This window comes from Pseudopipra pipra, chromosome 1 (assembly GCF_036250125.1).
Source record: "Pseudopipra pipra isolate bDixPip1 chromosome 1, bDixPip1.hap1, whole genome shotgun sequence".
Taxonomy (NCBI): domain Eukaryota; kingdom Metazoa; phylum Chordata; class Aves; order Passeriformes; family Pipridae; genus Pseudopipra; species Pseudopipra pipra.
Genome location: NC_087549.1, coordinates 150,555,307 through 150,627,033, shown reverse-complemented (window position 1 = coordinate 150,627,033; position 71,727 = coordinate 150,555,307). Strand labels below are relative to the sequence as shown.

The 71,727-nt window shown below is 38.6% G+C and overlaps 2 protein-coding genes and 2 long non-coding RNA genes across 4 annotated transcripts in view; 1 reads left to right on the top strand and 3 right to left on the bottom strand.

Moving 5' to 3' along the window:
* LOC135409497 (sodium channel protein type 5 subunit alpha-like) overlaps nt 1-24,110 on the top strand; it is a 33,419-nt gene extending 9,309 nt beyond the window's left edge. Inside the window, exons 11-27 of the mRNA XM_064645149.1 lie at nt 1,976-2,167; nt 4,017-4,119; nt 5,046-5,275; nt 5,396-5,548; nt 6,496-6,849; nt 7,589-7,924; nt 8,911-9,030; nt 11,450-11,564; nt 12,208-12,362; nt 14,565-14,738; nt 15,654-15,791; nt 15,899-16,153; nt 17,081-17,134; nt 17,909-18,050; nt 20,556-20,656; nt 21,502-21,766; nt 23,101-24,110. Of these exons, the coding sequence (XP_064501219.1) occupies nt 1,976-2,167; nt 4,017-4,119; nt 5,046-5,275; nt 5,396-5,548; nt 6,496-6,849; nt 7,589-7,924; nt 8,911-9,030; nt 11,450-11,564; nt 12,208-12,362; nt 14,565-14,738; nt 15,654-15,791; nt 15,899-16,153; nt 17,081-17,134; nt 17,909-18,050; nt 20,556-20,656; nt 21,502-21,766; nt 23,101-24,110 (3,897 nt within the window). The remainder of the gene's footprint in view (nt 1-1,975; nt 2,168-4,016; nt 4,120-5,045; nt 5,276-5,395; nt 5,549-6,495; nt 6,850-7,588; nt 7,925-8,910; nt 9,031-11,449; nt 11,565-12,207; nt 12,363-14,564; nt 14,739-15,653; nt 15,792-15,898; nt 16,154-17,080; nt 17,135-17,908; nt 18,051-20,555; nt 20,657-21,501; nt 21,767-23,100) is intronic.
* Nucleotides 24,111-34,127: 10,017 nt separating this feature from the next.
* LOC135404219 (sodium channel protein type 5 subunit alpha-like) lies at nt 34,128-43,553 on the bottom strand. The gene is made up of 8 exons (XM_064638882.1): nt 43,218-43,553; nt 42,180-42,317; nt 41,818-42,072; nt 41,606-41,659; nt 40,502-40,643; nt 38,950-39,050; nt 38,200-38,464; nt 34,128-36,409 (listed from the first exon to the last, which is right to left on the bottom strand). Exons 1-8 carry the CDS (start codon nt 43,347-43,349, stop codon nt 35,331-35,333), a joined length of 2,166 nt encoding a protein of 721 aa, XP_064494952.1. The 5' UTR covers nt 43,350-43,553; the 3' UTR covers nt 34,128-35,330.
* A 2,149-nt stretch (nt 43,554-45,702) lies between these two features.
* On the bottom strand, nt 45,703-47,118 carry LOC135404232 (uncharacterized). Its single transcript, XR_010425602.1, has 3 exons — nt 46,844-47,118; nt 46,364-46,478; nt 45,703-45,758 (listed from the first exon to the last, which is right to left on the bottom strand). It is a non-coding gene; the product is annotated as an uncharacterized LOC135404232 (long non-coding RNA).
* Nucleotides 47,119-58,948: 11,830 nt separating this feature from the next.
* LOC135404226 (uncharacterized) lies at nt 58,949-61,795 on the bottom strand. Its single transcript, XR_010425601.1, has 3 exons — nt 61,710-61,795; nt 59,636-59,842; nt 58,949-59,022 (listed from the first exon to the last, which is right to left on the bottom strand). It is a non-coding gene; the product is annotated as an uncharacterized LOC135404226 (long non-coding RNA).
* Between the last annotated feature and the right edge of the window lie 9,932 nt (nt 61,796-71,727).

The following is a 71,727-nucleotide window of genomic DNA, read 5'->3' as shown; positions in this document are numbered from 1 at the left end:
ATATAAACATTTCTGTGATACAAAAAACCATCATTGAATTTTAGGATTTTGCAGACCTGACATTGTATAGGAATGGCTTACTGGCAAGTTTGTACCTTTTATGGTATTGCATAGGTGCTGCACTCCATGGTTTTCCATGGTTCTTGTACACTACCATTATTGCTGTGGACAGAAATTCCTTTCTCTGGGTATTCCTTCTTGCTATTACTGTGTAGTCTCATGAAGGAAATATAAGTGGATACATTTACATCCATGAGAAAAATTGTCATTTCTGCAGTTCCCAGAAGTTGGAAGTTCCAGTGCTGACAGAGTTCAGGCCTGATTAAAAAGCCTTCCAGGAGCCACAGTGCTCAGCACTTTAAAGGTTGTCAGGCCTCTTTCTGAGTGATGGGATGCAGGAGGTCTATCAGTTGACAAGAGCAGGAATAGTCTTTAGCCAGGATAATGCTGTTTGTTCCATATTAAATTTCTTATTGACATCCAGAGACTGCATTATTCTCTTTGCTGTTGTTTTGGAGAGTTAATAGACACACATCAGATTTCCACAGTGTTTCTTCTTGGCATAGTATTGTTCCAATCATTCATGCCTTGGTCTGTAAGGGACCAGGGATCGCCTGTTTTTATTTCTGATAATCATTGAGTCATGGAATCACAGAATGGTTTGGATCGCAAGGGACCTTCAAGATCCTCCAGTTCAGGATGAGCTGGAACACCTTTCACTAGACCAGATTGCTCCAAACCCCATCCAACTTGGCCTTGAACACTTCCAGAGATGGGGCATCCAGAGCTTTTCAGGGCAACCTGTGCCAGTGCCTCACCACCCTGCCAGGAAAGAATTTATTCATAACATCTAATCTAAATCTCTCTTCTTTCCCTTTAAAACAATTAGCCCTTGTCATGTCACTACTTGCCCTTATAAAAAGTCCCTCTCCAGCTCTCTTGGAGCCCTTTTAGGCACTAGAAGGGGCTCTAAGGTCTTCCTAGAGCCTTCTCTTCTCCAGGCTGAATGACCCCAACTCTCTCAGCCTGTCTCCAGAGCAGAGGTGCTCCAGCCCTCAGAGCATCTCTGTGCCCTTGGGCAGGTCCATGTCCTGCTGATGGGGAGGGCCCAGAGCTGGACACAGCACTGCAGGTGGGGTCTCATGAGAGGGGAGCAGAGAGGGAGAATCACGTCCCTTGACCTGCTGCCCATGCTTGTCGTGATGCAGCCCAGGACACAGTTATTTCTGGGCTGCAGGCCCAAGCTGCTGGGTCATCTAAAGCTTCTCATCCACCAGAAGTGAAGTTCTAAGCCAAGGCAGCAGGATGCGTTGAAAATTATTGGTAAGACCTATTGTATCTTGTAGCTTTTTATAAAAGAGACCTCTGATTTACTGCTTACAGTCAAAAAAGTCAGATTTGTAAGAGGCCATATGAATATTCTCTAACAAGTATCCAATTTCCTCATTAAGATGTAAGGCATCATCATTTTACCAAGTTCCTCCTCTAGAGCTGTTGGCAGCTCTGTAATGTTTCCCTGCCTGACATTCCAGCTTGCCAAACTTTACTTAGGCTTTTCTTCCTTCTAGTTTCCTTTTGACAGGATTAGTATTTAAGAAAAGGATTTAGATTGAGCCCTTAGTGTTCTGTTGTCTTTGGACTCAAGGTCCTTTTCGAAGCAAGAAAAGGGAAGTAAAAGAATAAACCATAATATTCTGTAATTCAGAGACAAAACACAATATATAAAGCGACAAGAGCAAACTTGAATTACAGCAGCTGACAAGTAAAGCTGTTTGGTCTTTCCATATTGTAAATAGCATTTTGTATTCCTGTCTTTTTATAGCAGTTTAATATTTGAAAGCTAGAAATTGTTAGTGTAAAGCATTCAGAGAGCGTAAGAATTTAATGAGTAAAAACTAAATTGAATATTATCCTAGTCCATGTGTTGGCATTTGCCTTGTGTTAATAGACAGACCTTTGGCCTTTTCTTTTACAGGAGTTGGCTGCAGCAGAAAGCAGTAAGGCCTTGCAGGTTGGGTCTGAAATGCCAGTTGGTGACTTGAAAAATTCAAAAGGAAATGAGAGTAATGAGGAAACACTTATTTTAAGACAAAATGTAATTTTAGGTGATCAGGAGAAAGAGGAGCAAATATTTCATTCACAGCCTGGTCACTGCCACAAGAAGCTTGTAAGTATTCAAAATAGAAAATATTCATTAGACTTGCATGTGATATGACAATTCACTGAGCAGAAAAGCTTTCTTTGTTTGCATTTTTTTCCTCTCTGTTTTATTTTTTTTCTCCTTCTTGCATTCATTGGAGTAACTTGTTTTTTAAAGCAATCTGAAAATTGTATTTTGGGATGTGGGGGAGACAGCACTATTTGGACTTGAAAGAGAAATTGGAAGTGGGTGTCAGTAGTACATATTATTTCATATTGAAATGATTTCACTTTAAAAAAGGAAAAAAAAATAGAAAGGAAAACCTAGAGCATAATCCAAATGGGGTGAGATGCTCTGACATAGAGTTCTTTTATTAGTCAAATAAATATAAACTGCAACAAATGTGGCATCTACTTGTGGCTCTCCTGCAACTGAGAACTCTTCAAACAATGTGCTCTCTACTTTCATCACAAAACGAAGCTTAAGATGCTAAGTCAAAGAGAAAAAAGTATATCAGGTAGGAACATTTTGGTAGGACTTAATCAGTTTATAAAAACTTGAATGGATCATTCCTCTAGAGCATATCCCTATTTTAAATCCCAGTTTCTCATCCTCAGTTATTTCCCTCAGTTAAAGACAGATGAGCAGCAGTAACCAGGCCAGTGTTGGTGAACACCCTTGTCTTTTATAAAAACACTAACTCTGAATGCTTCTGAACAGCTGTGAATTTCAACAAGAAGTCCGAGGACTTTAGTCAGGCTGGCACACAAATTTTTATGTATTTCTGTCTTACACCAAACATTAGAGAAAGGAATGAAAGGACAAGTTGCACTGGTAGCATAATTAGAATAGTCTAAATGAGCCTTTTAGACTCAGAAAAACTACAGAGAGAAAAATGAGCACTTTAGCGCTATATTACAAATTCATTTGATATGTCTGTTCTATGACAGTTCTATCAGATAAGTTTTGATTATTTTTCATTAAAATATCAGAATGACAAAGAGAAATAATTATTATGAAAATAATAAAAATCATAATATCAAAAAAGTTTGAAGTAGTGGTATGATATATCCTTACTTATATAGCCTTCCAACTTTCTCTGGAATTCTTTCTGACTTTCTCTACCTCAGAGTCTCACATATTCTTTGTAGCCCATGTTTTATGATTGTCTATTTAATCCTGAGAAAGCATGTGGGTTTTAATGTATCATGATCTGAATATTTGATAATAATTCAGTGTATCCCATAAGATACAAGTGCTGACCTGTCTGTCCTTGAGCTCACATCAGGAGCACTGAGCTGAGCATTCTGTGGCTTCTAATGAAAACAAAAGTAGTGCATTTCCTAATTTTGGGCAGTTCAATATTAGTAGAAATCTAGATAGGCCTAGTAGTGCTGGAAAAAACAATAGTTTTTATTAACTACTTGACTATTTTTCATATTATTAAATGTATATTATTTAATAATGATCAATAATTATCATCGTTAAATAGGCAATAGTTTATTCAAACTGATGGCCAGTGGGTTTTTTGTCTGTTCTTCTCATCAGCCACTGGAAAAATGGAAGGATTCTTTTCCCTTGCCCCATTAATGTTTCTATACTTCTTCTATAATGACATTGTTATTGTTATTAAATATTTTCAGAAGGAAATAACTTCATGAAGAAATTTACTGGTTTTGATGAAATGCTCTTTGCCTTCTAAAGCAAAAACATGATAGTGCTGTATTTTTTTGGTTTACGTTCTTTCACCGAAGTGAAGCTTCCCTTCAATGTGTTTTTAAAAAGGCATATTTATCTCATGCTGGACATAAATATTGTATTGCCAGTTTTTCATATTCCCTTGCTATGTTACCTTCTGTTGTCTTTCTAACCAAAGAGGCAGATCCTGCTGTCCTATGATGTGTCAGTGGACTCTATTAATGATCCTTACCGAAGACAGAGGTTAATGAGTGCAGCTACTATCCTTACAGACTTTTCAAGTAAGTCATTTTTCCTATGGGTTTGTGTAACGTGACCTGAGAGATCAAACTGTCTCAAACACTCAGCATTATTTTAAAAGCCAATGGGGAAATTATGCTGCAAATGTAAATTTCAGGAAAACAAATATTCTCATATCTCATATAATTGTGACTGTAACTCACAATTACCAAGGGTAAATCATGCCTGACCAACTTGATTGAAAGAAGAGAATTTCAAAGAAACATTGCCCATTTTCAGAGGAACAGGTTGTGCAGTCTCTGACCTGATGGCTGGCCCTGCTGGGAGAAGGGGGTTGCACTACAGATCTCCTGAGCTCTCCTCCAGCCTCACTTATAACCCTGTCCTCAGCTATGGACACCTGTGGCTGGGCAGGTTCAACTCACAGGAAACAGGTTGTCATTGTCCCAGAAACAGTGATTTCTCTCCTTAATGCAGATCCTTTATCATCCTTTAATAGTGTAATCATAGAATCATGGAACTGTTTGTGTTGCAAAGGACCTTAAAGATCATTTTGTTCTTACCCCCTGCCACGGGCAGGGACACCTTCCACTAGACCAGGTTGCTCAGAGTCCCATCCAACCTGGCCTTGAACACTCCCAGGGATGGGGCATCCACAACTTCTCTGGGCAACGTGTGCCAGGGCCTCCCCAGCCTCACAGGAAAGAATAATAAACATATGAAGAGGTGGGGAATATCCCCTGTTTCTGTCATTATGAGATTTGTTGGTGGTGACCTGCAATAGCCTGTGATTAGTGTAGCCTATTTTGTGTAGTAGGAGTGAAACAACTCTTTTCAATGATACCATTCTGCTCACATGAGATTGACTTTTCTTTCCAATCTTTTCTCTGATTGATTGTCTTTTTCTTCACACTGTGATATTCCATATAGGATTATTCATATGCCACTTTCTCTCTTTCTCTGCTAGAGTCAAAAGTGAAACGTCCTGCATTGTGGAAACGTTTTGCTTCAAAGTGTCTAGTTTGGAATTGTTGTCCATTCTGGAGAGCAGTCAAAGAGAAGGTGAAATTGGTGATTTTGGATCCGTTTGTTGAACTGTTTATCATGGTTTGCATTGTCTTGAACACCTTATTCATGGCTGTGGAGCACCCTGGCATGTTACGAGAAACCAGAAAAATTATTACTATAAGTGACCAGGTAAGGGAGGTCTATGTAAGTTGAATACAGAGTTATAACCCTGTATTTATACTGGAATAGTCCCACAAGGAGACAGACTTCTTGAGTGACCTTTTCTGAATTTCTTTTTTGTCTTTCCAGGTCTTCACCCTGATTTTTACACTAGAAATGATCTTGAAAATCATTGCTCTAGATCCTTACTACTATTTTCAGAACAAGTGGAATGTTTTTGATAGCTTGGTTGTTTTGATTGGCCTAGTGAGCTTTGGAACCAATCTGTCACCTTTCAGAGTGGTAATGATTTCTTTGCTCTTTTTTAAAAGTACATGTATTGTATAGATTTGTGAAACATTGCAGTTAAATACCTTATCATTATTTTCCTGATGAATCTGTTAAATCAGTTCTCTTTGCTGGTAAATAGTGAGCCAACAGGAATATTTCACTGAATAGATAGTAAAAGTTCCTTCACAGCTTTTCCTTTTGAGCTGAGATTTGCAAAATAACAGAGCTTTCCTCAGGGCTTAGTCTTGGCCTTGGGAGCTCTTCAGTGCTTTCCTCCATTTTAGGGAGAAGGAGGAGTCGTTCTGAAGTGTCTGTGTATGACATTGCTTTTGTATTTATGTCCTTACTGCATATTTTTAATGTTAAATTTACTAATTACTTCAAAATGCTTCTTTGCATTTCAGTCCACAAGCCTAGAAATGCAGCTGAATTCTGTTTCCCCTTGTTTATCGTGACTGAGAGATTTTCACAGCCCTGAATGCTAATTTGACTAAATACCTCCTTTTTACTTGTGAGGGTACATAGAGTAGGTCCCATCTGGCTCTTCAGATCCTATTTTAAGTCTGTTTGGTGAGAAGTATAAAAAAATATTTGTCTTATTGCATTATACCAAAACTCAGTAATTTCATAACCTTTTCCAAGTACCCATGACCTGCTTCATTATATTCCTGTTCTTTTTATTGCTATTAATATTATTAGACTGGCACACTCTAGTATCTAACTTAGCACAAACAATTTGAAACTATCCTTTGATACTTCTCTGCTCTCAATAACATTAACTGTTGAAGCTTAAGCACAGCACTTCTGCATCAAAACAATTAAAAGCCTTTCTTGGGGAAAAATGACAATGTTACTGCAGTAAAGGCAGCATGATAAATGCAGCGTCTGGTTTTTGTGTGGGGTCTGCTGTCTGGGCTGTGTTTGACCTTACTTTTTTTCTCTTGTGTTTTATTTTACAGATCAGGATCTTCAAATTGGCAAAGTCCTGGCCAGCCTTAAATACTCTTGTGAAAATAATTCTAAACTCATGTGGTGCTCTGAGTAACCTCACTCTGGTTTTGGCTATCACTGTATTTATTTTCGCTGTACTAGGAATGCAGCTTCTGGGCAGTGATTATGAAACAAACTTCTGTAATATAAGCACCACTGAGGATTTACGCTGGCATATGAAGGATTTCAGTCATTCAGCCCTGATTATATTCCGAATATTATGTGGAGAATGGATTGAAATGATGTGGGAATGTATGGAAGTGGCTGGAAAACAGAAATGTATTACCATTTTCTTGTTAGTCCTGGTGATAGGAAACCTGGTGGTGAGTTTTAAGCTGATTCCCAGTCCCTACTGAATGCATCCAGTTACACTGGCAACTGATTTTTTCAGAGGGAAACTTTATCATTTCAAGAGTATTCACACTATTCTCTTTTCTGGATGTCCCTTGACAGGTTTTTCTTCAATATTTTCTTTTTTTTTTTTTTTTTCTTTTCCACTGATTTTCTCTTTCTCACACAAGAGGTAGCAGCAATGCCAAATTATTCCCTCTACCCACAGTATAGAAGTGCAGTGCTTCTGATAATGTGGTGTCTGATGTGTTGATAGGATCCAATAACCAACTGTTCAGTGCTTTTAATGCTTATCAATTTGTATTATCAAGAGGTTACCACACCCAGTTTTTCTGGTTTGTTTGACATATAGTAGATGGAATGTAAATGTACTGGAAGACAAAATCTTTTTCATCTGCTTGGTTTGTTGGTCTATACTAGAACCTTTTGGATGGTGGTATTAAAACTCATCTTTGCTCTTTTTCAACATATCTATCTCCTCATACGTTATGGACAACAGAGCAGGTGAAAATATATTTGATATACCCAAACCCTCACTTCCTTCCTTTTTCTCCTGCCTTCCTTCCAGAAGGGGCCAGATCATACTATAACAATATTGCAGTATAAAAGTAAATAATTTTCATGGCAATGTTGATGAAAGCAAGACTGAGGGTTTCTGAAGTGACTTTTCTGTTAGCAGTGGTGTCTCCAACTTACTTTAATTATTTCAAGGTGCTTAACTTGTTCATTGCCCTGCTGCTGAGTTCGTTCAATACTGATGCCTCAGAAGGAGAAGAGGAACCTGGAGAAAGGACTAAATGTCAGATTGCCCTTGCACAGATTCTCAAGGGCCTGAAGTCTTTGAAAGACAGAATTCTGAATCCTTGTGGCAGAAAAATGAAAGGAAGCCTCAAAAAGACAGACAAAAAGAAGACTTTGGAAGAAATTCCTGGCAAAAACATAGAGGATCATAATTGTGTTTGTGTTCCCATTGCAAAAGCAGAGAGTTACAGTGACAAAAGTGATGATGAGCACTCTGTAGTCACAGAAACAGAACACAGAAAACAGGTATGAACTATTCACATTTAAAACAAAATACCGTAACTTACATCTGTAATTGCCATCTCAAACACTCAACAGTAAATATTATCCCTTCTGTCATTTCTGCCATTTTACTTGCTTTCTTCTTCTAGTGCAAGGGCTACCAAATAGTCTTCATTTGCCAAAGACATTTTGAATATCCACTGTTTCACCATTTGCCTCGTGGATAGCCATAATTCTGCTTTGGCTGTTTTGTTTCCATCTATTGCTGTCAACAAATAAATGAAGTTTGATTGACACAGACATTCCTTCTTTTTGTCTCCTTTGCCTTACACATTTTGGAAGGCAGCCTCTTCTGATGCTTGCATGTCTCTTCTCAGTTGGCATTTGCTGTGGTTTGGGTCATATTAGGAAGCATTGCCAATGGCATGTCTTTGGACAAGTTCTCAAAGAAGCAAAAATTGCTGATCACCTTAGAATCATCTGTGGCCATTTCAAAGATGTTATCCAGAAGCATTTGATGACAAAAACTGCTGCAGTGGAATCTGGTCTTTCTTGGAATTTGTGGAGACAAAGGACTGAGAACTGATTGGGATCACTTAGGTCTTCTGCCTGTAACTGGAAGCATGAGGCTGTTGGGGTCCAGCTGCAAAGGTTAATTGGATGCAGGAATCCATCCCTGGGCTAAATGTGTTTCTTGGGGAATGATACATTTCCACAGTAAAACCTCAAGAGCACACTGTTTGAAATCGAGGAAGAAACCATTCTATTACAAGCATTTTATGGATATCATTTAATTATTTGTAACAAGACAAACATGCTAGTGGAAGATTCTCTGCCCATGACAGGAGGTTTGGAACTAGTTGATCTTTAAGGTCCCTTCCAACCCAAACCCTTCTGTGATTCTAAATTTTGTGGATGTTTTAGATTCTGTTAAAGAATTCTGACTTTTAAGAATGACTGTCAGGAAGGAAAAATGTGGAAAATCAACTATTTTCTGTTATTTCCTTCAGGGAGACAGATTACGACACAGAGAACAGCGGCAGAGTTCAAGCAGCTTCAGTCAGATTTCTGAGACTCCTGAAACTATAAGTGTTTTCACAGTAACACATGAAAAGCAAGAGCAAAAAGAGGTAATTCTAACTTTTATCATCTTGTGGAATATGCTAGAGATTCAAATTGTCACAGCTGTTCTCTCATTCAGCAGTGACAGGACAGATTGGGATTTTCTGAAGAGTAGCAAATACAATGACTGTGGAGGTGGCACATCTCTGTAGAGACAGTAATAGCATGGAGGTTTGTGTCTCATCAATAGCCATGGTTAATAGTGTAGCTTAATGTATAATTTTGTACAAAATAAGGAAACAGAAATTAACTAGGAAACACAATGACTTTAAGCATGTCTGATACATGCCATTTGTTTCTATGAATAATTCTGTTTACTGTCATTCTTGGATGCAAAAATGTGCTCTCTAGAAATGGTTCCCTAAACAACCATGGTTTTTCTGGTATGGAAACCCAGCTCATTCTAATGTTCCATATCAAAAAAAGGTGGAGAATCATGGCTCTGATGACCCAGAAAATTAAATGAAGTTCAGCATCTTTCTGGATTACTACCCCCAAAAGTGAAACCCCATTAATATTTTCTGGTTTTGGGCACAGTTGCCAGAAATTTTCTTTGTTATACATTATTGAAATATATTTATATTTAAAAATAATATTGAAAGCATTGAAGTGCCCATTAATTTAAATAATTGCATTTTTATATATGATGAAGATTCCCTAGGACCTTAGATTAGTGTAGCGCATCATGGCTGTCGAAGAGGAAATTCTCCCTTCTTCTGGCTTCCCATTCTTATCCCTATCCTCATGCCTTCCCTTTCCATGCCATTCAGGGCACTTACACATTATGGCTGATAGATTTCTTTATTCTTTTTTCCTTATACTTACTTTCCTTATTGTACTTAGTTTTATAAGTGTGTAGGTTACCTACCACTGATTACAATTCTTTGAGATGTGTAGACCTGTAGTGGGTTGACCCTGGCCAGATACCAGGCACCCACTAAATCTGCTCTCTCACTCTCCCTCTTCAACTGGACAGAAGAGAGAGAAGAAAAAAAAAACAGCTAAGGATTCATGAGTTGAGATAACAACTGGGAGAGGTCACTTACTGATTACCTTCACGGGCAAAACAGACTTAAAGTGGGGATAGTACTTAAATTTATTACTAACAGGATAAGAACCAAAGAGTGAGAAATAAAACAGTCTTAAAAGCACCTTCCTCCCACCCCTCCTTCCCTCCATGTTCTCCCTCCTCCCCCTCAGCAGTACAGGGGGACAGGAATGGGGGTTGTGGTCAGTTGTTGTTTCTGCCACTGCTCAGGGAGAGGAGTTGGAGTCCTTCCCCTGCTCCCGTGGGGTCCCTCCCACAGGAGACAGTCCTTGATGGACCTCTCTGGTGTGAGTCCATCTCTTGGGCAGTAGTTTTTCTCAAGCTGCTGTCCTGTGAGTCACTCCTCCAAGGGGTGCAGTCCTTCACTGATGAGCTGTACTGACGTGGGTCTCCCACAGGGGCCACAAGTCCCACCCAGGATAAACCTGCTCCAGCCTGGGCTTCCCTCTCCACAGGCTGCAGGTCTCCGGCAGGACCCTGCTCCACCTTGGGCCTCCCAAGGGGTCACAGCCTCCTTCCTGCATCCACCTGCTCCAGCGTGGGCCCCTCCATGGGCTGCAGGGGGGTCTCTGCACCCTGATGGTCCCTCATGTGTTGCAGGGGCACAGCTGCCCCCCCCTGCTCTGCACCACGGGCTGCAGGGCCTCAGCTCTGGCTCCTGGAGCACCTCCTGCCCCTCCTTCTGCACTGCCCTTGGTGTCTACATTGTTATTCCCATGTTCTCACTCTGCTATTCCCTGGCTGGAATTTCTTCTGCACAACAATCTTCTGTTATTAAATATGTTATCCCAGAGGCGTTACTGTCACTCCTGACTGGCTCGGCCTTGGCCAGTGGCAGGAAGTCTGAACTGGAGCTGATTGGCATTGGATCCGCAGGAAAAGGGAAGCTTCTGGCAGCTTCCAACAGAAGCCACTCCTGTAGCCCCCCCACCCCCTCTACCAAAACCCAGCAGCAGAAACTCGCTACAAGACCATACATGCATTTCTATCCTGCTAGGCCTTCCCATCTTCAAGCCTTTTGAGACATGATTTGTGTCTGAAAGTGAAAAGAGAATTGGATTGACCTGAAGACGTCAAACTTTTCTCCAAAGTTGTAGCATAAGAAAGTCTTCTTCTTCCTGCATGTCCTGTTTAGATGACAAGAAGAAACCAAGAAACTTCTTAAATTAAAACCATGGAAACAAAGAGTAGGGATTGGCTTTTTCTGTCCTATTATTTGTGGTTTTAATTTGATAGTTCAGCAACAGTAAGGTAATTTTTAGACTGCAGAATTCTTTTGGAGGGGGGGCAGGGGGATGATAAATTTCATTTATTTTTGGGTTTTTAACCTTATTAATGAAAAACAAATAAATTCTCCTCTTTCTCCTTCTCCCATGCAGAAATGTGGTGCTGCTCACAGCTTTTCTGAAGCCAGCAGTGTGGATGCAGCTGTTGGTCTGGAGATGTTTTTCCAGACTGAAAAATCACACCTGCCTAAGGACTGTTTTGGAGAAAGTAGGAATCTTTCCTTTATTGTGCTAATACCAAACAAACAGTGTTAAAAAATATCCACTTGGAACATGTCCAAATTAGCAGAATCTGTTTTCCTGCTCATCCCAGTGTTGACATCTGCCTTTGATTACCTGACCATCTCCTTAGACTCCATTCACTCTCATGCTTCAATCCTGCTGCCTTTACAGATTCGTGGAGACTGTTTCTGGTGCAAAGCAGTGAACAGGAAGTTGTAATGTCTCTGCAGTGGAATGAATTGTAATAATCAGTAAAAATAATAATTGACTAACCTACTAGTAACATACTATCTCTTTTCAAAACAAAAAGAAGAAATGCATAAAATAAACATTTTTTTAGATAGAAGTAAAGTCTTTTTTCTTGTGCCCACAAGCCTTCCTGCAGAAGGGCACAAAAGCAACTCTCTTTTTCCCATGTATGAGTTGCTCTATTAAAAGAGATTAATTTTGCATACAAGTTTTTTCTTTTCTTTAGCTTTGTATCATTTCAACCACAGCATCACCTCATAGGTAAAGCAGCACATTCTTTCTCTAATCTGTAGAAGCTCTCTTTAAGATGCCCTATACTGTTTTGATTCCATGTCTCAGCATTTTCCATGGAACCAATATACTGTTCTTTCTCTTTTCAGATTGTGGTAAATGTGTCCCATGTTGTGTAGTGGATATCACTAAGTTTCCAGGCAGAAGGTGGTGGAACTTCAGGAAAACCTGCTACAGAATTGTTAACCATAGCGGGTTTGAATATTTTATGATTTTTGTGATAGTATTGAGCAGTGCAGCACTGGTAAATTGCATTTAATTTCTCTAATTTTGCATTGATTGTTGTTAATAAGGAAAATAATAATATTTGATTGATTTCTTCTACTCTGACCTTCCTTCCCACAGGGAGAGATAACAGTGTAATAAATGCATCCCTTAAAAGTGATAAGGCTTTTCCCCACTTGGAAGAGATATTTAAATATATGGATTTAACTATATGAAATTGTAACTTTTCATGGAACATAGTTCTTCATACATTTGTGTGTTAATTACAAGACTAAACCAGAGTCTGAAATTACTCAGCACTTCTAAATAAAATAATAACACTTCTAAATGTTCAAAGTAAGGTAACTGCTCCCTAAAAATGTAGATTCAAAATCATCCAAACATTATGATTAGAATCTAAAAGCGAAGTTGGCTGTAAACTGATAGGTGAGGTAATGTTTTGTTGCTACCCTGATCAGATCCATTTCTACTCAAGAATAAGGGAACTTCTATGATTTGAAAGCATATTCACTCTCGACTGAAAATAATTTGTTAAATAAAATGTTTTTAGTGCAAAAGGAACATAACCAAATAGTCTGAAAGGGATCTATGTGGTAGATGTCAGAATTTTCCAAATAAAATCTGCTCTGTGTACATTAAGTTCAGGTTGTTCACTGAACTATAGATTTGAACTGTCTGCTTTAGAATTCCCATGGCAAAATCACCAAGGGAAATCCCTGGGACTCCTGTGAGGGCTCCTCTCTATTCTTGTGGAACCAAACTGAAGTAAGAAAGGAAACTGAGTTAGTCAGATCCTACAGCACATTAAGGAATAAACTGAACACAAAGCTAATTGGTACCCAGGTGCAAAATAACAAATCAACAACATCAAAGATGTTTTGCAGTGAGAACTTTCACGTATGTTGTCTTTTCGCAAAAAGGGACTTGTCCATTTTGTTTGTTTGTTTGTTTTCTTTGTTTATAAAGTTGTATGCTGGTAGGGAATTGTCTGAACCAGTTAGAACAAAGGGACATCATGGTGTCCATGGCTTGAAGGGAAATTAAATGAGATGGTGATGACAGAAAGAATGCACAGAAAAGTCTATGGAGAGCGCTCAGTGCTCAGAGCAAAGGAAGAGCAGTTAGAAACTTAAGTAGATTCTAACTTTTTAAGGTAGCAGCAATTAAGAGTAACTAGAAACTTAAAAAAGTTAGGAAAAAAGGAGTTGGAAGTTTGAAAAAACATCACTGCTAATGAGCAGGTGGTTTGGTAGATGGAGATCAAGGTAGCCAAGGTTTAGCAGGCAATAAGAGGACACTTTATCAGACTTGCTCAAGAAAAAAGGTCAGAAATGGCAAATAGGTTTATGTACATGAATGCCAGAAGTTCTCATTTACCCACACTCAAATGAACAGTCCCATAGACACAGGGACAGCTCTGCTCTGGAGGCATTTCTCCTAATTGTTGTGCAATTGAAAGACCCCTTTAGGTCCAGAATCGGAATCACTGTTTTCTAACACTGCAGAACAGGAGTGCATAAGTTTTATTGGATTATACATAGGAGCATCTCTGCTCCTTGTTTTTTCAGTGCTCTATGCTCCTGCTCCACCTTTTCAATGGCTTTTTAGACTGGATTTTTAGGCATGTCTTAAGTGCAGGGGAGCAAATCAGGTCTGCTGTAATACCTAAATGAAGTGGAGATGGGGCTATAAGGTAGGGGAGAAGTGCTTGAAAAGAGGAATAAATACATTTCCAGAGGCTTGGTGAGGAAATAATGCAAGATGTAAAAGGAATTGGGAATAGATTGGCAATATCAAAAACTTAAAATTACTTAGCAAGGCAGAAAATGCATTAAACATAAGCAAACACTGATGTGAACAGCAGCAATCAATAAAGCATTTTCCTAAAACCTCAAGGTCAATGTTTTGGTGAAAAAACCTGTAACTCCAGGAATGAACAGTTCCAGATAAGGAGTTTGTCATTCTTTTCAATGTGTGTGTATTACAACTCTTCAGGCTGACTAAAGATCACTCATTTGGAAGGTCAGAGTCTGAAAGATAGTGAATCATGTGTTCAAGTCAGGCTTTAGTTTTTTACTTCTAAGTATAAAACTAAGTGGTGATTGCCCATAATTTAGTATGAAATGGTTGTAATCAGACAAACTGTGTATTCTTGTGCAATTTAACAGTAATTTTCCATGCAACTACTGACCTGTTTTAAAACTGAATTCTGAAATTCCAGGCATTTGAAGATATTCACCTGCAAAATAAACCAACAGTGAAAATGATCCTAAATTATGCTGATAAAATATTTAGCTACATCTTTTTGATGGAGATGCTTCTGAAATGGGTAGCTTATGGATTGCACAGTTACTTCACAAATTCCTGGTGTTTGCTTGACTTTGTCATTGTATGTGTAAGTATTATATTCAGCTTGTCATACATTTTGATTTTTGACATTTTCTATCTGGATGGATCTGGACATGCAAATTCTGATTATGAATAGCTACAAGAGTGAAAGACAGTTCCCAAAAGCTGAAAAACCTGCAATCCAAAGAGACCTTAGGACAAATTTAAATGGAAATTTTCAGCAGTAATCAGAAGTTACTGAAGAAACCTTTATTAGATATCTTCTCTTATGACTATTTAGAAAGAACATGTAGCATAACTTCAGGAATTAGGGGTTTCTAATCTTAATAGCAGTGCTGTCCAAATCAGAGGAAAGGCATGAAAAGATCCAATGGCTGGACAGCGACACAAGAATTTCAACTAGGAGAGAAAAGACAAATCATGAACAGTCAAAAAAACCCTAATTATTGAAATTTTTTTCTAATACTTTCATTTAATTTTTGCTCTTAGAAAAATTTAAAATATCAGGTATGTTTTTAAAAAATAATTTTTGTTTCCACATCACCTTCTTAAGTGATAATAAAGAATTATTGTATACCCCTCTGAGAATAATGATGGAGCAAATGGGAATGTTTTATTTGAAAAATCCTCTCTGGTGTGGCAGTGTATATAAGTACCATGATTATCAACTTGGTTATTATATTAGCAGTAAAAAAAATTATATGGACTGGTTTTGAAAAAGAACCAAAACCCAAAGAGGAAAAAAATGCATTTTAAATCAGAATGAAGGAAACCTAATTTTTTTCATATATTAGAAGAGAATGAAGTAAAATTATATTACAATAACTTTGAATGTGTATTTTCTTAATTTGACTTACTGGTCAAAGATCTTGTAATGTTCAGATACTAACTGTTTGCTAACACAAACAAGGGAAATTTTGTTTACCGTTTAATAATCCCAGTTCCAATTCTGTGAACACAGCTGTCATTTGTTTCCTGGGCACTAAATCCTGACCCCAGAGATGTATCACCTTGTTCCTCTGGAAGTGGCCTGAAATCTCTCAGGACTCTTAGAGCATTGAGGCCTCTACGAGCTTTGTCAAGATTTGAAGGGATAAAGGTAAAGATGTTGGGGATCAGTGTGAATATTTTGTAATGGCTGCATTTGAAGATTTTTTTGAAAATGACAACATAAAATTAATTATTATTTGCATTCATTTTGTTCAGGTTGTTGTCAATGCACTCCTCGGAGCTATCCCCTCAATCTTCAATGTTTTGCTCGTCTGTGTTGTCGTTTGGCTCCTGTTTAACATTCTAGGAGTAAAATTGTTTGGGAAAAGATTTTCAAAGTGCATACTCCAGGAAGGAGATATCCGTGCCATTAATAACAGAAATAATTGTATATCCTGTGGTGGAAATTGGACAAATTCTCCTGTAAACTTTGATAATGTTGGGATGGGATACTTGGCTCTGCTCCAAGTGGTGAGTTCTATAAAAACATTCTCAGTTTTGGTTTCTTCAAGGAAATGGGTTGAGCAGCCCAACCATGGGACACCCCTATGCTTCTGTTTATCCCAGTGAAATTGGGGATATTTTTTAGCTTTCATATATATTTTCCTTATTGGTGACCTGCTCAGTTCCTCCTAAGTAACACTTGAGCATATGCTCAAGAACTCGTAAAATCAAGAACTCTGTTTCATGGCTTTTCAATTTTGTTTTAATTTTGATTAATAGTCTAAACCTGAAATAGTCTGCAGGTTACTGAATTAAAAATATTCTCATTTTCTCTCGTTCAGAGTGGATGAGCAAGAAAATCAGGGCACAGTTTATTTATATTTTCTTTTCCTGTAGAAGTCATGAAGGATTGGGATACTAATTTATTGAGCTCCCTAACATGACAACAAAGGAGAGAAAGGCATTTTTCAAATCACTTGTTTTGCCTGTATCTTTTTTAGCTGAAGTTCTATGCCCTGGGTCCTCCAAAGTATTCTATGATTCTGCAGAGTTGCTAAAAATTGCAGGAATTGTCAGCTGTTTTCTTAGAAATTGTTTTTATGCTTTTACATTATATTTGCAAGTTAAACTGAAAATTTTACCATTTTATTTTTTTTCCCAAAAAATTAGTTTTACAAGAATTAACATTAAGACACTTCACATGCATCATGATTTTTTTTTTTGTTTTCAGGAAATATTTTTGTTTGTTTGCTTGTTTGTTTTTGTTTAGTTTTCAAGAAGTATTTTTTTTCTCTTTACTAAACTCCAGTGAATCATACTTCCCAGCAGATCTTTAGAAGTGATACATATTTTTTATAGCATACTGCTCATTTTCTACAACTATCAACACATTTATATTAGGTATACCTAATTTTTTTCTTAGCTATAACAAACTTAATAATGCATTTTTTTCAGGCAACTTTTAAAGGCTGGATGGATATTATGTATGCAGCAGTGGATTCACGTGAGGTATGTCACTAAAATGGCAATTTAGTTCTTTTCCCTTTTCTTCTTCCCTTTTCCATCCATGTAATTACTGTTCATCTTTGTTTGCAATATCAAGTCAAAAATACAAGTGGTTGAAGGCATCAAACTACACAGTGAAACAATAATCCTTGGACTACCAAAAATCTGGAACTTAACAAAAGAAACTGGTCAAAGTAGAGTGACACCACAAAAAGCTTGCTATGTCAGGAATGCAGAGGGGAAGATGTTGCAAGCTTTGTGCAAGTCTCTTTTGGAAACAGAATACAGAAGCTCTTGGAAGGGACTGTGCAAATTTTCTTCCTTTTTAAACATGTACAGGAGCATTGAAACAGCATGCAGCTAGAGCAGTTATTTCAGGAGTTTTTCTTCCCTAGATTCGATATCCTCACTATTTCTTCCCCCTTTGCATGTGCTGTTCCTCACTCTCTTACCAGGACATTAAGTTTAGTCTGAGCTGTTGTTTTTAATCAGGGCATTCACAGGATCCCTTCTGATTGGAACTGGTTCTTTATGACTTAAAAATTTGCTGAAGCTGGATTTGTCTCTATAGCTCTGTTTGTCACTATCTTTACGATCAGTAGCAAGATAGAACAAGAGAGTGGTTCTACCTGTACATCCAGGTAAAAATGTAAATGTGTGGAAATAATTTATCCATCATGACAATGAAAAGATCTGTTATTATAAATTGGAAATTGTAAAGCTGTGATTATCTCCTTTTTACCACTATTATTTTTCTGGTTTGATTTTTTTTAACAGATGAATGAACAGCCAAAGTTTGAAGCAAGATTATATATGTACATATACTTTGTGGTTTTCATTATTTTTGGATCTTTCTTCATGTTGAACCTTTTTATTGGAGTGGTTATCAACAATTTTAACCAACAAAGGAAAAAGATAAGTACTACTTGAGCTAACTCAGGATCTCCTCTAATCCCAATTTAAATGAATGCTGGCTTGACATGTAGATGTCTAACATTTTGAAATAACTGTTTACCTGGATAAATTTAAACTAATAACATTTTAAACCACGTTTTGGAAACTGGAGTCCTCTTTTCCTCAATTGCTTTTAGCAATTTACCTGTATCATAGAGTAGAATCATAGAATCATAGAATCAGATGGGTTGGAAAAGACTTCTGAGACCATCAAGTCCAACCTTGATCCTACACCTCTGTGGTTACCAGATCATGGCACTGATGCCACATCCAGTCTCATCTTAAAAACCACCACGACTGGGAATCCACCACTTCCCTGGGCAGCCCATTCCAATGCCTGATTACCCTCTCTGTAAAGAATTTCTTCCTAGTATCCAACCTAAACCTCTCCTGGCACAGCTTAAGACCGAGCCCTCTTGTCTTGCTGATAGTTGCCTGGGAGAAGAGACCAACCCCCTCCTGGCTCCCCCCTCCTGTCAGGGAGTTGTAGAGAGTGAGGAGGTCTCCCCTGAGCCTCCTCTTCTCCAGGCTGAACAGCCCCAGCTCCCTCAGCCTCTCCTCACAGCACTTGTGCTCCAGTCCCTTCCCCAGCCTTGTTGCCCTTCTCTGGACCTGCTCTAGCCCCTCAATGTCCTTCCTGAACTGAGGGGCCCAGATCTGGCCACAGCACTCGAGGTGTGGCCTCACCAGTGCTGAGTCCAGGGGAAGAGTCACTTCCCTGGCCCTGTTGGCCACACTGTTTCTGATACAGGTCAGGATACCATTGGCCTTCTTGGCCACCTGGGCACACTCTGGCTCCTGTTCAGCTTCTTATCAATCCAAACTCCCAGGTCCCTCTCTGCCTGACTGCTCTCCAGCCACTCTGTCCCCAGCCTGTAGCACTGGAGGGGTTTGTTCTGACCAAAGTGCAGGACCCGGCACTTGGCCTTGTTGAACCTCATCCCGTTGGAATCAGCCCATGGATCCAGCTTATCCAGGTCCCTCTGCAGAGCCCTCCTGCCTTCCAGCTGATCAACACTTGCTCTCAGCTTAGTGTCATCTGCAAATTTGCTGATGGTGGACTCAATCCCCTCATCTAAATCAGCAATAAATATATTAAACAGAACTGGGCCCAGCACTGATCCCTGGGGATACCACTAGTGACTGGCTGCCAACTGGATGCAGCACCGCTCACCACCATTCTCTGGGCCTGGCCCTCCAGCCAGTTCCTGACCCAGCACAGACTGCCCCCGTCCAAGCCGTGGGCTGCAGCTTTTTCAGGAGAATGTTATGGGAGATGGTGGAAAGACTTTGCTGAAGTCCAGACAGACACATCCAAAGCCTTCCCCTCATCCACCAGGCGGGTCACTTGATCATAAAAGGAGATCAGGTTGGTCAGACAGGACCTGCCCCTCCTAAACCCGTGCTGGCTGGGTCTGGTCCCTTGTCCATCCTGTAGGTGCTGTGTGATTGCACTTACGATGATCTGCTCCATAACCTTGCCAGGCACTGAGGTCAGGCTGATGGGCCTGGAGTTTCCTGGGTCCTCCTTCCAGCCCTTTCTGTGGATGGGCGTGACATTCACCAACTTCCAATCATCTGGGATCTCCCCAGTGAGACAGGACTGTTGGTAAATGATGGAGAGCAGCTTGGCGAGCTCTTCTACCAACTCCCTTATCCCCCTAGAATGGATCCCATCTGACTCCACAGACTTGTGAGGATCCAGGTGGCTCAGCAGGTCACAAACTGTTTCCTCCTGGATTACAGGGGGCTATTCAGCTTCTTATCTCTGTCTACAAGCTCAAAAAGCCAGCTGTCCTCGGGACAACCTGTCTTATTGTTGAAAACTGAGGTAAAGAAGATGTTAAATACCTCAGCCTTTTCCTCATCTTTGAAAATTATGTTCCCCCCACCATGTCCAAGAAAGAAAGGAGGTTTTCCTTGCCACATTTATGATTGATGAGTGACTTCTGAATCCTGGGTTCAAAGGGATTGCTAAGTACTACAGAGGGTGTAGATGGGGATAAGTAATACAGGGGGTGTAGATGGGAATAAGAAATTTGTTGTCAGGAACCCCCTGTAGAACTGGGTCCCATCATCCTCCATTTACCTGCCAGTCCAGCAATACTCTTCTGTTTCTACCTTCCCCAAAAATAGAAAGTATTTCCCTTCCTGATGAATCATATGTAATTTTTAAAGTAGGAAATAGATTTCTAAAATTTCAGAAAGGCTCTCACACTTGAGGGAACTGACTTGGGAACACTGCCTAGACTAGACTGTCATGATCAGACCCAGATCAGCTCTTTCCAGTACATCTATTCAAAGATCAAGGGGAAAAGGAGAAATGGTGAAGACACATTTTGTCTCTGTGCTGTCTTAGGTCCCACTCAGGACAGCTGTAACTTACTCTTTTTTACAGAAAGTTGCTGGAATTTATTTAGGGAACTGCATAAACTTCAGCTAAACAACAATATTCTTTCCCTTTACTTAGGTGGAAAAGATCTATTTTTGACTGAGGAACAGAAAAAGTACTATAATGCCCTAAAAAAACTTGGATCCAAGAAACCTCAAAAACCCATCCCAAGACCATCGGTGAGACCATCTTAAGTAGAACATGGCAGAAGATACAACGATGGTGACCATATTTGAACTCAGTAGCCCAGGCACAGGCAAATAAACTTTGCCTTAGAGCCCATCATCTTCTTTGTTCAATGTAGTATTTACATTTTACTCTCTTTTGCTTAATTCTGTCTAAAAGAGCCTTTGTTTGTGGTCATTAATTAGGGAAATTTATATCCTATTTATGACCTATCCAAATGTATAACCTGTTTATAAAGGTTCATATTAAGTGTTTGAAATTCCTACCATGACCTTGATTACTTAAGTTGCATGATGTTGCTTCTGCCACTAGACTGGATTATTGTAGGTGAGAATGAATAGAGAATAGTACATGCCCCCATGGCAGTTATTTGCTTTTAGATAATCTTATGCTTTATTTCTTTTAGTTCCTTAAATTTATTTCCAGGCCTGGCTTTTCATAGTAACTATTCAGAGTTTTTCTCGCTTACAACATTTTAATTAGAGTTACTTATAGTAAAATATCTGCTTCAGTAAGGATTTCTATTAAAAGAGTGATACAATGTACAATGTACTCTGGATGTTTTCCTGATGTATATAAATACAAATATATATATATATGTATATATATAAAAATATGTATATATATGCCAATGTTCTTACTTGCTACCTGAATATACTTAGCCAAGTACTGCGAGTTTTCATTGAAGATCTAAAGAAATCCCCTAAAAATGATTTAGTAGCTAATTCTTAAATTTATATGACTTTAAATTCTTTTTCTAAGCACAAATTACTGATTAATATTTGAATGCAGGCTGAGTCCTAGAAGTAGCATCAAGCAGTTCTTGTTCTCTCCACAGAATGTGTTCCTGGGATTGCTGTTTGATATCGTAATGCACAAAGCATTTGACATCATCATTGTCATTTTCATCTGCCTAAATATGTTTGTTATGATGGCAGAAAATGACCAGAAAGGCACCAAGGAACTTCTTAATAAAATCAACTATTTTTTTGTGGCTGTATTTACAGCGGAATGTGTCATAAAAATACTGGCCTTAAGACAGCACTACTTCAAAAGCGGCTGGAACTTATTTGATTTTATTGTTGTGGTCCTTTCAATAGTCAGTAAGTACCAATCACTAAATCAGGTAATGTGTCTTACCAATATTGAGCCAAATTTCAGTATGAAGTAACCACTTAGATACATTTGATAAACGAATCCAGATCCACTGTACTTTTTCAAACTATATGCTGTCATTCCTTCTAAAATGATGTATTTTGTTTTCCCTTATATGTGCTAAAAGGTAAATGATGTTTTCAATTTTTACTTTTCTTAAAGTATGTTTTATTGAAAGCAGAGCAGAAATTTAATTAATTAACATCTTCTCTAAATTACTGTAATTAACCTGTTATCTAACTGTCTTTATGCTTTCAATTTACATGTTATCATGGTAACTGTTGTTTTCACAGTAAAAGTAAATTCATGTTAAAACTACATTTGCTTGACAAATGGGAAAGATGTATTTAATTTTTCCAGGACCTACTTTAAAGAAGGCAGATCCTGATTGCTGATTTAGAAAGCTCAGGAAAGCATAACTGCTCAGCACCATTCTAAATCTGGGCCACTGTTCGTGACTATGAAAAGTCTCATTAAAACTGACTTGGCTTTTTTGGCTTTTCAAATAAGACTGGATGCTGATCATTTCCTCTACAAAGGGTCATAGATAGCTCTAGTTTCTTGTACAGTTTATTTGGTCTGTGCTTCCCACTCAGGCTCAGGTTATATCACAGAATAAAGGACAGGAAAGAAAAACTGCTCTGAGTTCTCTGTTTCGTGCCTAAGCACAGTAACCCTTTGCTGTGCTGTGCAACCCAGGAAAATGATGACTCCTTAACTCCTCTGTTTGCAATCATTTGCATTGCTGCTGTACCCTTACTCTGTTAGTAGGGTCAAAGAATGGGGTGTAATGGGGGATAAATGCTGAAAGACAGTTTTTCTTTAGAATCCCCTTGGTCTTCTCTGATCTCCTTCAAATACCAAGCATTAGTCAAAGCCTCACATTTAGCATGTGATCAGGCTTGTAAAGAAGCAACAGACAGCAGCTAGGAGGCAATCCCCACAGCTTCCAGCACAGGAGCTGAATGGAGCTAAAAGCATTTTTAAGTACTTGAGTAATGAATGTGTAACTTCACCAGCCCTGAATTAGAGGAACCTGGGAGGATGCAGTTTCCAAACTATGCCTAATCTTGATATCTTTTTAATATTGAAAGGTATTACGATTTGTCTTTCTTTTCCTAAGGTGTTCTGTAAGCAAGTGTAGTATTGATGATGTTTGTGTGGAAAGAGGTGTAATATGGTCAGTGTTACTTCTGACACCTAAAGCACAGAATATAACAAAGCAGATAAAAATTTAACTAATATGGCTTGACAACATTTTGTTTTCTTTCTCCCTTCAAAGGTATTGGAGTTTCTGCAGCCTTTCAAAATTTCGTCTCTCCTACACTTTTGAGAATTATTCGTTTGGTGCGAATTGGCCGAATCCTGAGATTGATTCGAAAAGCGAGAGGACTTCAAACCCTTCTCTTTGCATTACTGATGTCTCTTCCTGCACTGGTCAACATTGGCCTTTTGCTTTTCCTAATTATGTTCATTTATGCCGTTGTGGGCATGGCAAACTTTGCCTGTCTTCCCTGGGAAGGTGGGATTGATAACATTTTCAACTTTCAAACCTTTTCTGGTAGCATTCTCTGTCTCTTCCAAATTACAACATCAGCTGGCTGGGATGGTCTTCTGGCCCCTTTGTTAAGTGAATCTGGTACATGTGCTCCCAACTTAAATTTAAATGTGACAGGTAAAACTACTTGCACAAATAGACCATTTGGTATTTTTTATTTTGTAAGCTATGTCATTATATCATTTCTCATTGTTGTAAATATGTACATAGCTGTCATTTTAGAGAACTTCAATGTTGCCACTGAAGAAAGCACAGATCCTCTTTGTGAGGAGGACTTTGATATGTTTTATGAGACCTGGGGAAAATTTGATCCTCTGGCAACACAGTTTATTGACTATTCTGCTCTTTCAGACTTTGCAGATGCTCTGGCAGAACCCTTGCGCATTCCAAAGCCCAATAACATCCAGCTCATATCCATGGACCTCCCTCTAGTGAGTGGAGATAAGATCCACTGCTTGGATATCTTGCTTGCTTTCAGTAAACGAGTCTTGGGAGAATGTGGAGATTTTGATACACTTAAATTACTCATTGAAGAAAAATTTGTGGCTGCCAATCCATCTAAAAGATCTCACAGGCCAATTTCTTCTACATTTAAGAGAAAACAAGAGGAGGTATCAGCAGTTATTATCCAAAGGGCCTTCAGGAGGTATTTGATACAGCGTTCTTTCAAAAATACATCTTTCTTAAGCCATCACAGACAGACCAGTGCTGTCTTTGGAGAAGAAATGCTCTAGAATAATGTAAATCTCTTTAGAGATAACCAATATTTCCAACTAGGCTTTATTGTAGCAAAATGAAATAATTACTGCATTTCTGTAACAGAGCTCATTCAGGACACTCGAGTATAATCAGCCTCTAACTTTGATGGTTTTGGGACCATACTCCTCCTAGCATGTTTGGGTGGATTTGTTTATGCTTAAGAATTTTAGAGATGTCTTTATATGTGCACCTAAATGGATTTAGCAGATCATCCTCAGTTGCCTGTGCATAAAAGTTGTATATAATTTGTTCTTTGTATCATTTGGCGTATGAAATTGTCATAATCATAGTTACCAAAATCAAAGGATGTTATACAAGGGGTATTGCTTCCAGAAAATCTTGAAAATCATTGTACATAAAATTTAATCATCACTCAAATGTCATAGAAAGCATTACTTAGTATTCTGAAAAGGAGTTCATGGTATATCTTATGAGACAACATTTAATAAAAGGTAGAGGAAGTGTTTATTTGATTGATTCTGAAAAAATATACATGAACAACGTGTAATAATATTTTAGTGATTCTTTTGCAGTTTATGTTATTCAGATGAAGTGTCATGGTGGATTCAGGACCACCAATAAAATGCAACTGGTTTAGATTCTTCAATAAAGAGTTCAGATGCTTAACATGTTTTTGTCTGTTTTGTAAGGACTATCTTCAATTTCATTTGTTACAGGACATAATCTGTTCTTGGAGGGGTAATACAATTTTCCAAAAGTAGCTACCTATTAGCACAAGAAACAAAAATATTTCACTTTTTACAGGGAGTCAGAAAAGATTTATCATTTTGAGGCCAAGAAGAGCAGGAACAATAAGGTAATTACTTTTTTACTGTCATTTCCTGTGTTAAATACTATTAAATATTGTTAAATCTAAAATAATTTCAGGACAAATAAAGGCACAAGAAAGCTAAGAGTTTAAGAGTTCCAATACAGTATGGTTTGAAGGGGCTTTGCTGTGATTGAACTTCAGCTGCCCAGGGAACTGGTGGAATCACCATCCCTGGAAATGTTCCAAAAACAAGTGGATGTGGCACTTAGTACTGTGGCTTAGTGGGCATGTGGTGTTTGATTAAAGGTTGAACTTGATGATCTTGGAGGTCTTTTGTAACAGTCCATTAGGATACATGACCGGAATAAAGACAAGTACTACAGACGTTCAAACACCGCAAAATATCTTTTATTGCAGCGAGAATAATAACAAAAAAAAAAACTAGCAAAGAGAAACAAAAGCTAAAAAAGAATACAAAATTACTATTTTATCGGTTGGCATTAAAACAATACTATGAATAGCTTTTAATACAGTAGTAACTAATAAAAAGGGAACTAAAGGAATACCAAAAAAGGATATTAAAACAATACTACAGACAACTTTTAATACAATATTAATTGGTTAAAAAAGCGGTATTAAAGGGAAAACATTATGAACATCTTTTATTACAATATTAACCAAATAGAGGGGAATTAAAAGGAACATAAAAGGGATATTAAAACATTTGCTTTCCCGGTTGCTTCCTATCAATAAACCGTTCTTACCTACACAGACAGGCCAGGGCTACCAGGATCTGCAGCAGCTGGTCGGTGCCCATGCTTAGCAGGCGTCCCCACAGAGCAACACTGTCTCCATGGAAGGATGAGTATCGCTCACCCCAGCAGTCCTGACACCCCATTTTTATCAGCTCTACATTACACCACGTAGGGCCAGTACACAGCATAAGATGATGCCTGAGTGGCAGCCAAACCCCGCCTATTCATTACGTAATAGCAACAGTCTGCCCATGCCCTGCTGTAGGGTAAGGGGTGAATAACCCCTGCCCACATAAGCTTCCTCTCACCATTATCTTTCTCACCCCTGTGTATGACCTCTACCATTGTGTTTCAAGGGTATTTGTATCCATCTTGCAGTATGTAGCAAAACCAAGGAGGAACTCAGCTCTGAAAATAGGGGATATCAAGTTGACTTGCTAAAAAGCGCAACGGGCCTTACAGTTAACTTGTGCCATAAAGTTACATGGTACAATACTCTAGCTGGTTTCACATCCTAATATGATTTCTTTCCCACACCTCTATGCTCCATAGATCATCTAATTCAAAAGTACCCCCCTTACATCTTTTCCAGCCTTAATGATTCTATGATTACTTCCAGAACCAGCTGCAGTCCAGAAAATAAGGTTGATGAAGAAGGTTTGCAGACCTCTTAGGATAACTCAGGAATTTGCACTCAGGAGCTGCCACACTGGGCAGAGAGATGCAGAGATATTTGGTGGCTCTGCTTGAGACCTGCTCCTGTCCAGCTTGTGTTGTTTCACACAGAGTGATGCTTGTGAGGTGAAACTCTTTATTTTGTTCTTTGAGAGCTGGACTGAACCGACAGCTTTTGTTCAGTGATCAGGTGCCATTAGATGGCAGCATTTAGTGTAGTTTAAAATGTGGCCAGTCTTTGGTGAAAGAGGTGTCAAACTTGCACACTTCAGCAAAAAGGTATTACATTGATTGTAAAAAAGTTAGGAAAAAAGTCTCAAAACTCTCTTTTTTTCTGTCCTGGGCTTTCAAGTTAGCCACAGTTCTCAGTAGGTGCTTGTTCACTGACTGTTCTGGCTTTTGATAGACCTTAAGGACTGGGGCAGAAAAAAAATTCACCTGGGTCCTTTCTATCTTTATATCACTGTAAAAGGAAATGTTTCTTAGGCAAGAGGTAAGAATGCTTTGTTCTTGCCCATTGGAAAAAAAGAAAAGATGGGAAAAGCCATATAAGAGACTTTAAAAACACTAATGAATCTATCTTTACAATTTAAAATTATTTGTTTGAATGCAACACCAGGTTTTCTGCCCTGGATCATAATTAGAATTACTTCAAAGATGAACACTTTATTTCCATTGTAGGGGCAGCAATTTTGGACAAAATCGTACCTGACATGAACACATCCTTAGTGATTATTTTACTTCAGCAACACACAAAAGTACCTGAATTCACCACACAGCAAATTTAGAAGTCTGACCAATTCTTTACTATTGCTTAAGCATTAAGATAGCCTTAGCATGCAATTGCAGGGTTGAAAGGAGAATGGTGATATCCAGCTGTTGACACTTCTTTGTGCTACAATTGTCCAAAAGGCACTGCTGAGGCAATGTAGAGTTTCTTTAAGAAGTCCTTAAGGTGGTGATGAGGTAAGAGCAGTGAAGAGGTGGGAGCTTTTGGCAATGCTGGTATGTGGAACTGTGAATTCCTCCAGGTTAAACTGCCTGGATATATGTGAACTTCATGAGAAGTGGTCAGGCACGCTCGGAACACAGCAGAAGAATATTCCCTTCTGTTTGTGAAGTTTGACACTTAAATCAGAGAACAGCAGAAACAAAGGAATACTGGATGACTCCAGGTAGGAAACACTGTGAATGTAAAGCTCCTAGGGAATTCCTGAGGGCCAGCAGCATAATACAAGCTAACCTTTCCTCCTTAGTGGTGATGCAGACCTTCATTTTACATTTCCATCTATCGCTTTTCCTGTGTAGAAATAGTATGAACCTGACCCTTGGTAAGTAAAAGTTTTTTCCTCCTTTTATGTAGCCCTGTATCCCTGAAAAACAGGCTCCACGAAGGGATTGTGAAAACTGTCCTTTTACTCTCTGGAGTTCCTCAGTTACTGCTCACCTTGCAATGTTTGCACTCTTCAGTGTTTCTTCAGGACTCAAAGAGAGCCCATCTGCAGTTAAGTTATTTGAAAAGAAATAACCTTTAGTGGAAGGTTCTGTGAGAAATGAAATAAGGTTTTGGTTCAGCCATGAAACCTCATGGACATGAGAGAGAAGGGGAGGGAAGTTAGCTCCTGTTTATAGCTTGAGTGCAAAGAGTAGCTAGGGCCAATAGGAAAGGTGATATTGAAAACCTGCCCTAAAAAAAGGAAGCAAAGACAAAAGGGAGAAAGTTAAGGGACAGTTCAAGTCAGGTAGGCAGCTGGGAAGGGATATAAGTTCCTGAATAGATAGGCAATGGGAAAAGTGACAGGGATCTCACCACCTGGGGAAGAGTATAAAAGGTAGTTCATTCTGAGGAGAGGTGTGCTTCCCTAGAGATGCACCTGACTCAGCTGACTTGTTCTTATCAATAAATAGTTTTGCTTCAATGACTTTGTCGTCTCTCAATTTCATCAATAAGTGAGTATTTCTCACATCTGGGGACTCGTCCCAAATGCTTGACCTCTGACCCTGCAGAGCGGGACAATGGGAGCACGGGAAGGTGTACCCTGCTGATTTCAGCAGCCCTCGGCTTGTTGTGCCCTGTGGGGACTTCAGGTGAGACCCAGATGGAGGACTCTCAAAGCAAAAGGGGAAGGAGAAGTAGGAAAAAGGAGAAAAGATTAGGGTATTTTAAGACTCCAAGCCCCGGGAGCTGCCAGCTCCCTGGTTTGGCTATGGTTCTTTAATACCTGGAGACAGCATCAAGAGAATAAGCCACGTATGGGAAATAAAGAAATGAGGCTGCACAAACCACAATTCGGTTTTTGGGATTCTCTGCAGAGCTCTCTCTGCATTCCGTTTTTATTAACCTCTTCAGGTAAACAGCACTTGGTGTTGCCATTCAGTCATAACTAGAATTCCCAAAACTTTGGTGACCTGATGTCTTCATTTCATATGCTATCATTCTGCGACTGTTTTCAATCACGGCATAAACCATGCATGTTCTCATGCAGACTCTTGAGCCGTTTTCCGCTTTGGGAAGACAGCACTCTCTTTACCAAAACACAGTTAAGGCCGAAATACTCCTTTTTGATTCTAATTAACTGAATGCAGGTGCATCTGACTCAGCTTGTTCACACAGCCAGGGACTTGTTCCCAAGAAATTTCTTTGATAATTTAAGGGAGCAAATAAAGAAACTTGGCCAAAGATCAAAAGGACACCATACAAGGTAGACAAAATGTTCCACCGCAGTACTGACCCAGCATATCGTACTAATCCACAACCCTTAAGTCAAAATCCAGCCAATCCACAACACTTAAATCAAGATCCAATAAACCAACAATACTTAAGGCAAGATTCAATAAATCCACAACCCTTCCAATAAATCCACAAATCCACAACACTTAAGGCAAAATCCAACCAATTCTACCACACTTAAATCAAGATTCAGTCCCTTCAGCTCCAAACCACCCTAAGAATCAAGAAAGGAGCAAAGAAAGAGAAGCAGAGGGAGCAAGAGGAGACAAGAAAAAGAAGAGAGAGCTACAACCGAAGCCTTGTAGAAGACCAGCTCTCACAAGTCCAATGTCAGGGTCGTGACAAGATGTAAACACGTGCCTTTGGTTTTGTCTGCTCTGGTCCCCTGTGATAGTTTCAGTCTAGGCCTTCCTGGAGACCAGCTTGTAATTAGGGAAGTACCCTATGTTCCCTGTATTCCATGCTATTCCTTTACATAAACAGAGTTATAAATATGAGGGGAGGAGGGCCTGACGCTCTCTTCTCTTCCAGGGAGGTCTGGAGGCAACAGGTTCCCTGCGGCCAACTCCGCTCGTGTGGGAGTGAGGCCTAGTTCAGGCCTGTTGTTTCTCTTTCTGATCCGGGAACCGGTTTGGTGGTGTGGCATGATTCTGTTTTCTAAGGGAAGTGTTGAGATTTCATTTTGCTAGTTCTTTATTTTGCTAGTTCCTGAGTTTTTGATTGTGCATATCTGTTTTGGTTTTGTCTCTTTTTGTCCCTTTTTCTTTCCCCTTTCCCTTTTTGGGAGCCGTTTGGGGTTCCTGTGTTTATGTGTTCATAGTATTTTAACAGTATATATCTATGATATATGTAAAAATATATATATTTTTGCTATAGCTTTCGCTGTTCACTCTTTTTTTCTCTTGGGAGGTTTTCACTGTAGTCTGTGGGGTTTGGCAGGAAGCCAGCTATAACCGGCTACATCCCTATGGCCAACCCCTCCAGGCGGGGTGTCTGACCCACCAACCACTCTGGGGGGTCCAGACCAGGGTGAGAGGCAGTGTTCCCACTGTCCCTGCCAATCTGAGGCTGGGTTATGAGCTCCAAGAGGTGTTGGGCGTTATAGTTTTCTCGGGCCATTTGTGACTGACAGCTACTCCAGGGCTTCCCCATGTGGGCTCCATGTGGGCCTGTCATGAGGGATATGACACCATCCCACCTCCGTGAGGTCCAACCTATCCCTTCCCTCCCCCCTACTCAAACAAACAACATGGGTTTTTTGACCCATTAATCAAACAATCTGGTGAGATACGAATCCGGTCTCTGACAGGTATATGTGCGGCAGCTGATAATATCTGTGCACAGGGCCCAGGGAAGAACATTGACCCTTGAGTCCTACTGGGGCAGCTGGGAGCAGCAGGACTGACTGTGTGTATCTGAGACACAGAACCGCCTGTGAAGTGAGCGTGGGGCCCTTTTAACTGAGGTTACATTTCTCCACGAGGAAAATGGCCAGTGATGGGACAAAGTGAGACGGTTCCAGGAGAAGGGAGTCCTGTGGGAGTTTAAGATATGGGAAATAGGGCTAGTAAAAAGAATTAGAAGAAGGGACAGGAGTCTAAAGATACCACTCTGAGCATACTTCCCTCCAGTCCTTTGGGGGTGATGCTCAGAGACTGGGGACAAGAGGGAATACCTTGTAGCCAGGGGAAAGACAAAAGGAAAATGATATGGTATTGTATGTTTGAGTGGACTTGAATGGTTCAATCCATTAAATTGAATGAAATATGGGTCATCAGAGGATTGGATTTCAGGCTCTAAGTCTGTGTGTGAATGCTAAGAGACCTTTTGACCAAGAAGAAAGTGATGATGCCTCCTGTTGGAATGGGTACTTGTCTGGGTTAAAAATGTAAAGGAAAGTAGGGAAGAGAGAAAAAGGGAAAAATGGATCCCTTTAGACCATTTACCCCCTCCCTATGTACCCAATGGAGAACTGAACGCCCCAGCTTTGGAAGAAGGAGCTGACGAGCAGGGGGGGAATTATAATGTAAGGAAAGGAAATGAAGTGGGGGGTCCTGATGGAATGGCGGGTCCTCATGAAATATGGGTCCTCATGGAATGGCGGGTCCCCATGAGGTGGCAGGTCAGATGATGCAAGAGAAGTTGAACTGCTGAGTTAGAACAAGGAAGAAAGGACATTCAAAACTTCTCACTCCCCTCTTCAGAAACAATCCCTAGTTTTAGCACAACCACATCAATCTTTCCCTTGCGAGAGTTGTCCATGCACGGAGCACCAGGGCAGGTAGGATTTGTCAGTGTATCCCTAACAAGTGTAGAGGTTGGAGAATTTGAAAAGGAAATTAGTAATATGTTAAAGGACCCCTTAGGTTTGTCAGAACAATTAGACCACTTTTTAGGTCCAAATATCTACATCTGGGAGGAAATGCAGTGCATTCTGGAGACCATATTTACTCCAGAGGAAAGGCAAATGATACGGACTGCAGGAATAAGGATTTGGGAAAGGGAAAATCCACCACATATTCAGGGACAAGTCCCTGGTGATGAGAAATTTCCCACAGTACGACCTAGTAGGGACCAGAATATGACTGAAGGGAGAAATAGTATGTCTGATAACAGGACACTGGTAATCAGGGGAAATGCTATTCTTATGGAAATATTCTTTGTAAATATGAGTGAAAAAAATGTATTTTGAGATGTCTTCCTGCAAGATGAAACTTATGGGGATTTCTTATGTTGAGACAGAATGTTTACCTCCCTGAGGGCTTTGGAAAGTGACAGCGCCGATGACACACTTTTCAAGCACAATATTCTGTTTTGTCCAGGGAAAAGATGCCCTGATGGGACTCTCCTTCTGGTACCTTTCATAGAATCACAGAATGGTTTGGGTTGAAAAGGACCTTAAAGATCCCCCAGTTCCCATCTCCCTGCCCTGGGCAGGGAACCTTCCACTAAAGGTTATTTCTTTTCAAATAACTACATACGGGCTCTCTTTGAGTCCTGAAGAAACACTGAAGAGTGCAAACATTGCAAGGTGAGCAGTAACTGAGGAACTCCAGAGAGTAAAAGGACAGTTTTCACAATCCCTTCGTGGAGCCTGTTTTTCAGGGATACAGGGCTACATAAAAGGAGGAAAAAACTTTTACTTACCAGGGGTCAGGTTCATACTATTTCTACACAGGAAAAGCGATAGATGGAAATGTAAAATGAAGGTCTGCATCACCACTAAGGAGGAAAGGTTAGCTTGTATTATGCTGCTGGCCCTCAGGAATTCCCTAGGAGCTTTACATTCACAGTGTTTCCTACCTGGAGTCATCCAGTATTCCTTTGTTTCTGCTTTTCTCTGATTTAAGTGTCAAACTTCACAAACAGAAGGGAATATTCTTCTGCTGTGTTCCAAGCGTGCCTGACCACTTCTCATGAAGTTCACATATATCCAGGCAGTTTAACCTGGAGGAATTCACAGTTCCACATACCAGCATTGCCAAAAGCTCCCACCTCTTCACTGCTCTTACCTCATCACCACCTTAAGGATTTCTTAAAGAAACTCTACATTGCCTCAGCAGTGCCTTTTGGACAATTGTAGCACAAAGAAGCTGCAACAGCTGGATATCACCATTCTCCTTTCAACCCTGCAATTGCATGCTAAGGCCATTTTAATGCTTAAGCAATAGTAAAGAATTGGTCAGACTTCTAAACTTGCTGTGTGGTGAATTCAGGCACTTCTGTGAGGTAAAATAATCACTAAGGATGTGTTCATGTCAGGTACGATTTTGTCCAAAATTGCTGCCCCTACAATGGAAATTAAGTGTTCATCTTTGAAGTAATTCTAATTATGATCCAGGGCAGAGAACCTGGTGTTGCATTCAAACAAAGAATTTTGAATTGCAAAGATAGATTCATTAGTGTTTAATAGTCTCTTATATGGCTTTTCCCATCTTTTCTTTTTTTCCAATGGGCAAGAACAAAGCATTCTTACCTCTTGCCTAAGAAACATTTCCTTTACAGTGATGTAAAGATATGTTTGAAACTACCCTTCCAGAAAGCCCAAGGACACGGGAGAATTCCCACCCCCCCAGTCCTTAAGGTCTATCAAAAGCCAGAACAGTCAGTGAACAAGCACCTACTGAGAACTGTGGCTAACTTGAAAGCCCAGGACAGAAAAAAAGAGAGTTTTGAGACTTTTTTCCTAACTTTTTTACAATCAATGTAATACGTTTTTGCTGAAGTGTGCAAGTTTGACACCTCTTTCACCAAAGACTGGCCACATTTTAAACTACACTAAATGCTGCCATCTAATGGTACCTGATCACTGAACAAAAGCTGTCGGCTCAGTCCAGCTCTCAAAGAACAAAATAAAGAGTTTCACCTCACAAGCATCACTCTGCGTGAAACAACACAAGCTGGACAGGAGCAGGTCTCAAGCAGAGCCACCAAATATCTCTGCAACCCTCTGCCCAGTGTGGCAGCTCCTGAGTGCAAATTCCTGAGTTATCCTAAGAGGTCTGCAAACCTTCTTCATCAACCTTTTTTTTCTGAACTGCAGCCGGTTCTGGAAGTAATCATAGAATCATTAAGGTTGGAAAAAACCTCTAGGATCATCAAGTCCAACCTTCAATCAAACACCACCATGCCCACTAAGCCATAGTACTAAGTGCCATATCCACCTGTTTTTGGAACATTTCCAGGGATGATGATTCCTCCAGTTCCCTGGGCAGCTGAGGCTCAGTCAACAAAATCCCTTCATACTGTATTGGAACTCTTAAACTCTTACCTTTCCTTTGCCTTTATTTGTCTATAAAAGAACTTAGATTTGACTTTCATATTTAATAGTATTTAAGCCAGGAAATGACAGAAAAAATGAGTAATTACCTTATTGTTCCTGCTATTCTTGATCTAAAAATGTTAAATCTTTTCTGGTTCCCTGTAAAAAGTGAAACATTTTCATTTCTTGTGCTAATAGGTAGCTACTTCTGGAAAATTATATTACCCCTCCAAGAACAGATTATGTCTTGTCATAAATGAAACTGAAGATAATCCTTACAAAAGAGACAAAAACATGTTAAGCATCTGAAGTCTTTATTGAAGAATCTAAACCAGTCACATTTTATTAGTCGTTCTGAATCCACCATGACACTTCATCTGAACAACCTAAACTGCAAAAGAATCACTAAAATATTATTACACAATATTCTTTTTTTTTTTTCAGAATCAATCAAATAAACGCTTCCTCTAACTTTTACTAAATGCTGTCTCATAAGATATACCATGAACTCCTTTTCAGATTACTAAGTAATGCTTTCTATGACATTTGAATTAAGTATAGTGATGAAATTTATGTACAGTAATTCTTAATATTTTCTCAAGTAATATCTCTTGGTAGCTATGATTATGACAATTTTCATATGCTGAATGATACAAAGAACAAATTATATAGAACTTTCAAGCACGGGCAACTGAGGATGATCTGGTAAATCTATTTTAGTACACATATAAAATTATTATGCATAAGTGAATCCACCCAAAGATGCTAGGAGGTGGATATTGCCCAAAACATCAGAATTAGAGGCTAGTTATACTTGAGTGTCTTGAGTGAGCTCTCTTACAGAAGTGGAGTACTTATTTAATTTTGCTACAATAAAGCCTGGTTGGGAAACTTAGCTGCACATATAAACACACCTCCAAAATTCTTAATCATAAACAAATCCACCCAAACATGCTAGGAGGAGGATGGTCCCAAAACCATCAAAGTCAGAGGCTGATTATACTCGAGTGTCCTGAATGAGCTCTATTACAGAAGTGCAGTAATTGTTTTATTTTGCTACAATAAAGCCTAGTTGGAAATATTGGTTATCTCTAAAGAGATTTACATTATTCTAGAGCCTTGTGTGTTTATAAATCTGTGCTTACAACTGATCTTTTAAGAATTTCTTCTGTAAACACATGAACTAGGTCAAAATTGGCAGGTGAAAAAATTAACCCACCTACTCCACTAGCTGAGAAAAATTTTCTATGGTTTGATTTTTCTCCAATATTTATGACATAGCTGTTCAGATCTTAATCATTTTAAGGAGAATTTGCAAATTTGAACAATCACAATGCTTGAAGGCTACCATCATTATTCTAAATTCAGAATATTATGCTCTGGGATTCACATATTGTCTCCATCTGAAAATCAGTGACTTTGCTTTAAATGTCAAAAATGCTGCGGCCTGGGGTAACCTTATGTGTCCAGCTTATTTGTGTCAGCAAAAGCATCATAGAGTCAAGGGAGAAATGTGGAAGAAACAGGCCGTGATTTATGCATCTTCCTGCCACTGCTTTCATTAAGCATTGATACAATAATCCTTTGCTTCTCCTGCATTTCTTCTCCAAAGACAGCACTGTTCTGTCTGTGATGGCTTAAGAAAGATGTATTTTTGAAAGAACGCTGTATCAAATACCTCCTGAAGGCCCTTTGGATAATAACTGCTGATACCTCCTCTTGTTTTCTTTTAAGAGTGGAAGAAATTGGATTGGCAACCACAGTATTGCCTTCAATGAATAATTCAAGACTATCTAAATCTCCACATTCTCCCAAGACTCGTTTACTGAAAGCACGCAAGATATCCAAGTGGTGGATCTTATCTCCACTAAATATAGGGAAGTCCATGGATATGAGCTGGATGTTATTGGGCTTTGGAATGCGCAAGGGTTCTGCCAGAGCATCTGCAAAGTCTGAAAGAGCAGAATAGTCAATAAACTGTGTTGCCAGAGGATCAAATTTTCCCCAGGTCTCATAAAACATATCAAAGTCCTCCTCACAAAGAGGATCTGTGCTTTCTTCAGTGGCAACATTTAAGTTCTCTAAAATGACAGCTATGTATATATTTACAACAATAAGAAAATTTATGATGACATAGCTTACAAAATAAAAAATACCAAATATTCTATTACTGCAGTTAGTTTTATCTTCCTCTTCTAAATCTAAGTTTGGAGCACATGTAGCAGATTCACTTAACAAAGGGGCCAGAAGACTATCCCAGCCAGCTGATGTTGTAATTTGGAAGAGACAGAGAATGCTACCAGAAAAGGTTTGAAAGTTGAAAATGTTATCAATCCCACCTTCCCAGGGAAGACAGGCAAAGTTTGCCATGCCCACAATGGCATAAATGAACATAATTAGGAAAAGCAAAAGGCCAACGTTGACCAGTGCAGGAAGAGACATCAGTAATGCAAAGAGAAGGGTTCGAATTCCTCTCGCTTTTCGAACCAATCTCAGGATTCGTCCAATTCGCACCAAACGAATAATTCTCAAAAGTGTAGGAGAGATGAGTTTTTTAAAGGCTTCAGAAACTCCAATACCTTTGAAGGGAGAGAAAAACCAAAGTGTTGTCAAGGCACATTAGTCAAAGTTATTTCTGCTTTGTTATATTCTGTGCTTTAGGTGTCAGAAGTAACAATGACCATATTACACCTCTTTCCACACAAACATCATCAATACTGAAACTGCTTATGAAACAGCTTAAGAAAGGAAAGACAAATCATAATACCTTACAATATTAAAAAGTTATCAATATTATGCATAGTTTGGAAACTGCATCCTCCCAGGTTCCTCTAATTCAGGGCTGGTGAAGTTACACATTCATTACTGAAGTACTTAAAAATGCTTTTAGCTCCATTCAGCTCCTGTGCTGGAAGCTGTGGAAATTGCCTCCTAGCTGCTGTCTGCTGCTTCTTTACAGGCCTGATCACATGCTAAATGTGAGGCTTTGACTAATGCTTGGTACTTGAAGGAGATCAGAGAAGACCAAGGGGATTCTAAAGAAAAACTGTCTTTTAGCATTTATCCCCCATTACACCCCGTTCTTTGACCCTACTAACAGAGTAAGGGTGCAGCAGGAATGCAAATGATTGCAAACAGAGGAGTTAAGGAGTCATCATTTTCCTGGGTTGCATGGCACAGCAAAGGGTTACTGTGCTTAGGCACGAAACAGAGAACTCAGAGCAGTTTTTCTTTCCTGTCCTTTATTCTGTGATATAACCTGAGCCTGAGTGGGAAGCACAGACCAAATAAACTGTACAAGAAACTAGAGCTATCTATGACCCTTTGTAGAGGAAATGATCAGCATCCAGTCTTATTTGAAAAGCCAAAAAAACCGAAGTCAGTTTTAGTGAGACTTTTCACAGTCACAAATAGTGGTCCAGATTTAGAATGGTGCTGAGCAGTTATGTTTTCCTGAGCTTTCTAAATCAGCAATCAGGATCTGCCTTCTTTAAAGCAGGACCTTTCTCATTTTTCAAGCAAATATATTTTTAACATGAATTTGCTTTGTGAAAGTAAAATAACTTACTAGGATAATATGGAAATGGAAAGCATAAGACCAGTCTTACAACAATTTATATACACTAACTTAGAGAAGATGTTAATGAATTAAATTCCTATTCTGTAAATTACTCAATAAAATGCACTACTTAAAGAAAAATAAGAATTGAAAACTCCGTTTACCTCTTAGTCCTGTGAAAAAATATAAAAGAAAACAAGGAAGGAATTTATAAGGAATCAGTGAGCATATAGTCTTTTTTGAAAAGCCAAAAAACCCAAGTCAGTTATAATGAGATTTTTCACAGTCACAAATAATCGTCCAAATTTAGAATTGTGCTGAGAAATTATGTTTTCCTGAGCTTTCTAAATCAGCAATCAGGATCTGCCTTCTTTAAAGTAGGTCCTGGAAAAATTAAATACATCTTTCTCATTTTTCAAGCAATTATATTTTTAGCATGATTTTACTTTTACTGTGAAAACAACAGTTATGATGTTAACATGTAAATCAAAAGCATAAAGCCAGTTAGACAACAGATAAAGTACAGTAATTTGGAGATGTTAATTAATTAAATTCTGCTCTGTTAATTACTCAAAAAACAGAAATTTTAAGAAAATAAAAACTGAAAACTCCATTTACCTCTTAGTACTGTGTAAAAATATAAGGGAAAACAAAAATACATCCTTTTAGAAGGAATGACTTGGCATATAGTTTGAAAAAGTACACTGGATCTGGACTTTGTTTATCAAATATATCTAAGTGGTTACTTCATACTGAAATTTGGCTCAATATTGGTAAGACACATTACCTGATTTAGTGATTGGTACTTACTGACTATTGAAAGGACCACAACAATAAAATCAAATAAGTTCCAGCCGCTTTTGAAGTAATGCTGTCTTAAGGCCAGTATTTTTATGACACATTCTGCTGTAAATACAGCCAGAAAAAAATAGTTGATTTTATTAAGAAGTTCCTTGGTGCCTTCCTGGTTATTTTCTGCCATCATAACAAACATATTTAGGCAGATGAAAATGACAATGATGATGTCAAATGCTCTGTGCATTACGATATCAAACAGCAATCCCAGGAACACATTCTGTGGAGAGAACAAGAAATGCTTGATGCTACTTCTAGGACTCAGCCTGCATTCAAATATTAATCAGTTATTTGTGCTTAGAAAGAGAACTTGCAATAATATAAATTTAACAATAAGCTACTAGAAGAATTTTGAGGTGATTTCTTTTATTCATTCTCACCTGCAATAATCCAATCTAGTGGCAGAAGCAATGTCATGCAACTTAAGTAACCAAGGTCATGGTAGGAATATCACTTAATATGAACCTTTATAAACAGGTTGCACATTTGAATAGATCACAAATAGGATATAAATTTCCCTAATTAATGCCCACAAAGTTGTGTTAGATGGAATTAAGGGAGAGAGATAAAAATGTAAATACTACATTGAATGAGGAAGATGATGGGCTCTAATGCAAAGTTTATTTCCCTGTGCCTGGGCTACTGAGTTCAAATATGGTCACCATCGTTGTATCTTCTGCCATGTTCTACTTAAGATGGTCTCACCGATGGTCTTGGGATGGGTTTTTGAGGTTTCTTGGATCCAAGTTTTTTTAGGGCATTATAGTACTTTTCCTGTTCCTTAGACAAAAATAGATCTTTTCCACCTAAGTAAAGGAAAAGAATATTGTTGTTTAGCTGAAGTTTATGCAGTTCCCTAAATAAATTCCAGCAACTTTCTGTAAAAAAGAGTAAGTTACAGCTGTCCTGAGTGGGACCTAAGACAGCACAGAGACAAAATGTGTCTTCACTATTTTTCCTTTTCCCCTTGATCTTTGTACTGGAAAGAGCTGATCTGGATTTAATCATGGAAGTCTAGTCTAGGCAGTGTTCTCAAGTCAGTTCCCTCAAGTGTGAGAGCCTTTCTGAAGTTTTACAAATCTATTTCATATTTTAAAAATTACATATGATTCATCAAGAAGGGAAACACTTTCTATTTTGGGGAAGGTAGAAACAGAAGGGTATTGCTGGACAAGCAAGTGAATAGAGGATGATGGACCCACTTCTACCGGGGGTTCCTGACAACGAATTTCTTATCCCCATCTACACCCCCTGTATTACTTAGCAATCCCTTTGAACCCAGGATTCAGAAGCCACTCATCAATCCTAAAAGCAATGAGTGATCAGTATTTTGTACAACAAACATGCAACAATGCTCAGTAGGGCATCTGCAATTTCAATCACTCTGGAAAGACCTCTGAAAATTCCATTTGACTTCACTATATGGAATCACACGGAAAATTCCTGAGAATAAGCAAAGAAATGAAAGAGGAAAAAATGACAGAAAAAAATCACACAAAAAAAAATATCAATCACAGCATGTACTAAGAAACAAGGATTACATCCCCATAAACTTCCAGTAAATGTTCTGGCTCATAAACTACTTGACCACTGTTGTTTCTATCTGTTTGGATTACTGTAACTGGGACTTTGTTAGAAAAGGAAATTCTTAGAGTGAAGTTGGACTGTTGTTCCTCAACCCCCAAATATCCTTTCTCTGTTCAAATGCAGAGAGCAGAAGAATTTCTTGTGGGCTTTATTGCTCTCTCTCTCTACCCAGAGCAGCAATGCTCTGACACTTGGTATATGAGTCAGGCTATGGAAATAAAAAAGGGTTCCTGTAGAGATTCTGTCTTCCAAATGTGAATCTTGAAATTGTAAACCTCCTGTTGGGGTCTGCTTTTTTTGAATGAGCAAGATGATCATTTGTTTTAAGTCATCCAAGTAGAATAATTTAGTCAGTTTTTCTTTATATTCTGGATACTTTAAGATCTAAATGAATCAGAACAGAACTCGTTTTTGGCTTCTCATTTCTGAAGCTACGCCCCGCTTCCTCCTCCTCCTCTACTTGGAACAAATTAAGGACTTGGAAGGAAAGAGAGTTTACAGGTAAATTGCTAAAAGCCTTGAGGAAAAGAGGACTCCCGTTTAAAATGTTATTACTTCAAATTTATCCAGTTAAACAGTTATTTCAAAATATTAGACATCTACACATCAAAGTTGCATTCACTTAATCAAATTGGGATTAAAGGAGACCCTGAGTTAGTTCAACTAGTACTTATCTTTTTCCTTTGTTGGTTAATATTGTTGATAACCACTCCAATAAAAAAGTTCAACAGGAAGAAAGATCCAAAAATAATGAAAACCACAAAGTATATGTACATATATAATCTTGCTTCAAACTTTGGCTGTTCATTGATCTGTTAAAAAAAATCAAACCAGAAAAATAATATTAGTAAAAATGAGATAATCACAGCTTTACCATTTCCAATTTATAACAAGAGATCCTTTTATTGTCATGAGAGATAAATTATTTCCACGCATTTACATCTTTACCTGGATGTACAGGTAGAACCACTCTCTTGTTCTATCTTGCTACTGATTGTAAAGATAGTGACAAACAGAGCTATAGAGACAAATCCAGCTTCAGCAAATTTTTAAGTAATTAAGAATCAGTTCCAATCAGAAGGGATCCTGTGAATGCCTTGATTAAAAACAACAGCTCAGACTAAACACAATGGTGACCAGCCATCCTCTGGAATGCTGTTCCAGACAAGAGGCAATTCTAAAGCCCCAGCTCACTAAGATCAGCCCTACAAGGAACAATCATGTTAATCAGCAGCTATTTCACTGCAGTCAAGAGCACAGAGACTGAAAGAGTGAGAAAAATGTAAATTCAATTAACCATAGAGAAGTTAAAACACACTGTCCTGGTAAGAGAGTGAGGAACAGCACATGCAAAGCGGGAAGAAATAGTGAGAATGTCAAATCTAGGGAAGAAAAACTCCTGAAATAACTGCTCTAGCTGCATGCTGTTTCAGTGCTCCTGTACATGTTTAAAAAGGAAGAAAATTTGCACAGTCCCTCCAAGAGCTTCTGTATTCTGTTTCCAGAAGAGACTTGCACAAAGCTTGCAACTTCTTCCCCTCTGCATTCCTGACATAGCAAACTTTTTGTGGTGTCACTCTACTTTGACCAGTTTCTTTTGTCTAAGTTCCAGATTTTTGGTACTCCAGGGATTATTGTTTCACTGTGTAGTTTGATGCCTTCAACCACTTGTATTTTTGATTTGATATTGCAAACAAAGATGAAAAGTAATTACATGGATGGAAAAGGGAAGAAGAAAAGGGAAAAAAACTAAATTGTCATTTTAGTGACATACCTGACGTGAATCCACTGCTGCATACATAATATCCATCCAGCCTTTAAAAGTTGCCTGAAAAAAAATGCATTATTTTAGGGAAATATATATGGAAGCTAAAAAATATCCCCAATTTCACTGGGATAAACAGAAGCATAGAGTGTCCCATAGTTGGGCTGCTCAACCCATTTTCTTGAAGAAAACAAAACTGAGAATGTTTTTATAGAACTCACCACTTGGAGCAGAGCCAAGTATCCCATCCCAACATTATCAAAGTTTACAGGAGAATTTGTCCAATTTCCACCATAGGACTCACAATCACTTTTGTCATTAATGAGACTGATATTTCCTTCCTGGAGTATGCACTTTGAAAATCTTTTCCCAAGCCATTTTACTCCTAGAATGTTAAATAGGAGCCAAACGACAACACAGACGAGCAAAACACTGAAGACTGAGGGGATAGCTCCAAGGAGTGCATTGACAACAACCTGAACAAAGTGAATGAAAATAATAGTGAATTTTATGTTGTCATTTTCAAAAAAATCTTCAAATGCAGCCATTACAAAATATTCACACCGACCCCCAACATCTTTACCTTTATCCCTTCAAATCTTGACAAAGCTCGTAGAGGCCTCAGTGCTCTAAGAGTCCTGAGAGATTTCAGGCCACTTCCAGAGGAACAAGGTGATACATCTCTGGGGTCAGGATTTAGTGCCCAGGAAACAAATGACAGCTGTGTTCACAGAATTGCAACTGGGATTATTAAATGGTAAACAAAATTTCCCTTGTTTGTGTTAGCAAACAGTACCTGAATGTTACACGATCTTTGACCAGTAAGTCAAATTAAGAAAATACACATTCAAAGTTATTGTAATATAATTTTACTTCATTCTCTTCTAATATATGAAAAAAAAATGGGTTTCCTCATTCTAATTAAAAATGAGGTTTTTTCCTGTTTGGTTTTGGTTTTTTTACAAAACCAATTCATATAATTTTTTTGACTGCTAATATAATAACCAAGTTGATAATTATGGTACTTACATACACTGCCAGACCAGAAAGGATTTTTCAAATAAAATATTCCCATTTGCTCCATCATTATTCTCAGGAGGATATACAGTAATTCTTTATTGTCACTTAAGATGGGGATGTGGAAATAAAAATTAATTTTTAAGAATATATTCAATATTTAAAATTTTTCTAAGAGCGAAAATTAAATGAAAATATTATAAAAATATTTTAATAATTAGGGGTTTTTTTTGACTGTTCATGATTTGTCTTTTCTCTCCTAGTTGAAATTCTTGTGTTGCTGTCCAGCCATTGGATCTTTTCATGCCTTTCCTCTGATTTGGACAGCACTGCTATTAAGATTAGAAAACCCTAATTGCTGAAGTTATGCTACATGTTCTTTCTAAATAGCCATAAGAGAAGATATCTAATAAAGGTTTCTTCAGTAACTTCTGATTACTGCTGAAAATTTCCATTTAAATTTGTCCTAAGGTCTCTTTGGATTGCAGGTTTTTCAGCTTTTGGGAACTGTCTTTCACTCATAATCAGAATTTGCATGTCCAGATCCATCCAGATAGAAAATGTCAAAAATCAAAATGTATGACAAGCTGAATATAATACTTACACATACAATGACAAAGTCAAGCAAACACCAGGAATTTGTGAAGTAACTGTGCAATCCATAAGCTACCCATTTCAGAAGCATCTCCATCAAAAAGATGTAGCTAAATATTTTATCAGCATAATCTAGGATCATTTTCACTGTTGGTCTATTTTGCAGGTGAATATCTTCAAATACCTGGAATTTCAGAATTCAGTTTTAAAACAGGTCAGTAGTTGCATGGAAAATTATTCTTAAATTGCACAAGAATACACAGTTTGTCTTATTACAACCATTTCATACTAAATTATGGGCAACCACCACTTAGTTTTGTACTTAGAAGTAAAAAACTAAAGCCTGACTTGAACACATTAACCACTGTCTTTCAGACTCTGACCTTCCAAATGAGTGATCTTTAGTCAGCCTGCAGAGTTGTAATACACACATTGAAAAGAATGACAAACTCCTTATCTGGAACTCTTCATTCCTGGACTTACAAGTTTTTTCACCTAAACCTTGTGTCATGGTTTGAGGAAAATGCTTTATTGATTGCTGCTGTTCACATCAGTGTTTGCTTGTGTTTAATGCATTCTCTGCCTTGCTAAGTAATTCTAAGTTTTTGATATTGCCAATCTACTCCCAATTCCTTTTACATCTTGCATTATTTCCTCACCAAGCCTCTGGAAATGTATTTATTCCTCCTTTCAAGCACTTCTCCCCTACCTTATAGCCCCATCTCCACTTCATTTAGGTATTACAGCAGACCTGATTTGCTCCCCTTCACGTAAGACATGCCTAAAAATCCAGTTTAAAAAGCCATGGAAAAGGTGGAGGAGGAGCATAGACCACTGAAAAAACAAGGAGCAGAGATGCTCCTATGTATAATCCAATAAAACCTATGCACTCCTGTTCTGCAGTGTTAGAAAACAGTGATTCTGCTTCTGGACCTCAGGGGTCTTCCAGTTGTGCCACAATTAGGAGAAATGCCTCCAGAGCAGAGCTGTCCCTGTGTCCATGGGACTGTTCATTTGAGTGTGGATAAATGAGAACAACTGGCATTCATGTACATAAACCTATTTGCCATTTCTGACCTTTTTTCTTGAGCAAGTTTAATCATGTGTCCTCTTATTCCCTGCTAAACCTTGGCTACCTTGATCTCCATCTACCAGTCAAACCACTAGCTCCTTAGCAGTGATGTTTTTTCATACTTTTAACTCCTTTTTTCCTAACTTTTTAAAGTGTCTACCTACTCTTAATTGCTGCTACTTAAAGAAGTCAGGAATACTTGAGTTCCTCACTGCTCTTCCTTTGCTCTGAGCACTGAGCACTCACATTTCTGTGAATTTATTCTGTCATCACCATCTCATTTAATTTCCTTTCAAGGCAAGGACACCATGATGTCCCTTTGTTCTAACTGGTTCAGACAATTCCCTACCAGCATACAACTTTATAAACAAAGAAAACAAACAAACAATCAAACAAAATGGAAAAGTCCCTTTTTGCAAAAGGACAACATACGTGAAAGTTCTCACTGCAAAACATCTTTGATGTTGTTGATTTGTTATTTTGCACCTGGGTACCAATTAGCTTTGTGTTCAGTTTATTCCTTAATGTGCTGTAGGATCTGACTAACTCAGTTTCCTTTCTTACTTCAGTTTGGTTCCACAAGAATAGAGAGGAGCCCTCACAGGAATCCCAGGGATTTCCCTTGGCGATTTTGCCATGGGAATTCTAAAGCAGACAGTTCAAATCTATAGTTCAGTGAACAACCTGAACTTAATATAAACAGAACAGATTTTATTTGGAAGATTCTGACATTTACCCCATAGATCCCTTTCAGACTATTTGGTTATGTTCCTTTTGCACTAAAAACATTTTATTTAACAAATTATTTTCAGCTGAGAGTGAATATGCTTTCAAATCATAGAAGTTCCCTTATTCTTGAGTAGAAATGGATCTGATCAGGGCAGCAATGAAACGTTACCTCACCTATCAGTTTACAGCCAACTTCGCTTTTAGATTCTAATCATAATGTTTGGATGATTTTGAATCTACATTTTTACTGAGCAGTTACCTTACTTTGAACATTTAGAAGTGTTATTTTATTTAGAAGTGCTGAGTAATTTCAGACTCTGGTTTAGTCTTGTAATTTACACACAAAGGTATGAAGAATTATATTCTTTGAAAAGCCACAATTCCATATATTTAAATCCATATATTTAAATATGGATTTTATATTAATATATAAATAAAGTGGGGAAAAGCCTTATCACTTTTAAGGGATGCATTTATTACACTGTTATCTCTCCCTGTGGGAAGGAATGTCAGAGTAGAAGAAATCAATCAAATACTATTATTTTCCTTATTGACAACAATCAATTCAAAATTAGAGAAATTAAATGCAATTTACCAGTGCTGCACTGCTCAATACTATCACAAAAATCATAAAATATTCAAACCCGCTGTGGTTAACAATTCTGTAGCAGGTTTTCCTGAAGTTCCACCACCTTCTGCCTGGAAATTTAGTGATATCCACTACACAACATGGGACACATTTACCACAATCTGAAAAGAGAAAGAACAGTATATTGGTTCCATGGAAAATGCTGAGACATGGAATCAAAAAAGTATAAGACATCTTAAAGAGAGCTTCTACAGACTAGAGAAAGAATGTGCTGTTTTACCTATGAGGTGATGCTGTGGTTGAAATGATCTAAAGCTAAAGAAAAGACAAAACTCTTTTAATAGAGCAACTCATACATGGGAAAAAGAGAGTTGCTTTTGTGCCCTTCTGCAGAAAGGCTTGTGGGCACAAAAAAAAGCACCGTTATTTTCTGCATTTCTCCTTTTTGTTTTGAAAAGAGATAGTATGTTACTAGTAGGTTAGTCAATTAATATTTTTACTGATTATTACACTTTTTTGCATTGCAGAGACATTACAACTTCCTGTTCACTGCTTTGCACCACAAACACTCTCCATGAATCTGTAAAGGCAGCAGGATTGAAGCATGAGAGGCAATGGAGTCTAAGGAGATGGTCAGGTAATCAAAGACGGATGTCAACACTGGGATGAGCAGGAAAACAGATTCTGCTAATTTGGACATGTTCCAAGAGGGTACATTTTAACACTGGTTCATTTGGTGTTAGCACAATAGAGAAAAGATTCCTACTTTCTCCAAAACAGTCCTTAGGCAGGTGTGAGTTTTTAGTCTGGGAAAACATCTCCAGACCAACAGTTGCATCCTCACTGCTGGCTTCAGAAAAGCTGTGAGCAGCACCACATTTCTGCATGGGAGAAGGAGAAAGAGGAGAATTTATTTGCTTTTCATTAACAAGGTTAAAAAACCAAAAATAAATGAAATTTATCATCCCCCTGCCCTCCTCCCCAAAAGAATTCTGCAGTCTATAAATTACCTTACTGTTGTTGAACTACCAATGTTATACATTAAATTACACCATTAACCATGGCTATTGATGAGACACAACCCTTCATGCTATTACTGTCTCTAGACAGATGTGCCACCTCCACAGGCACTATATTTGCTACTCTTCAGAAAATCCCAGCCTGTCCTGTCATTGCTGAATGAGAGAACAGCTGTGACAGTTTGAATCTCTAGCATATTCCACAAGATGATAAAAGTTAGAATTACCTCTTTTTGCTCTTGCTTTTCATGTGTTACTGTGAAAACATTTATGGTTTCAGGAGTCCTAGAAATCTGACTGAAGCTGCCTGAACTCTGTTGCTGTTCTCTATGCTGTTCTCTAATCTGTCTCCCTGCAGGAAATAATGGAAACCTTTCCGACAGTCATTCTTAAAAGTCAGAATTCTTTTACAGAACATCCACAAAATTTAGAATCACAGAAGGGTTTGGGTTGGAAGGGACCTTAAAGATCAACTAGTTCCAACCCTCCTGTCATGGGCAGAGAATCTTCCACTAGCATGTTTGTCTTTTTACAGATAATTAAATGATATCCATAAAATGCTTGTAATAGAATGGTTTCTTCCTCGATTTCAAACAGTGTGCTCTTGAGGTTTTACTGTGGAAATGTATCATTCCCCAAGAAATACATTTAGCCCAGGGATGGATTCCTGCATCCAATTAACCTTTGCAGCTGGACCCCAACAGCCTCATGCTTCCAGTTACAGGCAGAAGACCTAAGTGATCCCAATCAGTTCTCAGTCCTTTTGTCTCCACAAATTCCAAGAAAGACCAGATTCCACTGCAGCAGTTTTTGTCATCAAATGCTTCTGGATAACATCTTTGAAATGGCCACAGATGATTCTAAGGTGATCAGCAATTTTTGCTTCTTTGAGAACTTGTACAAAGATATTCCATTGGCAATGCTTCCTAATATGACCCAAACCACAGCAAATGGCAGCTGAGAAGAGACATGCAAGCATCAGAAGAGGCTGCCTTCCAAAATGTGTAAGGCAAAGGAGACAAAAAGAAGGAATGTCTGTGTCAGTCAAACTTCATTTATTTGTTGACAGCAATAGATGGAAACAAAACAGACCAAAGCAGAATTGTGGCTATCCACGAAGAGAACGGTGAAAAAGTTGATAGTCAAAATGTCTTTGGAAAATGAAGACTAGAAGAACAAAGTAAAATGGCAGAAATGACAGAAGGGATAATATTTACTGTTGAGTCTTTGAGATGGCAATTACAGATGTAAGTTACAGTATTTTTTAAAATATTAACAGTTCTTACCTGTTTTCTGTGTTCTGTTTCTGTGACTACAGAGTGCTCATCATCACTTTTGTCACTGTAACTCTCTGATTTTGCAATGGGAACACAGGTACTGTGACTGCTGGAAAGATCTTCATATTTCCTTGATATTGAGGAATTCTCTTCATTATAGTAACACTCCATGTCAAAGCAATTGTTGTCTATGTATTTTCTGACATCTGTCATGGCATAATTATTATCCTCTATGTTTTTGCCAGAAATTTCTTCCAAAGTCTTCTTTTCGTCTGTTTTTCTGAGGCTTCCTTTCAGTTTTCTGCCACAAGGATCCAGAATTCTGTCTTTCAAAGACTTCAGGCCCTGGTGAATCTGTGCAAGGGCAATCTGACATTTAGTCCTTTCTCCAGGTTCCTCTTGTCCTCCTGAGGCATCAGTATTCAATGAACTCATCACCAAGGCAATGAACAAGTTGACCACCTTAAAATAGTTAAAGTAAGTTGGAGACACCACTGCTAACAGAAAAGTCACTTCAGAAACCCTCAGTCTTGCTTTCATCAACATTGCCATGAAATTATTTACTATTATATTGCAACATTGTTATAGTATGATCTGGCCCCTTCTGGAAGGAATGGCAGGAGAAAAAGGAAGGAAGTGAGGGTTTGGGTATATCAAATATATTTTCACCTGCCCTGATGTCCATAACGTATGAGGAAACAGATATGTTGAAAAACAGCAAAGATGAATTTTAATAACACCACCATCCAAAAGGTTCTGGTATAGACCAACAAACCAAGCAGATGAAAAGATTTTGTCTTCCTGTACATTTACATTTCATCTACTATATGTCATACAAACCAGAAAATCTGGGTATGGTAAACTCTTGATAATACAAGTTGATAAGCATTAAAAGCACTGAACAGTTGGTTATTGGATCCTATCAACACAAAAGATGAAGACATCAGACAACACATTATCAGAAGCACTGCACTTCTATACTGTGGGGAGAGGGAATAATTTGGTATTGCTTCTACCTCTTGTGTGAGAAAGACAGGGGAAAAGTAAAAAAAAAAAAAATATCGAAGAAAAACATGTCAAGTGACATCCAGAAAAGAGAATAGTGTGAATACTCTTGAAATGATAACGTTTCCCTCTGCAAAAATCAGTTGCCAGTGTAACTGGATGCATTCAGTAGGGACTGGGAATCAGCTTAAAACTCACCACCAGGTTTCCTATTACCAGGACTAGCAAGAAAAAGATAATACAGATCCCTTGTCCAGCCACTTCCATACATTCCCACATCATTTCAATCCATTCTCCACATAAGATTCGAAATATAATCAGGACTGAATGACTGAAATCCTTCATATGCCAGCGTAAATCCTCAGTGGTGCTTATTTTACAGAAGTTTGTTTCATAAGATCTGCCGAAAAGATCCATTCCTAGTACAGCGAAAATAAATACAGTGATAGCCAAAACCAGAGTGAGGTTACTCAGAGTACCAAATAAGTTTAGAATTATTTTCATAAGACTATTTAAGGCTGGCCAATACTTTGCCAATTTGAAGATTCTGATCTGTAAAATAAAACACAAGTGAAAAATAAAGATCAAACACAGCCCAGACAGCACAGCCCACACAAAAACCAGACGCTGCATTTATCTTGCTGCCTTTACTGCAGTAACATTGTCATTTTTCCCCAAGAAAGGCTTTTAATTGTTTTGATGCAAAAGTGCTGTGCTTAAGCTCTAAGAGTTAATGTTATTGAGAGCAGAGAAGTATCAAAGGAAGGTTTCAAATTGTTTGTGCTAAGTTAGATACGAGAGTGTGCCAGTGTAATAATATTAATAGCAATACAATTAACAGGTATATAGTGAAGTAGGTCGTGAGTACTTGGAAAAGGTTATGAAATTACTGAGTTTTGGTCAAATGCAATAAGACAAATATTTTTTTATACTTCTCACCAAACAGACTTAAAATAGGATCTGAAAAGCCAGGTGGGACCTATTCTATGTACCCCCACAAGTAAAAAGAAGGTATTTAGTCAAATTAGCATTCAGGGCTGTGAAAATCTCTCAGTCATGATAAACAAGGGGAAACAGAATTCAGCTGCATTTCTAGGCTTGTGGACTGAAATGCTCAGAAGAATTTTGAAATAATTAGTAAATTTAACATTAAAAATATGCAGTAAGGACATAAATATAAAAGCAATGTTATACACGGACATCTCAGCATGATTCCTCTTTCTCCCCAAAATGGAGGAAAGCACCGAAGAGCCCTCAAGGCCAAGACTAAGCCTTGAGGAAAGCTCCGTTATATAGCTGAGCAGTGCCACTGTACAGACCTAACAGAGAACCAGTGAACTCTCTGCTGGGCCAGATCTCCCTGGCAGCACACTGTGCCAGAGGATTTGTAGTATCCAATATACACAGTATAATAAACATACTTTAAAGTATTCTTTAATATTAATTAATATTTGCTTTAATGAAATGTTCATGTTGGCTTAATATTTACCAACAAAGAGAACTGATTTGACAGATTAATCAGGAAAATAATGAGAGGGTATTTCACTGTAATCTTTCACAAATCTATACAATACACGTACTTTTAAAAAAGAGCAAAGAAATCATTACCACTCTGAAAGGTGACAGATTGGTCCCAAAGCTCAGTAGGCCAATCAAAACAACCAAGCTATCAAAAACATTCCACTTGTTCTGAAAATAGTAGTAAGGATCTAGAGCAATGATTTTCAAGATCATTTCTAGTGTAAAAATCAGGGTGAAGACCTGGAAAGAAAAAAAAGAAATTCAGAAAAAAGTCACTGAAGAAGTCTGTCTCCTTATGGGACTATTCCAGTATAAATACAGGGTTATAACTCCATATTCACCCTAACATAGACCTCACTTACCTGGTCACTTCTAGTAATCCATTTTCTGGTTTCTGGCAACATGTCAGGGTGCTCCATAGCCATGAATAAGGTGTTCAAGATAATGCAAACTGTGATAAAGAGTTCAACAAATGGATCCAAAATCACCAATTTCACCTTCTCCTTGACTGCTCTGCAGAGTGGACAACAATTCCAAACTAGACACTTTAGAGCAAAACGTTTCCACAATGCAGGACATTTCACTTTTGACTCTAGCAGAGAAAGAGAGAAAGTGGCATATGAATAATCCTATGTGGAATATCATAGTGTGAAGAAAAAGACAGTCAGAGAAAAGATTGGAAAGAAAAATCAATCTCATGTGAGCAGAATGGCATCATTGAAAAGAGTTGTTTCACTCCTAATATGCAAAATAGGCTACACTAATCACAGGCTATTGCAGGTCACCACCAACAAATGTCATAATGACAGAAACAGGGGATATTCCCCACCTCTTCATATGTTTATTATTCTTTCCTGTGAGGCTGGGGAGGCCCTGGCACAGGTTGCCCAGAGAAGTTGTGGATGCCCCATCCCTGGGAGTGCTCAAGGCCAGGTTGGATGGGACTCTGAGCAACCTGGTCTAGTGGAAGGTGTCCCTGCCCGTGGCAGGGGGTAAGAACAAAATGATCCTTAATGTGCAATCCAACACAAACTGTTCCATGATTCTATGATTACACGATTAAAGGATGATAAAGGATCTGCATTAAGGAGAGAAATCACTGTTTCTGGGACAATGACAACCTGTTTCCTGTGAGTTGAACCTGCCCAGCCACAGGTGTCCATAGCTGAGGACAGGGTTATAAGTGAGGTTGGAGGAGAGCTCAGGAGATCTGTAGTGCAACCCCCTTCTCCAAGCAGGGTCAGCCATCAGGTCACAGACTGCACAACCTGTTCCTCTGAAAATGGGCAACGTTTCTGCTTACACACACATTGAAATTCTCTTCTTTCAATCAAGTTGGTCAGGCATGATTTACCCTTGGTAACTGTGAGTTGCAGTCACAATTATATGAGAATCTTTGTTTTCCCGAAGTTTACATTTGCAACCTAATTTCCCCAGTGGCTTTTAAAATAATGCTGAGTGTTTGAGACAGTTTGATCTCTCAGGTCACATTACACAAACCCATAGGAAAAATGACTTACCTGAAAAGTCTGTAAGAATAATGGCTGCACTCATTAACCTCTGTCTTCGGAAGGGATCATTAATAGAGTCCACTGACACATTATAGGACAGCAGGATCTGCCTCTTTGGTTAGAAAGACAACAGAAGATAACATACCAAGGGAATATGAAAAACTGGCAATACAATATTTATGTCCAGCATGAGATAAATATGCCTTTTTAAATACACATTGAAGGGAAGCTTTACTTTGGTGACAATATATAAAACAAAAAATACAACACTGACCTCGTTACTGCTGCTCATCTGTCTTTAACTGGGGATGAGAAACTGGGATTTAAAATAGGAATATGCACTAGAGGAATGATCCATTCAAGTCTTTATAAACTCATTAAGTCCTACCAAAATGTTTCTACTTGATATACTTTTTTCTCTTTGACTTAGCATCCTTAGCCTCTTTTGCAATGAAAGTAGAGAGTACATCGTTTGAAGAGTCCTCAGTTGCAGGAGAGCCACAAGTAGTTGCCACATTTGTTGCAGTTTATATTTATTTGACTAATAAAAGAACTTTATGTCAGAGCATCTCACACTGCATCATGCTCTAGGCTTTCCTTTCTTTTTTTTCTTTTTTTAATGTGAAATCATTTCAATATGAAATAATATGTACAACTGACAGCCACTTCCAACTTCATTTTCAAGTCCAAATAGTGCTGTCTCCCTAACATCCCAAAATACAATTTTCAGATTGTTTTAAAAAACAAGCTATTCCAAGGAATGCAAGAAGAAAAAACAACAGAGGGAAAAAACTTCAAAGAAAGAAAGCTTTTCTGCTCATAGTTTTGTCATATCACATGCATGTCTGATGAATATATTTTCTATTTCAAATACTTACAAGCTTCTTGTGGCAGTGACCAGGCTGTGAATGAAATATTTGCTCCTCTTTCTCCTGATCACCTAAAATTGCGTTTTGTCTTAAAATAGGTGTTTCTCTATTACTCTCATTTCCTTTCGAGTTTTTCAAGTCACCAACTGGCATTTCAGACCCAACCTGCAAGGCCTTACTGCTTTCTGCTGCAGCCAACTCCTGTAAAAGAAAAGGCCAAAGGTCTGTCTATTAACACAAGGCAAATGCCAACACATGGACTAGGATAATATTCAATTTAATTTTTACTCATTAAATTCTTACGCTCTCTGAATGCTTTACACTAACAATTTCTAGCTTTCAAATATTAAACTGCTATAAAAAGACAGGAATACAAAATGCTATTCACAATATGGAAAGACCAAACAGGTTTACTTGTCAGCTGCTGTAATTCAAGTTTCCTCTTGTCACATTAAATATTGTGTTTTGTCTCTGAATTACAGAATATTATGGTTTATTCTTTTACTTCCCTTTTCTTGCTTTGAAAAGGACCTTGAGTCCAAATACAACAGAACACTAAGGGCTCAATCTAAATCCTAAGATGTTCAACTTTTCTAAAATACTAATCCTGTCAAAAGGAAACTAGAAGGAAGAAAAGCCTAAGTAAAGCTTGTCAAGCTGGAATGTCAGGCAGGGAAACATTACAGAGCTGCCAACAGCTCTAGAGGAGGAACTTGGTAAAATGGTGATGCCTTACACCTTAATGAGGAAATTGGATACTTGTTAGAGAATATTCATATGGCCTCTCACAAATCTGACATTTTTGACTGTAAGCGGTAAATCAGAGGTATCTTTTATAAAAAGCTACAAGATACAATAGGTCTTACCAATAATTTTCAACGCATCCTGCTGCCTTGGCTTAGAGCTTCACTTCTGGTGGATGAGAAGCTTGAGAGGACCCAGCAGGGTGGGCCTGCAGCCCAGAAATAACTGTGTCCTGGGCTGCATCACGACAAGCATGGGCAGCAGGTCAAGGGACGTGATTCTCCCTCTCTGCTCCCCTCTCATGAGACCCCACCTGCAGTGCTGTGTCCAGCTCCAGGCTCCCCCAATATCAGCAGGACATGGACCTGCCCAAGGGCACAAAGATGCTCTGAGGGCTGGAGCACCTCTGCTCTGGAGACAGGCTGAGAGAGTTGGAGTCGTTCAGCCTGAAGAAGAGAAGGCTCCAGGGAGACCTTAGAGCCCCTTCCAGTGCCTAAAGGGGCTAAGAGAGCTAGAGAGGAACTTTTTACAAGAGCAAGTAGTGACATGACAAGGGCTAATGTTTTTAAAGGGAAAGAAGAGAGATTTAGATTAGACGTCATGAATAACTTCTTTCCTGGCAGGGTGGTGAGGCACTGGCATAAGGTGCCCTGAAAACCTCTGGATGTCCCATCCCTGGAAGTGTTCAAGGCCAAGTTAGATGGGCTTTGGAGCAATCTGGTCTAGTGGAAGGTGTTCCAGCTCATTCTGAACTGGAGGATCTTGAAGGTCCCTTGTGATCCAAACCATTCTATGATTCCATGACTGTGCTGGTTTAGAGTTAACCAGCAGGGGAAATGAACTCAACTCAAAGGAGAGATTATAAGTCAGAATAACAATTTACTAAAATAATACAGTAAGTACAATCATACAAACAAACAATTGGTCTTAACCCACAAAACCCAAATGTATAACCCAGTTCCCTGGGGCATGAACAAAGTGGTGTTCCTTGGGCCCCGCTTGAGTCCAAAGTAAAGGGAGAGGGGAAGAACCTGCTGGTGGGAGAGCTGTTGCCGTCTGGTCAAAAGTGGTGATTGCAGTGAGATGCTGGTGGGAGAGCTGTTGCAGTCTGGTCAAAAGTGGTGATTGCAGTCCAGTGGTGGTCTAAGTCTGGTTGAGAGCGATGAGCTGCAGTCTTTCTCTGGATCCCACAGAGTGGTTAAAAAATGTTCCAAGACTCCAAGATTATATATCCTCCAGTTCAGGCAGGAATGTTCAGTGCTCCCCTCAGGGCGGGGAGTTCCACAAAGGGTGTGAGGACAAGAGCATCCTCCTATCTCACAGGCCTCTTAACACCTAGTTTATAGCCTGAGGAGTCAGGCTCTATGGGCAGAGGGTGCGAATAGTCTATTGACAACAATAGTCTAGCTTCTGGGAAATGGCATGGAAGGCTATAGAATACACAGTTTTGGGTTACACCCACCATGATGAACTGGTCTTCAGCTGTCCTAACTAGGACAATGACTCAATGATTATCAGAAATAAAAACAGGTGATCCTTGGTCCCTTAGAGACCAAGGTATGAATGACTGGAACAATACTATGCCAAGAGGAAACACTGTGGAAATCTGATGTGTGTCTATTAACTCTTCAAAACAACAGCAAAGAAACTAATGCAGTCTCTGGATGTCAACATGGAACTTAATATGGAACAAACAGCATTATCCTGGCTAAAGACTATTCCTGCTCTCGTCAACTAATAGACCTCCTGCATCCTGTCACTCAGAAAGAGGCCTGACAACCTTTAAAGTGCTGAGCACTGTGGCTCTTGGAAGGCTTTTGAATCAGGCCTGAACTCTGTCAGCACTGAAACTTCCAGCTTCTGGGAACTGCAGAAATGACAATTTTTCTCATGGATGTAAATGTATCCACTCATATTTCCTTCATGAGACTACACAGTAATAGCAAGAAGGAATACCCAGAGAAAGGAATTTCTGTCCATAGCAATAATGGTAGTGTACAAGAACAGGGAAAACCATGGAGAGCAGCACCTATGCAATACCATAAAATGTACAAACTTGCCAGTAAGCCATTCCTATACAATGTCAGGTCTGCAAATCCTAAAATTCAATGATGTTTTTTTGTATCACAGAAATGTTTATATCATGGCTAGGCTTCGCGAACGAAGATTTGGGAAGGCTCTATCCACATTTGCTACAGGCACGCTGGTGGCTTATGAGGCCAATACGTGACAGACAAATCCGATTGCAAAAGGCACAGCAGAAAGACTCCTTAGATGGTGTATTCTGCAATACACGGTTCTTTCTGCGTTGCCTTTTTTCCTCGAGGGTGATCCTGTGTGTGTTCTCGAAGGAGACAGCTGCGTTATAGATGGTGTGTCTCCAGGCCTCCCGATTTGAGGCCAGAGTAGACCAGTTATGGTGATCAATATGGCCAAGGTTGAGATGTTGTTTCAGGGAGTCCTTGTATCTTCTCTTCGGGGCTCCTCTCTTGCAGCAGCCAGTGGCAAGTTCACCATAAAGCAAGATCTTAGGGAGGCGGTGGTTGGTCCTTCATCCTGGAGACGTGCCCTGCCCATCGCAGCTGTGTTCTCATCAGCATGGCCTCAATACTTGTGACAGCTGTCTGCTCCAGAACAGACGTGTTGGTTACATAGTCTGACCAGTGCATGTTTAGGATTGTACAGAGGCAGCGTTGATGGAAGCGTTCTAGGAGACGCAGGTGGTGGCGGTAGATGACCCATGATTCGGAGCCATATAAGAGAGTCGACAACACTATGGCTTTGTAAACACTGATCTTGGTGCTTTTCTTCAAGTGTTTATTACGCCATACTCTTTTGTGGAGTTTTCCAAAAGCACTATATGCCTTTGCTAACCTGTTGTCTATCTCTCCGTCGATCTTACCATCTGAGGAGATGAGGCTACCGAGGTAATTAAACTGTTGGACTGATTTGAGCTCTGATTGGCCAATGGTGATGTGGGGATGATGGGGGATTTCCTGAGGTGCAGGTTGATGGAGGACCTCTGTTTATATATTCAAATACATATATACATATATACATATATACATACACACATGCATTTATAGAGACACAAAGAGAAATGAACTGTGAGAAAGTATTGCAAGAAGCACATGTTTAATTCAAAACATCATTTCCCTAATTCACATACAGAAGAAAACAGAAGGAACCACTTATTATATGTAATAATTTACAAACCTGTTCTTTCTCTAGAATTTCTTGGGCTTCCTGAAGTAGTTTTTTCTTGGCCTCTCTTTCAGCTCTGTTTTGCTCTTCATATGCCGTAGCTACCACAGCCATGATCAGATTGAAGAGATAAAATGAGCAGAGAAGGATGAATACCACAAAAAAAAAAAAGCAGGTCACTCCAGATGTACGGATAGTCTGTGAGGAAAAGGTAAAAGTTGTGATATATTCTTAACAAACTAACGTTTACAACACAATTTCAAACTAACTTTAAAAAATTTCTTTTCCTATGCAATACAAAGGGTTAACATACTGCACTATTTTTATTAAACAAGAGTAGGATCAGCCTCTAGTCCAAGTTATACAGAAGGTCTAGAAATACACCCAGTCAAGAGTTCCCTCAGCCTTGAAGTAAATGGATTTCAGCTGTTAAAATCCACTTTATGTTCACACCATGTTTTCTTTCTAGCATAACACCTCAAATATTCATAACAATACCTTAAACTGCACAGAAGAATTAATAAGACCCATTCTTAAAATTAAATTCAATTAAATATCTCCCAGCAAATCGGTTAAATGAACATCAAAGGTTAAGTTATGAGAAGACAACTTCAGCAGTGAAGAGCTATAGAGGTGACTACCTAAGAAATTAATGAAACTCAGAAATAAAGATGGGATTATCTAAACAACCATGAAAGATGTTATAATTACAGAATCAAGAGTCAATATTGAGAGTGATTATCTTACTCTTACATTTGCTTAAATGGCAGCAGAGGAGATGGCTCAAAATTAAGCTCTGAGACATTCAAATGACAAAAAGAAGTTATATCTATTCTAAAAAAGAAGTCTTAAAAAAGGTTGATGGAAAAAAAAGTTAAAATGGACAAGGCAGAGGATAATTCTTGGCTAGCAAAGGCATTGCATAGACATAAGGGATCCAGAAAGTTGTCTGCATGCATTTTTATTGCATTTCTGATAAAAAAACCACCAGAATTCAAAAGTTACATTCAACTCTCTGAATCAAAACTTTAAGCCTCCAAATTTTTAGTATCAGTTGTCAAAAATGATCTGAAACTAAAGTGTTGAACCAAAAGGTTTGGTGAGGAGTCAGGACTTAAAAGGAAGAGGAACAGAGAAGGCAACAAGTCCTCACGCTCCCTGCAGCAGCACTGAGCTCACTGGCTGGATCTCCTGTATATCCCAATCCTTGGGTGGTTCCATACTCATATTTCACTCTTAGCCACTGACCCCAGTGTGTTCTCCTACAGAACTATGGGCATTCCCAACAGGATTGCTCCCATTCCATGTCCCTTGCAGAAGGTGTTACAACTTAGTCACTTGAACCTACTTCCTTAATATTTACGTGGATTTTGAAGGAAATGTGGTGTCAGTAAGGTTAAAACCAGTAGAGATTTTTCTAGTGGCTCTGAATTGCATGTGTCAAGTCATTCTATCAGGTAATAAAAGTACCCACCTGTCTGTAGAGACGCTCCCAGGAATCCAGTGTCATCAGACGGAATACAGAGAGGAAGGCCCAGCCAAAATGATCAAAACTTGTATAACCAAAGTCAGGATTCTGCCCAACCTTCTGGCAGGTATAGTTTTCTGGACACTCTTTCCTAACCCCAAAATAAAGATTAAACAATATTTACTTGGAGATTTAACAGTACCTGAAAGCACCCAAAAGACAACACCAGTTTTGTTCAGTTTATCTGAAAGTCCATTTCATTATTCCCCAATTTAATTCTGCCAGAAGGGCTGATTTATATCAAACCATCCTAGAAAGCCATTTGTCTAATCATAGTAAACTGGACAGAAATCTTAGTGTAGGACTCTACCCTGATGTAGGATATGTTCAAACAAATACACAGAGAGGGGGAAAATGGAAATATTTTTAGTTTTAAATAATTCACCAAGATGAAGAGAGAAGAGTTTATTAATATCTAACAGGTCTTTACTGATCTCTTCTTCTCCTCATTTATATCATTCTACCTTACCATTACATTCCCAGTGGTTAGCAACAAAGTACATACATAACTGGTTGCATCCTTGTACTTCATTCTTTTTCTGAGGTGAAATATATGCCTTTAACGACACACATGCACCCTATCTTCCTGAAAAATCCTCACCATTCCTTTAGACCAGAAATAAAACCACAGGACATCTGGAGGAACAAATTAAGAAAGTACTAAAACTGCTTTGTTCACTTACTCGGGATCTGAACTGAACCCACAGAGCAATATGTCAGAAGAGCCATTCATTCTGTGGCAGATATCTAATAAAAAATAAATCAAGGAATCATAAAATCAGAAGTTGTCAATTTGCACAGCCTTCTGACAGGAAACCATACATTTACTGCACTTGATAAACACCCTGATGGATCAAAGCTCTGGGAAGGATCCTTTCACAACAAAGGATGTATAGGGCTGATTCTCAGCAGATCTGTCTCTGTGACAGATTAAAAAAAATAAGAACTCTTTACTGCACAACTCACAATGTAAGATTTCATTTGGTCTCTGCTAAAAGTAAGAATCGCTGTGAGAAGTAGGCAAAATCCCTGAAATACAGAAAAAGTGATGGAAAAATAACCATTCCCTGTGCAGTACCCCTAAAATTAGGATCCCTGTACCATGCAGAGGTTAAAAGGCAAATGCTTATAGAAAACTCAGCCCATCCTATCCCACAGCCTGCTAATCTTTCTCCAAATCCAAGATTCACTAATTTCACATTCACTGGTCCCAGAGACTTCCTATTAAGACTCGTGCAAATGGAAGGGTTTTCCTTCTTGGGAGAAATACATGCAACTATAGTTTAACATACCTCTGAAATTCAAGACATTCATAGGAAGATACACAAATTATGTAAAGAGAGAAAAGAATAACATTTACCTTCATCACTTGGTACATAGATCTTGGGATCCTTACATAATGAGTCATTGTACACAGTATTATTGAGGACACATTTAAATCTTAAATTGCCCATAAAAAGCTGGAGGCTTATCAGAGCAAATATACTCAAGCAAAATATAGTAAAGATCATCATGTCAGCAAGTTTCTTAACAGATTCAAAAAGTGAATTTACGATGATTTTCAGACCTAGAAAAATAAGATCCAATAATGAGCAAAATGAGAAGAGGAATGCAGTGACATTCCCATATGACAAGACACAGTAGTTGCAAGGATGTTAAAAACAATCAGAGTAACTTGGTATGTAACTTCTGAGTATTAAATGAGGTGAAACAAAGCATAGCAGTGACTAAAGCATTTTCCCTACATTTCCTAATCATAATTTCTTTGGCTTCTGTTTAGTACTAACACTAATTTTGCTATCTTGCAAATTCTAAATTAAGATGGTATCTTAGCAAAGTCTTACAAACTTTAATGAACATGGACAGATTTCTGTGCTTGATTTACACTAAACAAGTACTTCACCCTGTGCCAAAGACACATTACAATGACAAAGAGGGTGACTGTTTCCTGGGCTGTGTTAGGCAAAGCTTGGCCAGCAGGTCAAGGGAAGTGATCCTTCCTCTCTACCCAGCCCTGGTGGGGCCACAGCTGGACTACTGGCTCCAGTTCTGGCCCATGGACACACTGCAGAGTCCAGAAAATGGGCACAAACATGGGGAAGGGACTGGAGCAACTCTGCCACGAGGAAAGGCTGAGCTGGGCCTGGTCAGCCTGGAGAAGAGAGGGCCCAAGGGGGATCTCCTCCATGTATGCACAAATCTGAAGGGAGATTGCAAAGAGGATGGATCCAGGTGCTTTTCAGTGGTGCCCAGTGCCAGGACCAGAGGCCATGGGCACAAAATGAGACATGGGATGTCCCATCTGAGCATCAGGAAACAATTTTCTACTGAGAGGGTGACTGAGCACTGGCACAGGTTACCCAGGGAGGCTGTGGAGTCTCAATCCTTGGAGATTCACAAAAGCTGTCTGGACTTGGTCCTGGGTAACCAGCTCTCAGTGGCCCTGTTTGGGCAGTGAGGCTGGACCAGACGACTTCCAGATGTCCCTTTCAAACTCAACCATTTTGGGATTCTGAGAAAATGCCTTATATATAAACTTAAGCCCAATACTGAGGCAGAATAATTGAATCTGATATATGATATAAGCAGACAGTGATATCCAGGATTTTTCATAAGAAAAAAAGTCAAATTATACTTGATCTCTGTTCTCCAAGCTGAATATGAAAGGAAAAGTATTATGTGTGGTTTGACAATAAAATTAAACACTTTCAATGTTTAATTCCTGCTACAATTCCAGAGTTAAATCAAAACTATATTTTCAATTACATAGAAGAGGTAAAGTTACTATATATTATGACAATATATACAGTCATTGATAGATTTTCAAATGAATTTTTGCAGGTAGACCCTGAAATCATCCTTTGGTATCCTAGTTAGGGGTATGACTTGGAAACATATCAAGTATCTGGATGGTATATGCAACATACCACTGAAAGTATTGCACTGAATCCATATAGTGGCTGTGGTCAGCAAGGAAACAAATGAAAGTCTTAACTATTGTGAAGTCAGCATTCTCAGGAAGAAACCAGAGAAGTTTAAGCCAATGAATCTTAGCAAGCTAATTAAGCTAAGGAAACAGAAATATGGGGGTATAACCATATTATGTTAAGAGAACACATCAAATAGAGGAGGCTGCTCCAGGAAGACTAAGGTAAAAAGGCAAGGGAACTGGGCTAATTAAAATTGAACATTAGTGTTGGGATAAAAAATGCAGAAAATGAATTTGCCTTTGTCAAAATCATTTGGAGGAAAGATGAATAAAATAATTCTGTTAGGGTGCTGCTGAGAGTTACTACAGACTGTAAAACAGTCACACCTTGAGATCCCATCAGCAGTCACACAAGGTGACCAGAAAGCTGAGGACAAGAACAGGAGAAGAATCAGAATCAGCAGACTGGTGAAATGGAGAGGATATCAGTAAGATTGTTCTTTACCTGGTGTTACTGAAATGGCTTTCAAAGTCCTCAGTACTCTGACAGATGCAAAAAGTGGAAGACCGCCTAATGCTATAAATGTAGCAATGTACCTATAAAATGAAACCACATGTAACTGAATGGCAAGGATGTAACTTTTCAAACCATAACCTTGTTGAGCCAGTCTATGACTATTTTTCTCTTTGCACATATGCAAATGGTGGTTCAAGCACAGTAACTCTTTAGCAGGTAGGAGGCCAAACACTCTCAGGAATTTCAGCAACATCAGATAGTATTTTATCAGTGGTTTTGTCCCTCGAGTGTAAAACAAAACTGAGTTTTACTTACATTATGATAATAATAGAAAGATCCAAGTAGTTCCACGGATCTCGAAGAAAAGTAAATTCATTCCAAACAAATCCTCTTGCTACTATTTTTATCAATATTTCAATAGAATATATGGCAGTAAAAACATTTCTGAGGAGGAAAGGGTATATTAGGATTATAGAAATAAAAACGTTAATGAGATTGAGTCACATTCAGGCACATTCAGGCATTTCCTAAGATTTAGCCCCTACATGGACTAAAAGTAGACAATGTGAAGTAAAATAGGCTGATTACACTACTTTCAGAAGCATCATGGCTGTAAGAAGATGTGTTCCTTAATTCTAGTAAGATTCAGATAGTAAATCTGTAACCACAAAAGTTCACAGAAGCCTACGATATTATTTCTGGGTGAAGGAGAGCTCACACTTCCTTAGCAAACTTTTTTAGCACTGTGTTTGTGTTCTAAAGCAGGCTGGAAAATTTCAAAGCCTCAACATTCTGACAGAACAATAGAACGAAAGAGCAATTGAACAAAAAATTGAAAAAAACTTTCAGCCTGTGAAGTTTGCGCATTTTACACATTTAGTCTGAGAAAAACTCTGTCGTGGAAAGTAAACCTACAGAAAATTAAGCTATTCTTATCACCATGTTTATCCCAAGATAAAAGGGGCTCTGGAGACATTTTCAAGATTTAATTCTAGAACAAGTCAAGTTGCACTGGATACAGTACACAAGTACAAAGGGTAGCAAGACATTACAAAGAGATGCCTTTATAATGGGAACAACTGACCCAGGAGTGTCACCAGGAAACAGGAAGAAAGAACAGAATGGACATTTATCCCTTTCTAGTTTTTGCATGAGCCAACCATAACAGACATTCAGGTTACTGCTGTAGAATGAGAGATATTAAGTTAGAATTCTACCCCACAGTCTCTCTAAAAGTCTCATTCCTTAAAAGAAAAAATGGGCCAACCTTCTATGTCACAGCAGATGGCAAAATTAGCCAACATAGAGGAAAGGGCACATGGTGTGAGCCTCTGAGAAAAGGCACTGAAGGTCCACCAAAGACTGTGAGATATAATAACAATCCTCAATCTTCCTCAGAGGTCTGACTGAGAATTTTCAAGGCCCTGAATTAGATCACCACATTGTTTAAATTTTTCAGTTTTTCATGTAAGTATCCATGGAAAAAGAGGGAACATAGAGCCACTGAGATACTTACTCAATCCAGATGAGTGGTAGTGGAATATCAGGTACAGCCATAAGCACACAATTGAATAACACGGTACATAAAATAAAGACAGCAAAACATGTGAATAGTAAGTTAAGGAAAAAATGCTACATTATAAAACAATGAAGTTCACAGAAGGTCCTGTTTTCCACAGAAAAAGCATACAGACATTCAAATAACAACTTTGTTTTTGAATATGCTCAGGACATTTCATGTGTTTTTCAGAGAAATTAAGTTAGAACTTAAGTGGGACATAACATGTTTAACAGAAGAGATGAGAAACATAAATTAATGAAAACCAGTTGAAAATGCTTCATTACTAATAACCAATATTCTTGGAAACTGGGATTCCATATCTACATGTTAGCAAAACACACCCCTGCTCTGCAGGAGTTCAGAAAGCTTTCTCACTTTGCGTGGTAGGCAGTGAAAACATGCATAAGAAAAAAACATTCTTTCATAAAAATTCACCAGTCATCTAATAAAACTGTTTGGGGTGTTTTTTAAATAAACATGGTTCTTAAATGTAAGGTTTAATTGAAAGTGAATAGTAAATTTAGTAATTTCTAATAGTAGGAATGCACATTCAAAGTCTGACATAAGTTCCACTAAAAGGGCCTATTTTTAAGAACTAATAATTCCAAATAAGTAGAGATGTTCGGCAGAAAAAGCAGAAACTACTCACTTGGTGGTTTTGCATCTGCAAATCCTTCACATTCTGATATTTTCCAAACTACAGTTCTATTGTTTCAAAAATATGAAAGATGGGCACTCTTCTGAACATTCTAAACTTGAGTGTGGAACGTATTTCTTAGGAAAACATGAGACTCTTCAAGCAAAGCTTCACCATAAATCCCATCTTTCATATCCTAATAACAAGGGTTATTAAGTTAGTCCCTGGTTTGCTTTGTTTGTTAGTTTGTGTGTTTTTAATTTAACCTTGTGACCACAGCAGAGATTTCGAACAAGTTCTGGAAAAGGGCTGCAATATCATACCATAGCCTCTAAAGGTTGTTTCATACCAATATCTGCAAAATTGATTTTAAATATCAGTTTCTACCAACATCATGGAAATATCTCAGCTGTTGTAACATTAGATTCAACAAAACTTTTAAAAAATCTCTATCACAGCCATATGTATAACACAGTTTATGTTCACATTCATATAAAAAGAGGAACAGAATGACAGAAAATGATACAGAATATTTTAAAATTCAAATAAGGGAAACCAATGAAAGGATATGAATTGGTCAGAATTTTAATTGCTGCTTTTCTGACGGGATTAAAAGGACCAAATATACACAAGGCAGGTGTGGCAGTAAACCGGAAAATAGTCCTCTTTTTATTTAGCACCATAAAAGTCTACAAAGAAAAGATTCATAGGATATGAAATATTTAAAGGAATTAAAATTTCCCCAAAAAGGAAATGTTCAGGTTTTCAAGTCTGCATCTAGAACTATATTGAACTGCAATTATGGGAAAAGCTTTCCTGTTTTCTTACTTGCAGTTGTGACCTGGCCATACACATTTGGAAGGAAAGAGAGCAGCTCTATAAAAGTGCATTATTGCCTGAGAGGAAGAAGCAGTCATGAGAATGAACGTGAAGAGCAAGCAATCATATTCCCTTGGTCAAAGTAATTAAACTACTTAAAGCAATTAACTAGTAATTACTATTCTAGGACTGCAAAAATGGTCACAGTCACACTCCAAAGTACCTTACTCTTGGATAGTTTTATAGGCTACAAAATCTTATTTACAAAATAGACATTGGATAAGACTGCCAGAATCCCTGACATCCACAGGAAAAATTAAAAATTTGAAGTATCCCAAATTATCAAGCAACACTATAAATTCCTTCTAAGCTACCTCAAGTTCCATGCAATTCTGTACTTGTGCTACATGTAAAAATGAAATATCGTGAATGAAAAACACAGCTTCCTAATGTACATTCTTCAACTGAATCAGCCTCAGTTTCTCTTCATCAACACTATTACTTTGATTACTTGGAGAAAACAAATCTCTGGAAGAACAAAGTCTTCTGCATGTTCTCCCATTCAGTTATTATATTCCAATGCCTTGCTGCTCATTTCATAAAGACAGCAGCACAGCACTGCATGGAACCTCCTGCCCTTCAGGTCAAGTCCCCCTCAACAGTAAGCAATCATACAACAGACATTTAATTGTGGAGGGATTCCTACAGCATCTACTTTAGACACTCCCCCAGGCAACAACACCAACCCCTTTGCAATCGCATGGAGGATTTGCACTATAAATATGGTATAATAAACAAAGCCAACGACACATAAAATAACAGAAAATTAATTTACAACAATGTAAATACATGGGTTTGTTACACAGAGTGCTGGAAATATCTCAAACATGTTTCCCCTAATTGGCATAATCTTTGTAATTCAGTGAAAGCATCTGCAATTCAAAAATGATCTACTCTTGGACAGGCACTGCTTATACCACAGGCATCATAGAAATTGCTCTGCAAAACAAAGCATCCCTTATCCCAGAATATATTTCCTGTAGAACTGTATCAATCATGTGTATTATGTCTTCATCATTAAATCTGACTGCTGACTGAAACTGAAGATACCTCTTCATGCCATAAAGCAGAGAACACCTTAGCACTCCTGCCCCAAAAGATGTCAGGAATGTTGAAAGACCTGTCTGCACAACAATCAAAACCCAGCATCTCCCAGCTAGAGCTTTTACTGTCTCTTAAGAGTTCAGCAGACAAAGTTAAATCAAAGAAATGCTTTTGGAAGTTTTAACCTTGTGGTCACTGTAGTACAGATCAAAATCCTCCAGGGGTTCCCCAATGAGCTCTGATGGAATGTCCCCATAAAGGGATGGCAGCTTTTTGCAGATTTGCAGATCAAGCCGGGGAGTAAGTTGTTCTTCTTCAACTCCTTGGTCCTTATTCTTCTCTTTTTCTTTGTCTGGCTGCTTTTTTTTCTCAGCAATTCTTTGCTCAATTGCAGCCAAAGACTCAGGGGTGAAACGTCGAAAGCTGTTAGTTTCTGATGACCAATACCAGTGATCCATTTTTCCTTCTGAAGGTTTGTTTCCAGTGCTAGAGGCAATTTCAGACAAAAAGCTATGAACAATTAGAAAATAACAGAAATAATACACAGCTTTAGACTACTACCTGTTAGATAAATGATTTCTGACTTCTGTGTATCCCTGCATCAAAATAGAATAGAATAGAGTAGAACAGGAATTTCAGCTGGAAGGGACCCACAACAACCATTCAGTGCAACTGTCTGAGCAATTCAGGGCTGACCATGTTAAAGCTGTTCCTGAAGGCACTGTCCAAGTGCCTCTTGAGTACTGACAGGCTTGGGGCATGGACCACCCCTCCAGGAAGCCTGTTCCAATGTTCAACCCCTCTCTTGGTAAAGAAAGGCTTCCTAATGTCTCACCCAAACCCACCCCCAGTGCAGCTTTGTACCATTCCCACACATGCTGTCACTGGATACCAGGGAATGAAGCTCAGCACCTCCCTCTCCACTTCCCCTCCTCAGGAAACTGTAGAGAATGTTGAGGTCACCCCTCGGCCCCCTCTTCTCCAAACTAGACAAGTCCAAAGCCCTCAGCCCCTCCTCACAGGACATTCCTTCCAGCCCTCCCACCAGCCTTTTTGCCCTCCTCTGGGTGCATTCAAGGACCTTCACATCCTTCCTAAATTGTGGGGTCCAGAACTGCACGCTGTGCCCCATGTGAGGGAGGTCACCCCTGTGTTTGCTCTGTTTGATGCACCCAGGATATAAGGCAAAACCAACTAGAAGCTCATTCATTTAAAAGAAAGAGTAATGTAAAACAAACCCCCAACAAAGATCAACACCTAATTCTTTGAAACACTCTGCATTTTTCATTGCTGAGGTCCAGCTGTGCTATTTCTGTCTTGTGAGCTCACTTATGGACCATAGGTGTTAGAGGATCAATACCCTCTTGCAATTACAGCTCTCTTCTTCAGATGCCGATATATTCTTTTAAAAAGAATATGCAAGCAATAATCTTTGCACAACCATTTTATTTGGGTTTATGGGACTCCAGTGGTTTTTTTTTTCCACCTCTGGAAATTTACAAGCAAGTTCAGATCTGATCAGGAACCACAGCTCAGAGATTAGAATTTGCCATGGTAACAAAATGGAAGCATATAACCAAAGAACTGGTACTTTGCCAAACCACACAGACCCATTTCCAATTGAAAGCTCAAAAGATAAAGTGAAAATCAAGATGCTCTTTCTTTTTTTTTAACTTTTAATAATTCTAAGAAGATCGAGTTGATCTTCAAAGCAATTTTAAGGACAACAGAGAGACTGAGCTTTTAGGGAGCTATATTGACTGTAATAAATGAAACAAAGAAAACTGTTTTAGCAAATGCAAACATTGTTTTAATATTAAGGATTTGGGAGCTGAATTTTTGAAAAAAAATGAAGACTGAATCTGACAAAAGCAGTGATCAAAAGCAAAAAACCCTTACACATTCCCTTCAGCAACAGTGACCAGAAGTCATAATTGGACAAGCATTCATGGACAACGTGAGAGGATTTCTTCAACAGACCCGTGCCAGCCACATACAAGTGCTCATATAGAACAGCAGACTTTTGGGCCTTTCAACAACTGCCAAGTATTCCACAGAGACTGATCAAATTTACTGAACAAATGACGTGCAAAGCAATAGAAAGAGATGAACAACAACTCATTAAATGAAGCAGACACTGGGCACTACTAAAGTACAATTTGCTATTGAAATTTCTTAAGATAAAAGCTGAGCTTTAAGATAATTTTCTAGAATAGCAAAGTTATGTCAAAAAATGAATGTATTAATACAAAGTGTTAAGAGACACAATTTACAAGATGCTTCCTGGGGCAATGACTTATCACTAGAGATGATAACTAACAGATTTAGAGTTTTGGATTGAAAAACAAAATACAAATTCAAGCCTTATACACAACTCCTTGATTTGGTTCCATTTATACAAATTTCAAAACTCCTTTTATCTCCCTAAAAGCACAAAGAGTTCCTTTTAGGTGTTGCAAGGTAACAGCAATCAAACTATTGACCAATAGATCTCCAACAGTCCATAGAAGTGGAATTTAAACTCATAGAACTGCACAGTAAAACACAAGCAAAGTCAGTAAGGGGCATTTTTGAGGAGTTTCTCGAGATAGGAAAAATAGAAGGAACATAAACATAAAAATGTCCTTATTTATGTTTCAATCTAGTTTTACATGTATTATAACCACTTCTGAGTCCCAAATTATTTCTATCCATTCTCTTCTCAAGAGCCACCCACCGAATATTTCCTGTGAGCACCTGGATCTGAAAAAAACAAGGAGTAAACTAACTGCTTAGTTTGGTTTTAGGATGCATTTAGTAGAATCTTCCACAGGGGAATAAAGATGTGTTCATTTCTTCATCTGGAATAAGAAAAAAAATGAGAAAGCAACTCAGAGCAACACATTAGGAAACAGGACAGACAAAACTCTCTTTTCTATGCTGTACAATACCTTGCCAAAAGCTACAGCTATCACCTACTCCGTTTTCAAAAAAAGTAAATACTTCAATAATTATCAGCAGACTTAACAGATTTTAGTCCTTTATGAAATCAAACTTGGGCATTTTAGAGGGCTACTGCTGTTTCTAAATTGCGTGGCCATTTCTTCCACCTAACACTTTGTCCCCCATTCTCCACTTCACACTCCTACCCCCAACCCAAGAAAACTTTTTGGTTTGGAGTATTTGGATAAATATCTACTACTGGGTTGTTTTGAGGGGTTCTTTTGGAGGGACTGTTGTTGGATTTGGTTTGTTTTTTTAACAAATGTAATATACAAAGTTATTCACAATATCAAAATATTAATATAATATTTACTATACTATAATATAATCACTCATTACTTCCAAAATCAGAAATGTATGTAACCGGCAGGACTGTGCATTACTTAAACATCCTGAAAAAAATCACCAGTCACCTTCCAGAATTTCTGGGAGAAAGACATTCCAGATTTGTGTAGTTAAAGAAAATTCACTATGTCAAGATGAGTATAACAGTAAGATTAAAGATTACTACAGCTGATTTGAGGAATGCCATGCATTTCCTGAGACAACAAAACAAGACAAAAGGTAGTCAGTAATTAATATGAGAAATATATCAATGTTTAGTAAAATAATTTCCTGACACATGGATGTTACAGGAAGAGCTACACATTTACAGCAATATAGTGATTCTACATTAAAGGCACGTTTTCTTATGCAGTTGCTCCCTGTACTTCAAATAAAACCACACCTAAGACTTAAAAACATGTCTGTACATATTTTTATATATATACACACACGTATATGTGCATCCCTAAATATTTTGATATAATACATTATAATATCTAAATTAAGAAATAGGCAATTGAGATTTCACAGAATCAAAATGCTTACAACATCCCCTTCAAAATAAAAAACCTTCACACTGCTTTCTGAAGCTAATGTTGTCTGGTTTTTATCTCCAAAGAGACAGAAAATCTTTGTTTTCTCACCTTCACCGTTCTATTCCCAAGAACATCCTTGCTCCCTGGCCATTGCCCACGCAGAAAGTTTTCTTTTGCATTGGGATGCCTGGGGGACGGATGGAGGGAAGAGCATGGCTGTGTTTCTAACAACAATAAATGAAATTTTCTAATTGTCACGTTGAAAGGTGAGAGTTTAGATTTTGCCTGTCGGTGCCCCCAGGAAAGTCGAGACCCTGGTGTCCGACAGCCTGTCAGCATCTCGTAATGAGACCCTTCACCAACAGAGTCATGAGGTCGGAGGGCACCTCGACACCTTTGTTAGGGGGGACTCAACAGAGAAAAAACCCCTCAGTGGGTCCTGCCAAGGTGTTTTCTGCTCCCTACAACTGCAAGGACTCACTTTAACAGTTTAGGGAATAACACTTTTTATTAATACAATTTGAGACAGGTTAATAAGGTTCAAAGGTTGTCAGTGATAATGCAATCTACTGATCCAGATATTGAGCAAGTACAGGCTCTGATACAAAGCAATCTGCTAATATGCTATGGGGTAAGCACAAGCAAAAGCCTTAGTTCTAAAAGCAACATTTAATGCGCGTAGAGTGTAGTTCTTACCCAAGGCATCCCTCTGGGGAGAGAAGATGGACTCAGCCCGTTGACCGATCCCAGCAGTTTCGGTGGAGGTCTTCTCCCACTTTCCCCCTGTCCACAACCTACTTTTATACTACTTTGTTTGGGTTTGGGTGGAGTTTGAGTGGCTCTAGTCAGAAATACCTTTTGTTTCTGATTGGTCTACGTAATGGGAGGGGGTGGTGGTTGCGGCAGCATCTGAGGAAGGGGTTTGATGTGGCTGTTGGCTTCAGCAGCAGAACATCTTGATTCTCCCTTGTCAGACAGACACTGTACGGTCTCAGTTCCACAATGTTCTCCCATTCTGCTGGGATTAGAATGGAGGGGGTCACAGAGTCTCCTCTTGCTTCCACACTCCGTTCTGTTCCTCTGAGCAGATGTTTAACATCGTATTGGGAAGCATGTTGACCTCAGTCTGTCCAGGGAGTTGCAGTTGCTTTTTACCCTGAAATTCTGAATCCCATCTAGGTTTAACTCTCCCCATCATCCCACAATGATCTCACTGACAACACTGTACAAATGGAAAAAGTGCTTGGGTGATACCTTTGAAGAATAATCACCTAAGTATTAATCCACGATTTTCTTTCTGCTGAAATTATAGTTACATGTATGAAAAGCAAAGAGAGATTTTTGTTCAATTGGAAATATATGTGTAAATATAAGAAAGCAAAAGGTTTCCTGTTTCAAAAGTCATTCTGAGGTTTTAACCAGCTGAACTTTCAGGCATGCATTAAAATATTTGCACCCAATTTCCCTTGTAGCAAAAGGTTTTGGTTAGAAATTAGAGTTATATATAACTGTGTTTCATTCCTGAATTTCTATTTTTTATTATTCCCAGGCTATGGTGTATGTTCATTATACCTTTTACAGACAAAATCTGAAAGTCAAATATATTATCTCTTATATACAAGATCAGAGCCCAAAATACATTTAGTATCACACTATGCCATATTTTCGATTAAAAAATGCAAGCCCTTTCTGAGCAAAATAAACCCCACAACATTTATCCTCAGATCTGAAATTGCTTGTATTTATTTAAATAAAATGTATAAAGCCTGCTAGCAACAGATATTAGACAGTAACACAAACACATTAATGGCAAGACCTGAAGGTATTTCTCTTAGTTACATCAACAGAATCCATTACTCTCTAAAGTTTTTTTCTTCTTTATTGAGTAGGATGTGAATCTTTTCTGATGATAAGAGTTACTGTGGGTTTTGCTGGAAGAATTCTACTGAAGGAACTATGCTATCCTTAAAAGCCAGGCCGCCCTAATGAAGGCAAACACACAAACAGTGATCAAACACTTTGCTTGATTGGTACCATCAGGGA

What these genes read in the sequence shown, in the direction of transcription:
- LOC135404219 (XM_064638882.1), bottom strand. Translation starts at nt 43,349, where the DNA reads ATGATCCTAGATTATGCTGATAAAATATTTAGCTACATCTTTTTGATG. An exon ending in CAAGATTTGAAGGGATAAAG is followed by an intron (nt 42,073 to 42,179) that starts GTAAAGATGTTG and finishes CACTTTGTTCAG; the next exon opens with GTTGTTGTCAATGCACTCCT. An exon ending in CAGCAGTGGATTCACGTCAG is followed by an intron (nt 40,644 to 41,605) that starts GTATGTCACTAA and finishes TTTTTTTAACAG; the next exon opens with ATCAATGAACAGCCAAAGTT.